This window comes from Salvelinus namaycush, chromosome 23, assembly GCF_016432855.1.
Source record: "Salvelinus namaycush isolate Seneca chromosome 23, SaNama_1.0, whole genome shotgun sequence".
Taxonomy (NCBI): Eukaryota; Metazoa; Chordata; class Actinopteri; order Salmoniformes; family Salmonidae; genus Salvelinus; species Salvelinus namaycush.
The window spans coordinates 23,107,129-23,164,104 of NC_052329.1; the positions used below are offsets into that span (position 1 = coordinate 23,107,129).

The window sequence follows — 56,976 nt, forward strand, 5'->3', positions numbered from 1 at the left end:
CTAACCTGAACTTGTCCAATAACAAATGCAGACCCCCCCCCCCCCTTAAATGTTTTGCTACGGTTTTCCCTAATGAATACACCCCATGTAGTGGTGTGTTGGTTGAGTGTGCAGGCCCTGGTATGTTGCCACTTCTCCCCCCTCCTCACTTCCCCAACTGGGCCAGAGAGACCAGCTGTGGGGAGTGTGTGCTCTGTTTATAGAAAAAGTGTAAGGGGGAGCAAGGTAGAGGGGGAGAACAAGACAGTGGTTTATGGAGCAGCACAGTTTCTCACTGAGTGAGGGAGTGTTAGTTGGCTGTTAGGCTAAACAAATTAGTTGATAGATTTGCTCTTCAATTTTAGTTTGATTCAGAGCTGTGCTCTCTGTGGCTACCACCAAACTCAGTCGAAGTTGACAAATGTCTGTGTATCAAACCTCAAATTCACATTTTATACAGCCTGCTCTGCTCTGTGACGGTGACTATTTCTCCAGAGAAACAACAAAGAACATTGTTTCATAGTAACGATTTAAGTGACAATGTTACACTCTATACCCTAATGTTTTTAGCCCTGTCATATAGTTCAACTTTCTTGTTTGTGTTTTAAGTAAGATGTGGCCCCTCCTTGATTCTCTGTTTTTTTGGAAGCAGGCCACCCACACCACTCCCTCTCCACCACTCCCCCTTCTCTCTAGTCATAGGCAGACACAAGCAGACTGGTTGAGTCGCAACACACGACGAGAGGGGGGAAAAGATCTGTAGAATTGAATGAGCTGTTTTAAGGGAGCCCTAGCTAGTCTCCCCCTCTGAGCCCGGGAAGTAGTGGAAAATGTGAGAAACGCTGCGCCTATTCTCCGAGTAGTTCTGAAAGGAGCACGAGGGGTAAAGACCACATCTATAAAGACGACTCCCTTCAAACCCCTGGAACTGTGACTGTCCTGAGGAGAACACTCCCCTCACACATATTCACCAACGGACCGTGGAGGTGTGAGAAGAGCCGTGGAGAGGAGCAGCTGACGCGAAACAGACGAAGCACAACGAGGAAGAGAGTAAAAAGGAGAGGGGGAGGAGAAGATGGAGGCCTTGCTTCCTGTGTTGCAGCGACACCCTGGACTGTCTGTGTTGGTGTGGGCTCTGATGTTCCGGGTGGCCCACCGACTACTACAGAATCTGCCTGTGCCCAAAGCGGTGGCGGTGGATGACTTCCGCTCCTGGAAGTGGAGGAACCTCTCGGTCTCTATGGTCCACTCCCTCCTGACAGGGACTTGGGCTGTGACCTGGTGAGTCACTCTCTGCACTGGGACACCATTGTTCATTCATAGTGGATCCACATGATGTTGTGTTACGTAGGGTTGTGTGGAGCTGTAACAGTCACTGACAGGGGAGAGGAGGAGAGGGATGAGCATGTTCAGATGGGAAGATGTGAGGGAAATGCCACAGTACAGCCTACCCAATGGCCTTCTCAGGAAACAAATACTTACTGAGCTCTGCGACACTACATAGGCAGCGAGATGTGTTCATTTTATGCTTGTAGTTTAGAGTAGCTGATTAGGGCAGTAAATGTTCCCCTTTGTAGTTAATAACTATCTGTGTCAGGTTATTGCAAATTAGGCAGATATTGAGTCTGCAAATACGGAGCCTTAATCAGATTGTGGAAGTTTAGAAACCACATCTGTTTTGACATAAGAAAAGTAAAAATTTCTTGAGAATCCACTCAAGTCAATTAGCCTAACTAAATTAGTGTCATGCCAAAGACAAAAAAAAAATCCACTCATGAGAATGGTGATGTAGCCCATTTTCAAAGAGAGCAAACTGGAAAAACCTGCTGGCAGATGACTGTTGTAAAAGCTGTTATGTGAGGTGGGGACTTCTGAAGGACTACAAATCCATCCTCTATTTAGGGCCAGATCGGAGCCATAACATTATGTTACACACACTGTTTTTGTAGTACAAGTAGATATACAGTACCAGTCTAAAGTTAGGACACACCTACTCATTCAAGGGTTCTTCTTAATGTTGACTATTTTCTACATTGTAGAATAATAGTGAAGACATCAAAACTATGAAATAACATATGGAATCATGTAGTAAAAAAAAAGTGGTGAACAAATCCAAATATATTTTACATTTGTGATTCTTCAAAGTAGCCACCCTTTGCTGATCTAAATAAATCTGACAGTATCACCAGCAAAGCACCATCACACCACCACCTCCATGCTTCATGGTGGGGACCACACATGCGGCGATCATCCGTTCACCTACTAATATTAATGATGTACATCGAATTGTTAAATCAGCCTCCGAGACTCCAGCTAGCAAGAATGAAAAGGGGTTCAAGATGTATATAGGAAGCTACATAGACAACTATGAAGGTGAGTACCAAGTCAGTGACAGATATAACGTTAGCTAGCTACAATCATTAGTTAGCTAATTTAACTATTAACTGTAGCTAGCTAGTTACTTCGTAAAATGATGTAACGTTGACAGAATCTACCTGAGAATGTGTGTATTTTCGTTAGCTTGGTTAAGTTATGCTTGATAGCTATATTTGCTAGCTAAAAATAATTGTTATTCATGTCTTCTACACAGTATCTAACAAATATACATTGACAGGGGAGATCACCGTGAGGGCTGCCTGTCACAGGTCCATGAGGAAGAGTGAAAAGCCACACAGCATGAGAGTAGGGAAAGGTTATAGATAGCTACTAGGGACCTTGTTAAACATCTCCTGTGAGACACTGTCATCATGGTCAAAATGTGTTGGAGACTGTGTCAACGTTTAATCTTATCAGTAGATAGATATTAATGATGGGTCCCAATCCCAATTTAGAATTGCCCATTTAACAGGTTATTTGGTAAAGATCTGTTGATGCAGTGTTTGGTAATTGTGTTACTGAGACACAATGTATTCCTGTATAGTTAAATGAGCCCCTAGTTAAGAAGACTAGACACTACTATGTTTATTGTTATTTATGGGCCGCATCATTCTTGTTTCACACTTCAGTCTTATCTTCACAGATGGTGTTTAAGCACTCCATACCAGTGATAGTGGTCCAAAGCCACTGCCCCGTGTTGCAGGAAGTGCTCTGTGCAATCATCTGGTGGCCCTTCTTTACCAGACAGCGCACTACTCTCAACTAAACATTCCTGCTGCACCACCAGTTCACAGCTGCACAGACACAGAACAGCGTTGGCACAAGCCAAAAACACTTGTGAGTCTATCAATATCAATAAAAAAATGCACCTGAAAAGTATTCAGCCTATGTAACAGTAAATCCTTGTTAATTAGGGTGTGAAACCAGGTCCGATTGATGGGATAGAGTTCAGTAAACCTACTAACTCGTGTGCTGATGGAATAAGGTAAGTTGGAGGTTCCTAGAATGGGAATATTTTAGAAAACATTTTCTTGTGATTGTTTTTGTATCCAGATGATAAGTGGCGTCTTTACGATGTAATGACAAATGTTTGGGACAAAGACTGGGGGGAAATATATAATCTATAAATCTGTATATTTTAATTCATTTTACTTTTGGGCTTGTGCTGTTTCTGGAAAAGTTACATGAGTCTTTGTCATAATAATCTCTCCAACCTGATGTTAAGGTTTTAAAATGTTTTGCAGAAGTTCTCTCTACAAAGCACTCAATGGATACATGCCTGACATGGACCTACTCCGCGTCTCAGAAACGTATGCCAACTTTTCTCCTCTTGTGACAACAATGGAAATGTCAGCTGACCTGCCCCTGGTTGAGTCCGCCTTTGGGCCAGTGCAAGCCGGCAGTGTTCTGTCCTATCAGCTTCCACAGCCAAAGACCCGTGAAGATTGCCGATGCCACTTCTCCACCAATACTTCCATTAGATGGCTACAGGCTTCAGGCTTCCTAGTGTGCTTACGTCCTTAGCCATCAGGAGCAGTTCCACCTCAAGGCATTAGAGACAACCTACGAGATGTCATACAAAGTCGAGGTTGCTACAAGGGAGCAGAGCAGCAGCCTGGAATGGCATCAGCTCAGGAAAATGAGAATAACATTCTCTCGTTTCCGAGAGGTTTGCCATGTCCGGGGAGAGACCTCAGCTGACCACCTAGCTGAGCGGATGTTCAAGGGATCTGGTATGCAGACCATGGAGATGAAGATGGGGCTACCCATGGAGCCAGTGGCTGTACAGGAGTACTGCACACTGAAGAATGTTAACTTCTTTCCGTGTGGCTTCGTAGTGCACCCAGATGCTCCGTGGTTAGGATCCTCTCCAGATGGCATCATATTTGATCCCAGTGTAAGACCACACTTTGGACTCTTAGAGGTCAAGTGCCCAAATGTACCAAGTTATGTTGACTGCCCTTACCTGAAGATACAGAATAGAGAGCTGAAGTTGAAGAGATCGCATGCTTACTACTGGCAGGTGCAAGGTCAAATCCTTCTCACAGGTTGTAGCTGGTGTGACCTTGTCATCTGTACACAGGAGGACATCCTAGTTGAAAGGATATATAAAGATCTACAGGTTTCAGAAACTATAAGAGAGAAGGTTGACCACTTTTATGTTTACCACTACTTGCAGAAGTGTCTATCTCGCACCTGAATGGATCCCCTGCATGGGTGCTAAGTTTAGTGGTTTTATGAAAAATAAGTATTGTTCTTGTGAAGAAATCTACAGTAGAATAGATTTGTTTAAAAAATGTATTTCAGCAAATGTTCAACAGTTAAGTTAATCAATTACACATCTCTAACATTGTATTCAATCTTGCATTCTGGCTATTCTGTGTTTACTTGTTTTCTTTTCATCACCCCTGTTACTCATTGCCTAATTAAAGCCAATACAAGCTCCACACAAACTGATATTCACTACAACACAAATGATTGATACATGTCGTAGATTAACAAATTATTATTTTTCTGCTAGCAAATAAACACATGTACATTTACACTGGCTTGGCCAATGCTCTGGACCGGATCAGAGACGGCACAGTCCATTGGCAGCGCACCTTGTTCTTCATCCCCCTCAGTCGGAACAGGAGGTTTCAGTCTTCTTTCCCAAACACCAGGTCTCTTTTGAATTTGACAGTTCCACGCGAAAACAGTAGCAACAACACCTCTTTTAAGGTATTGTCGCCCCCCAATTTTTCCCTCAACAAAGTCACTTTCGACGAAATTTGTACTACACACCTTTGTGTGTTTGGTGACAGTAAAGTTGTCACGACGTACTGCCACCAACCACCTTTTTCTGAGCTCTACATCGACTGGGAAACGATGGAAGCTCACAATACCATTACATTTGGAAGAAACTGAACAGAGGCACTGAACAACATTCATTAGCACCTCCTTCGCGGGGCTGTAATTTAAACGTAGTCATTGCGAACTATTTCAGTCAGAAATGCATCGGCGACAGTTAGCTAGCTAGTAAGCTAATGATAAAAACAATAGCAGAACTCGCTCCGGAAGTCATCAACCCGATCAGAAGTAAATTAGAACGTTGGAGGCGGTATAATGCATAGAGCCTATTAACTTATCCTCTGCAGCAGATGTAACTCTGTCTTCGTTTCCTGTGGTGGTCCTCATGAGTGCCAGTTTCATCATAGCGACTGAAATTGAACAAACGTTCAAAGTTCTTGATTTTCAGTATTGACTGACCTTCATGTCTTAAAGTAATGATGCGTTGTTGTTTCTCTTTGCTTATTTGAGCTGTTCTTGCCATAATATGGACTTGGTCTTTTACCAAATATCTTCTGTGTACCACCCCTACCTTGTCACAATACAACTGATTGGCTCAAATACATTGAGAAGGAAAGAAATTCCACAAATTAACTTTTAAGAAGGCACACCTGTTAATTGAAAGACATTCCCGGTGACTACCTCATGAAGCTGGTTGAGCGAATGCCAAGAGTGTGCAAAGTTGTCATCAAGGCAAAGGGTGGCCACTTTGAAAAATCTCAAATATATATTGATTTAAACTTTTATGGCTGCATCCCTTGTTCTCAATTTCCGCCCGAAGACATACCCTAATCTACCTGCCTATAGCTCAGCCCCAGAGGCAAGGATATGCATATTCTTGGTATCATTTGAATGGAAACATTCTGAAGTTTGTGGAAATGTTAATTGAATGTAGGAGAATATAACACAGTAGATCTGGTGGAAGAAAAGAGAAAGCAAGAACATACATTTTCTGTTTTTTTATTGTTGTAGCATCATCTTTCACATGTACTAGAATAGCCACACAGTCAGATAGGATGCTGGTGTTTCAGACTGATAACTTCAGGAATGGGTGAGCTACATGACATTTAGCATGAAGTCACCCAGGTGTCCCACACAAGTTGCCCAAATGTACCCAAGTGGTCGAATTGGTGAAATGACCTATAACTATATACAACAGTGCAAATAACTATATACAACATATCAAAATCAACAATTCTAACACACAAAAAAATTTATAAAAACCTTCAGATGTGAATGTGTCAAAACTGTCATGGTGGAAAATGTTTGTTGTTGTTGATCGCTCTTCTCAAACAAAAGCATGGCATTTGTTCTCTGTAATAGCTATTTTAAATCGGAAAACGTAGTTTGATTACCAAGATTCTAATCTTTTGAAGGATGTAAGACACTTGCATTTTCAAGAATGTTTAATGTTACGACGTTGTATTTTTATTTAGTCACTCTGAAATTTCCCCGGATGTTGATCCCTGCACGGGGATCGCAGCCATAAGAGGTTGATTTAACTTTTTTTTGGTTACTACATGATTCCATATGTTATTTCATAGTTTTGATGTCTTCACTATTATTCTACAATGTAGAAAATAGTAAAGATAAAGAACCCTTGAATGAGTAGGTGTCCAGACTTTTGACTGGTAGTTTGTGTGTGTGTGTGTATATATATATATATTACACAGTACCTACACTACTTGCATAGCTGACAACACATGCGTACATAGGCAGGCTATACAATTTAGGCTAGTAATAGATGTTTTATAAAGTGAAAGCAGTTATATTCGACAAGCTGCTGTTCATGTAGTTCACCCTGTTCACGTGTTCACCCTGACCTGCTAGACATCATCAGGTCATGCATTAACAAGGGAATGTACTGTCTCACCATAGACTTTGCTATAGACCTTGTGAAGGCACAAATCATCTTGTAAAGAAGCAGGAGAATTGCTGTTACCAGATCATGATACTAAGTCTGTGCTTAGTCAGGCTATTCTCTACAGCAGGGTTTACCAAACTTGCTCCTGGGGCCTCCCCTGGTTGCACGTTTTTGTTTTTTGCCCTAGCACTACACAGCTGATTTCAAATAATCAAAGCTTGACGATGAGTTGGTCATTTGAATCAGCTGTGTAGTGCTAGGGCAAAAACCAAAACGGGCCCCCGGGAACAAGTCTGGGAAACCCTGCTCCACAGTGAGCCCTGTGTCTGAATGAGAGGAACTCAGACTTAACTGTACATAACCATGTATCCCTGTCCTCTCCAGTGTGATCATTTCGCCTGAGTTGGCAACCAACATTCACTCCTTCTACACGGCCCCGGCCTACATGCTCATCTGCATCTCATCAGGTCAGTCACTACCCCTTTAAGATGGCTGCTAAAATACCTGTATGTGAAAGGGTTAAATAAAGGTAAACTGGGAAGCCATTAACATTGACCACAAATGGTGTGGGAGAGTGGGGTTCATCGTGGGGAGTCTGTAAACACTTCAACATTTTGTAATAATGGCTTCAGTCTGGCTTGATCAATTTTTATTTTTTTAAGTTAAAAGGCATGGAGTGAATCCTGAGCTTGACCGCTACTTTTGTTCCTAATAATAGCTGGGATATCCTGGGAAAAGAAATACTCTCCGCCCATCTCACCGGGCTCAAATAGGGGATGGGCCACACCTTCAGATTGCTATGGGCACCAAAACGAATCCCCTAAAGACCCAGCAGTCTAAAGCCCTGCTGAAAGATGTGATGACGAGATGTGACTAGTGTTGGGTGTTATTATTCCGCGTGTCTCGCATGCATGTGTAACTGAAGCTGCAGGTCTGAGGAGAGCCAGCCTGACAACCGCAAACCTTCCATTCCATTGAGACAGATTGCCATTTATAGAGGTTCACACAACACTCATTTTTGAAATCCAGTCTAAAGCGGTATTCCTGTGTTTTCCTTTCAAGTGTAACACAAATGTCCATGGTGCTGATAATTAGGATGGACTATGCCAGTACGGTCCAATATATTTCTCTCCGCTGATATATGTAGGACAGGGAAGTCCTGGCCATTTTGTTTATGGTACTACTGTTATCAACAATTTAGATGGCCTCATCCGTTGTTTGCACCTTGATAAGTAATCCATAGAAATAGAATCTCAGGCTCTGTTCCAATATCCACACTAGCATAGAATTTGAATGAAGCAATGTATTGGGCATGCATTCAAAGGGGTATGCTGGAATGCACATTGGAACGTGGCCTAAGATTAGATAGCTCTTAGATCAACTTTGTACTAGTATCCCGTGCATATAGCCAAGTTATCGTTACTCATTGTGTATTTATTATTACGCGTTTTACTTTTCAAATCACATTTTATTGGTCACATACACACATTTAGCAGATGTTTGTGGGTGTAGTGAAATGCTTGTGTTCCTAGCTCCAACAGTGCAGTACTATCTAACAATACACACATCTAAAAGTAAAACAATGGAAAAAAAATTCTTGGCATTGTTGGGAAGGGCCCATAAGTAAGCATTTCACTAAGTCTACTCCTGTTTGTGATGAATACAATTTTATTTAGAACGCTCAAAAGGCCTCAACTGAGGCATTGCTCTTTACTCTCCTTTGACAGGATACTTTGTACAAGATGCAGGTGACATCATTCTAACTAGACATGCAAGAGGATCCTGGGAGTTCTTAATTCATCATGTTCTGGTAAGATAATTTACCTTTTTATTGTTTCAGTTTGTATCTGGTAAGAATTTAAATATGGCCTCTTTTTTTAAATATATATATATTTATTTATTTTATTTATTGTTACAGCAGCTACTGCTAGATTGTGTCTGAAGGTTAGATACAGTATTTTAATTCACTGGTTTTGTTTTATGACCTTGTGAAACCAGAATGATTGCTGCGCTCACACTTTGTTTCACTTCAAGTGAAGTGAATTGAAACAATGTGAGCTGTGAAGAAATTTTGCAGATGACATCTTAATATTGTATGGTGCTAAGAGGAATCGTACTCCTCCTAGGGGGATTTTACTGTGTCAGTAGTGACATTTTAAAGGTGCCACAGTGAGGGCCTATTCTGTAATCTAAATAAATGCTCCTGTGTGCCTATCCCTGATTGCAGGCGAACAACACCCACCCTTGTGTGTGGTGGGATGTGTGTTGTGTTGAACACAGGGCATCTTGCAACTGATCTGAGGCACACATTGAGCTGAGCTTCCCTGTGTCTCCGATCAGTCAGTGTACACTATATATACAAAAGTATATGGACACCCCTTCAAAATAGTGGATTCTGCTATTTAAGCCACACATGGCTGACAGGTGTATAAAATCGAGCACACAGCCATGCACTCTCCATAAACAAACATTGGCAGTAGAATAGTCTTACTAAAGAGCTCAGCGACTTTCAACGTGGCACCGTCATAGGATGCCACCTTTCCATCAAGTCAGTTCGTCAAATGTCTGCCCTGCTAGAGCTGCCCCAGTCAACTGTAAGTACTGTTATTGTGAAGTGGAAACGTCTAGGAGCAACAACCGCTCACAGAACGGGACCGCCAAGTGATGAAGCTCGTAGCGCGTAAAAATCGTCTGTCCTCGGTTGCAACACTCACTACTGAGTTCCAAACTACCTCTGGAAGCAACGTCAGCACACAAACTGTTCATCGGGAGCTTCATTAAATGGGTTTTCATGGCCTAAGATCACCATGCGCAATGCCATGCGTTGGCTGGAGTGGTGTAAAGCTCGCCACCATTGGACTCTGGAGCAGTGGAAGCACGTTCTCCGGAGTGATGAATCACGCTTCATCATCTGGCAATCCGACGGACAAATCTGGGTTTGCTGGATGCCAGGAGAAGGCTACCTGCCCAAATGCATAGTGCCAACTGTAAAGTTTGGTGGAGGAGGAATAATGGCCTGGGCGTTTTTTCATGGTTCGGGCTTGCCCCTGATTTCCAGTGAAGGGAAACCTTAATGCTACAGCATACAATGACATTCAGGGTTGGGCAACTCCAGTCCTCAGGGGCCTGATTGTCACACTTTTTCTCCATCCCTAGCAAACAGCTGATTTAATCAAATTGCATTCTAAACTGAAGATCATGATTAGGAGAATTTTGGAGTCAGGTGTATTAGCTGGGGCAAAACTGTGACCCCAATCAGGCCCCCGAGGACTGGGATTGCCCACCCCTGCCAGACGATTCTGTGCTTCAAACTTTGTGGCAACAGTTTGGGGAAGGCCCTTTCCTGTTTCAGCATGACAATGCTCCCGTGCACAATGCGAGGTCCATACAGAATGGTTTGTCGATCGGTGTGGAATAACTTGACTGGCCTGCAGTGCCCTGACCTCAACCAGGGTTGAGCAAAGTCCCCGCAGCAAGTCCCCACAGCAATGTTCCAACATCTAGTGGAAAGCTTTCTCAGAATAGTGGCGGCTGTTGTAGGAGCAAAGGGATCAACTCCATATTAATGCCCATGATTTTGGAATGAGATGTTCAACAAGCAGATGTCCACATACTTTTGGTCATGTAGTATTTGTCCCAATATTCTGACCACTAGTTGGTTGATTAGTGTTTTTTTGGTGATCCATTAATCATACAGTATATTCAATATAAATTGTATATTTTTCCCCAGTTTTACTATTGCAAAGATTACTGTATCCCAATTGCCTTACAGCTGTAAGGCGGCAGAGTGCCGTTGGTATATATTAAATACTTTCTCTCTGTCCTTCCCTTCCTCAGGTGCTCTGGTGCTTCCTGTATTCTCTGTACTCGCACCTCTACGTGGCCGGTGCTGTGGTGGCTCTCTTTGTGGAGGTTAACAGTGTCACCCTGCATTTGAGGCTAATGCTGAAGCTAGCATCACAGCAGTCGTCCCCTCTGTACCAAATCAATAAGTTCCTCAACCTCTTCACCTACATCGTCTTCCGCCTCAGTGCACAGTTCTACCTCACATATTACATCGTCCAGAACTACTCCTGGATGGACAAAGGAGGCTACTTCCTGGTTACCATGACCCTCATGAACACCATGATCCTGATCTACTTTTATCGTCTTCTCCGCGCCGACTTCTTCCCCCGGAGCAGGGCTCACATGGAGCAAAATGGCACCCACAACAACGTCAAAAAGTTCCTCACTGAATGACACCGATAGTGACATGACCATATACCAGATATTGTGTTTGGTGTGTTTGTTCGGTTACACATCTCATCGCATTGTGTCAAGCTGTGACTTCATTATTATTATTATAACAACAAAATGGCTCGCGTTGTAGTGAGAGGCGACCAGGAAAGGATGTGGACAGTGGTACGTGCCCTATAGTGATGATTATGCCCACTGTGGCTGAAGATCTCACACTAACAGGGCAGCATACAGTGAGAGACTGGTCTGTTAACACTGACAGGGATAATCCTACTAAATTACTTCCAGGATACTGTGCCACTTTTGCTTCTGATCATAGCTAATACAATTGTTTACAATATAGGAATGTACATGATTCAAGTTCTTGATTTTCAGTATTGACTGACCTTCATGTCTTAAAGTAATGATGCATTGTTGTTTCTCTTTGCTTATTTGAGCTGTTCTTGCCATAATATGGACTTGGTCTTTTACCAAATATCTTCTGTGTACCACCCCTACCTTGTCACAATACAACTGATTGGCTCAAATACATTGAGAAGGAAAGAAATTCCACAAATTAACTTTTAAGAAGGCACACCTGTTAATTGAAAGACATTCCCGGTGACTACCTCATGAAGCTGGTTGAGCGAATGCCAAGAGTGTGCAAAGTTGTCATCAAGGCAAAGGGTGGCCACTTTGAAAAATCTCAAATATATATTGATTTAAACTTTTATGGCTGCATCCCTTGTTCTCAATTTCCACCCGAAGACATACCCTAATCTACCTGCCTATAGCTCAGCCCCAGAGGCAAGGATATGCATATTCTTGGTATCATTTGAATGGAAACATTCTGAAGTTTGTGGAAATGTTAATTGAATGTAGGAGAATATAACACAGTAGATCTGGTGGAAGAAAAGAGAAAGCAAGAACATACGTTTTCTGTTTTTTTATTGTTGTAGCATCATCTTTCACATGTACTAGAATAGCCACACAGTCAGATAGGATGCTGGTGTTTCAGACTGATAACTTCAGGAATGGGTGAGCTACATGACATTTAGCATGAAGTCACCCAGGTGTCCCACACAAGTTGCCCAAATGTACCCAAGTGGTCGAATTGGTGAAATGACCTATAACTATATACAACAGTGCAAATAACTATATACAACATATCAAAATCAACAATTCTAACACACAAAAAAAAATATAAAAACCTTCAGATGTGAATGTGTCAAAACTGTCATGGTGGAAAATGTTTGTTGTTGTTGATCGCTCTTCTCAAACAAAAGCATGGCATTTGTTCTCTGTAATAGCTATTTTAAATCGGAAAACGTAGTTTGATTACCAAGATTCTAATCTTTTGAAGGATGTAAGACACTTGCATTTTCAAGAATGTTTAATGTTACGACGTTGTATTTTTATTTAGTCACTCTGAAATTTCCCCGGATGTTGATCCCTGCACGGGGATCGCAGCCATAAGAGGTTGATTTAACTTTTTTTTGGTTACTACATGATTCCATATGTTATTTCATAGTTTTGATGTCTTCACTATTATTCTACAATGTAGAAAATAGTAAAGATAAAGAACCCTTGAATGAGTAGGTGTCCAGACTTTTGACTGGTAGTTTGTGTGTGTGTGTGTATATATATATATATTACACAGTACCTACACTACTTGCATAGCTGACAACACATGCGTACATAGGCAGGCTATACAATTTAGGCTAGTAATAGATGTTTTATAAAGTGAAAGCAGTTATATTCGACAAGCTGCTGTTCATGTAGTTCACCCTGTTCACGTGTTCACCCTGACCTGCTAGACATCATCAGGTCATGCATTAACAAGGGAATGTACTGTCTCACCATAGACTTTGCTATAGACCTTGTGAAGGCACAAATCATCTTGTAAAGAAGCAGGAGAATTGCTGTTACCAGATCATGATACTAAGTCTGTGCTTAGTCAGGCTATTCTCTACAGCAGGGTTTACCAAACTTGCTCCTGGGGCCTCCCCTGGTTGCACGTTTTTGTTTTTTGCCCTAGCACTACACAGCTGATTTCAAATAATCAAAGCTTGACGATGAGTTGGTCATTTGAATCAGCTGTGTAGTGCTAGGGCAAAAACCAAAACGGGCCCCCGGGAACAAGTCTGGGAAACCCTGCTCCACAGTGAGCCCTGTGTCTGAATGAGAGGAACTCAGACTTAACTGTACATAACCATGTATCCCTGTCCTCTCCAGTGTGATCATTTCGCCTGAGTTGGCAACCAACATTCACTCCTTCTACACGGCCCCGGCCTACATGCTCATCTGCATCTCATCAGGTCAGTCACTACCCCTTTAAGATGGCTGCTAAAATACCTGTATGTGAAAGGGTTAAATAAAGGTAAACTGGGAAGCCATTAACATTGACCACAAATGGTGTGGGAGAGTGGGGTTCATCGTGGGGAGTCTGTAAACACTTCAACATTTTGTAATAATGGCTTCAGTCTGGCTTGATCAATTTTTATTTTTTTAAGTTAAAAGGCATGGAGTGAATCCTGAGCTTGACCGCTACTTTTGTTCCTAATAATAGCTGGGATATCCTGGGAAAAGAAATACTCTCCGCCCATCTCACCGGGCTCAAATAGGGGATGGGCCACACCTTCAGATTGCTATGGGCACCAAAACGAATCCCCTAAAGACCCAGCAGTCTAAAGCCCTGCTGAAAGATGTGATGACGAGATGTGACTAGTGTTGGGTGTTATTATTCCGCGTGTCTCGCATGCATGTGTAACTGAAGCTGCAGGTCTGAGGAGAGCCAGCCTGACAACCGCAAACCTTCCATTCCATTGAGACAGATTGCCATTTATAGAGGTTCACACAACACTCATTTTTGAAATCCAGTCTAAAGCGGTATTCCTGTGTTTTCCTTTCAAGTGTAACACAAATGTCCATGGTGCTGATAATTAGGATGGACTATGCCAGTACGGTCCAATATATTTCTCTCCGCTGATATATGTAGGACAGGGAAGTCCTGGCCATTTTGTTTATGGTACTACTGTTATCAACAATTTAGATGGCCTCATCCGTTGTTTGCACCTTGATAAGTAATCCATAGAAATAGAATCTCAGGCTCTGTTCCAATATCCACACTAGCATAGAATTTGAATGAAGCAATGTATTGGGCATGCATTCAAAGGGGTATGCTGGAATGCACATTGGAACGTGGCCTAAGATTAGATAGCTCTTAGATCAACTTTGTACTAGTATCCCGTGCATATAGCCAAGTTATCGTTACTCATTGTGTATTTATTATTACGCGTTTTACTTTTCAAATCACATTTTATTGGTCACATACACACATTTAGCAGATGTTTGTGGGTGTAGTGAAATGCTTGTGTTCCTAGCTCCAACAGTGCAGTACTATCTAACAATACACACATCTAAAAGTAAAACAATGGAAAAAAAATTCTTGGCATTGTTGGGAAGGGCCCATAAGTAAGCATTTCACTAAGTCTACTCCTGTTTGTGATGAATACAATTTTATTTAGAACGCTCAAAAGGCCTCAACTGAGGCATTGCTCTTTACTCTCCTTTGACAGGATACTTTGTACAAGATGCAGGTGACATCATTCTAACTAGACATGCAAGAGGATCCTGGGAGTTCTTAATTCATCATGTTCTGGTAAGATAATTTACCTTTTTATTGTTTCAGTTTGTATCTGGTAAGAATTTAAATATGGCCTCTTTTTTTAAATATATATATATTTATTTATTTTATTTATTGTTACAGCAGCTACTGCTAGATTGTGTCTGAAGGTTAGATACAGTATTTTAATTCACTGGTTTTGTTTTATGACCTTGTGAAACCAGAATGATTGCTGCGCTCACACTTTGTTTCACTTCAAGTGAAGTGAATTGAAACAATGTGAGCTGTGAAGAAATTTTGCAGATGACATCTTAATATTGTATGGTGCTAAGAGGAATCGTACTCCTCCTAGGGGGATTTTACTGTGTCAGTAGTGACATTTTAAAGGTGCCACAGTGAGGGCCTATTCTGTAATCTAAATAAATGCTCCTGTGTGCCTATCCCTGATTGCAGGCGAACAACACCCACCCTTGTGTGTGGTGGGATGTGTGTTGTGTTGAACACAGGGCATCTTGCAACTGATCTGAGGCACACATTGAGCTGAGCTTCCCTGTGTCTCCGATCAGTCAGTGTACACTATATATACAAAAGTATATGGACACCCCTTCAAAATAGTGGATTCTGCTATTTAAGCCACACATGGCTGACAGGTGTATAAAATCGAGCACACAGCCATGCACTCTCCATAAACAAACATTGGCAGTAGAATAGTCTTACTAAAGAGCTCAGCGACTTTCAACGTGGCACCGTCATAGGATGCCACCTTTCCATCAAGTCAGTTCGTCAAATGTCTGCCCTGCTAGAGCTGCCCCAGTCAACTGTAAGTACTGTTATTGTGAAGTGGAAACGTCTAGGAGCAACAACCGCTCACAGAACGGGACCGCCAAGTGATGAAGCTCGTAGCGCGTAAAAATCGTCTGTCCTCGGTTGCAACACTCACTACTGAGTTCCAAACTACCTCTGGAAGCAACGTCAGCACACAAACTGTTCATCGGGAGCTTCATTAAATGGGTTTTCATGGCCTAAGATCACCATGCGCAATGCCATGCGTTGGCTGGAGTGGTGTAAAGCTCGCCACCATTGGACTCTGGAGCAGTGGAAGCACGTTCTCCGGAGTGATGAATCACGCTTCATCATCTGGCAATCCGACGGACAAATCTGGGTTTGCTGGATGCCAGGAGAAGGCTACCTGCCCAAATGCATAGTGCCAACTGTAAAGTTTGGTGGAGGAGGAATAATGGCCTGGGCGTTTTTTCATGGTTCGGGCTTGCCCCTGATTTCCAGTGAAGGGAAACCTTAATGCTACAGCATACAATGACATTCAGGGTTGGGCAACTCCAGTCCTCAGGGGCCTGATTGTCACACTTTTTCTCCATCCCTAGCAAACAGCTGATTTAATCAAATTGCATTCTAAACTGAAGATCATGATTAGGAGAATTTTGGAGTCAGGTGTATTAGCTGGGGCAAAACTGTGACCCCAATCAGGCCCCCGAGGACTGGGATTGCCCACCCCTGCCAGACGATTCTGTGCTTCAAACTTTGTGGCAACAGTTTGGGGAAGGCCCTTTCCTGTTTCAGCATGACAATGCTCCCGTGCACAATGCGAGGTCCATACAGAATGGTTTGTCGATCGGTGTGGAATAACTTGACTGGCCTGCAGTGCCCTGACCTCAACCAGGGTTGAGCAAAGTCCCCGCAGCAAGTCCCCACAGCAATGTTCCAACATCTAGTGGAAAGCTTTCTCAGAATAGTGGCGGCTGTTGTAGGAGCAAAGGGATCAACTCCATATTAATGCCCATGATTTTGGAATGAGATGTTCAACAAGCAGATGTCCACATACTTTTGGTCATGTAGTATTTGTCCCAATATTCTGACCACTAGTTGGTTGATTAGTGTTTTTTTGGTGATCCATTAATCATACAGTATATTCAATATAAATTGTATATTTTTCCCCAGTTTTACTATTGCAAAGATTACTGTATCCCAATTGCCTTACAGCTGTAAGGCGGCAGAGTGCCGTTGGTATATATTAAATACTTTCTCTCTGTCCTTCCCTTCCTCAGGTGCTCTGGTGCTTCCTGTATTCTCTGTACTCGCACCTCTACGTGGCCGGTGCTGTGGTGGCTCTCTTTGTGGAGGTTAACAGTGTCACCCTGCATTTGAGGCTAATGCTGAAGCTAGCATCACAGCAGTCGTCCCCTCTGTACCAAATCAATAAGTTCCTCAACCTCTTCACCTACATCGTCTTCCGCCTCAGTGCACAGTTCTACCTCACATATTACATCGTCCAGAACTACTCCTGGATGGACAAAGGAGGCTACTTCCTGGTTACCATGACCCTCATGAACACCATGATCCTGATCTACTTTTATCGTCTTCTCCGCGCCGACTTCTTCCCCCGGAGCAGGGCTCACATGGAGCAAAATGGCACCCACAACAACGTCAAAAAGTTCCTCACTGAATGACACCGATAGTGACATGACCATATACCAGATATTGTGTTTGGTGTGTTTGTTCGGTTACACATCTCATCGCATTGTGTCAAGCTGTGACTTCATTATTATTATTATAACAACAAAATGGCTCGCGTTGTAGTGAGAGGCGACCAGGAAAGGATGTGGACAGTGGTACGTGCCCTATAGTGATGATTATGCCCACTGTGGCTGAAGATCTCACACTAACAGGGCAGCATACAGTGAGAGACTGGTCTGTTAACACTGACAGGGATAATCCTACTAAATTACTTCCAGGATACTGTGCCACTTTTGCTTCTGATCATAGCTAATACAATTGTTTACAATATAGGAATGTACATGATTCAAGTTCTTGATTTTCAGTATTGACTGACCTTCATGTCTTAAAGTAATGATGCATTGTTGTTTCTCTTTGCTTATTTGAGCTGTTCTTGCCATAATATGGACTTGGTCTTTTACCAAATATCTTCTGTGTACCACCCCTACCTTGTCACAATACAACTGATTGGCTCAAATACATTGAGAAGGAAAGAAATTCCACAAATTAACTTTTAAGAAGGCACACCTGTTAATTGAAAGACATTCCCGGTGACTACCTCATGAAGCTGGTTGAGCGAATGCCAAGAGTGTGCAAAGTTGTCATCAAGGCAAAGGGTGGCCACTTTGAAAAATCTCAAATATATATTGATTTAAACTTTTATGGCTGCATCCCTTGTTCTCAATTTCCACCCGAAGACATACCCTAATCTACCTGCCTATAGCTCAGCCCCAGAGGCAAGGATATGCATATTCTTGGTATCATTTGAATGGAAACATTCTGAAGTTTGTGGAAATGTTAATTGAATGTAGGAGAATATAACACAGTAGATCTGGTGGAAGAAAAGAGAAAGCAAGAACATACGTTTTCTGTTTTTTTATTGTTGTAGCATCATCTTTCACATGTACTAGAATAGCCACACAGTCAGATAGGATGCTGGTGTTTCAGACTGATAACTTCAGGAATGGGTGAGCTACATGACATTTAGCATGAAGTCACCCAGGTGTCCCACACAAGTTGCCCAAATGTACCCAAGTGGTCGAATTGGTGAAATGACCTATAACTATATACAACAGTGCAAATAACTATATACAACATATCAAAATCAACAATTCTAACACACAAAAAAAAATATAAAAACCTTCAGATGTGAATGTGTCAAAACTGTCATGGTGGAAAATGTTTGTTGTTGTTGATCGCTCTTCTCAAACAAAAGCATGGCATTTGTTCTCTGTAATAGCTATTTTAAATCGGAAAACGTAGTTTGATTACCAAGATTCTAATCTTTTGAAGGATGTAAGACACTTGCATTTTCAAGAATGTTTAATGTTACGACGTTGTATTTTTATTTAGTCACTCTGAAATTTCCCCGGATGTTGATCCCTGCACGGGGATCGCAGCCATAAGAGGTTGATTTAACTTTTTTTTGGTTACTACATGATTCCATATGTTATTTCATAGTTTTGATGTCTTCACTATTATTCTACAATGTAGAAAATAGTAAAGATAAAGAACCCTTGAATGAGTAGGTGTCCAGACTTTTGACTGGTAGTTTGTGTGTGTGTGTGTATATATATATATATTACACAGTACCTACACTACTTGCATAGCTGACAACACATGCGTACATAGGCAGGCTATACAATTTAGGCTAGTAATAGATGTTTTATAAAGTGAAAGCAGTTATATTCGACAAGCTGCTGTTCATGTAGTTCACCCTGTTCACGTGTTCACCCTGACCTGCTAGACATCATCAGGTCATGCATTAACAAGGGAATGTACTGTCTCACCATAGACTTTGCTATAGACCTTGTGAAGGCACAAATCATCTTGTAAAGAAGCAGGAGAATTGCTGTTACCAGATCATGATACTAAGTCTGTGCTTAGTCAGGCTATTCTCTACAGCAGGGTTTACCAAACTTGCTCCTGGGGCCTCCCCTGGTTGCACGTTTTTGTTTTTTGCCCTAGCACTACACAGCTGATTTCAAATAATCAAAGCTTGACGATGAGTTGGTCATTTGAATCAGCTGTGTAGTGCTAGGGCAAAAACCAAAACGGGCCCCCGGGAACAAGTCTGGGAAACCCTGCTCCACAGTGAGCCCTGTGTCTGAATGAGAGGAACTCAGACTTAACTGTACATAACCATGTATCCCTGTCCTCTCCAGTGTGATCATTTCGCCTGAGTTGGCAACCAACATTCACTCCTTCTACACGGCCCCGGCCTACATGCTCATCTGCATCTCATCAGGTCAGTCACTACCCCTTTAAGATGGCTGCTAAAATACCTGTATGTGAAAGGGTTAAATAAAGGTAAACTGGGAAGCCATTAACATTGACCACAAATGGTGTGGGAGAGTGGGGTTCATCGTGGGGAGTCTGTAAACACTTCAACATTTTGTAATAATGGCTTCAGTCTGGCTTGATCAATTTTTATTTTTTTAAGTTAAAAGGCATGGAGTGAATCCTGAGCTTGACCGCTACTTTTGTTCCTAATAATAGCTGGGATATCCTGGGAAAAGAAATACTCTCCGCCCATCTCACCGGGCTCAAATAGGGGATGGGCCACACCTTCAGATTGCTATGGGCACCAAAACGAATCCCCTAAAGACCCAGCAGTCTAAAGCCCTGCTGAAAGATGTGATGACGAGATGTGACTAGTGTTGGGTGTTATTATTCCGCGTGTCTCGCATGCATGTGTAACTGAAGCTGCAGGTCTGAGGAGAGCCAGCCTGACAACCGCAAACCTTCCATTCCATTGAGACAGATTGCCATTTATAGAGGTTCACACAACACTCATTTTTGAAATCCAGTCTAAAGCGGTATTCCTGTGTTTTCCTTTCAAGTGTAACACAAATGTCCATGGTGCTGATAATTAGGATGGACTATGCCAGTACGGTCCAATATATTTCTCTCCGCTGATATATGTAGGACAGGGAAGTCCTGGCCATTTTGTTTATGGTACTACTGTTATCAACAATTTAGATGGCCTCATCCGTTGTTTGCACCTTGATAAGTAATCCATAGAAATAGAATCTCAGGCTCTGTTCCAATATCCACACTAGCATAGAATTTGAATGAAGCAATGTATTGGGCATGCATTCAAAGGGGTATGCTGGAATGCACATTGGAACGTGGCCTAAGATTAGATAGCTCTTAGATCAACTTTGTACTAGTATCCCGTGCATATAGCCAAGTTATGGTTACTCATTGTGTATTTATTATTACGCGTTTTACTTTTCAAATCACATTTTATTGGTCACATACACACATTTAGCAGATGTTTGTGGGTGTAGTGAAATGCTTGTGTTCCTAGCTCCAACAGTGCAGTACTATCTAACAATACACACATCTAAAAGTAAAACAATGGAAAAAAAATTCTTGGCATTGTTGGGAAGGGCCCATAAGTAAGCATTTCACTAAGTCTACTCCTGTTTGTGACGAATACAATTTTATTTAGAACGCTCAAAAGGCCTCAACTGAGGCATTGCTCTTTACTCTCCTTTGACAGGATACTTTGTACAAGATGGAGGTGACATCATTCTAACTAGACATGCAAGAGGATCCTGGGAGTTCTTAATTCATCATGTTCTGGTAAGATAATTTACCTTTTTATTGTTTCAGTTTGTATCTGGTAAGAATTTAAATATGGCCTCTTTTTTTAAATATATATATATTTATTTATTTTATTTATTGTTACAGCAGCTACTGCTAGATTGTGTCTGAAGGTTAGATACAGTATTTTAATTCACTGGTTTTGTTTTATGACCTTGTGAAACCAGAATGATTGCTGCGCTCACACTTTGTTTCACTTCAAGTGAAGTGAATTGAAACAATGTGAGCTGTGAAGAAATTTTGCAGATGACATCTTAATATTGTATGGTGCTAAGAGGAATCGTACTCCTCCTAGGGGGATTTTACTGTGTCAGTAGTGACATTTTAAAGGTGCCACAGTGAGGGCCTATTCTGTAATCTAAATAAATGCTCCTGTGTGCCTATCCCTGATTGCAGGCGAACAACACCCACCCTTGTGTGTGGTGGGATGTGTGTTGTGTTGAACACAGGGCATCTTGCAACTGATCTGAGGCACACATTGAGCTGAGCTTCCCTGTGTCTCCGATCAGTCAGTGTACACTATATATACAAAAGTATATGGACACCCCTTCAAAATAGTGGATTCTGCTATTTAAGCCACACATGGCTGACAGGTGTATAAAATCGAGCACACAGCCATGCACTCTCCATAAACAAACATTGGCAGTAGAATAGTCTTACTAAAGAGCTCAGCGACTTTCAACGTGGCACCGTCATAGGATGCCACCTTTCCATCAAGTCAGTTCGTCAAATGTCTGCCCTGCTAGAGCTGCCCCAGTCAACTGTAAGTACTGTTATTGTGAAGTGGAAACGTCTAGGAGCAACAACCGCTCACAGAACGGGACCGCCAAGTGATGAAGCTCGTAGCGCGTAAAAATCGTCTGTCCTCGGTTGCAACACTCACTACTGAGTTCCAAACTACCTCTGGAAGCAACGTCAGCACACAAACTGTTCATCGGGAGCTTCATTAAATGGGTTTTCATGGCCTAAGATCACCATGCGCAATGCCATGCGTTGGCTGGAGTGGTGTAAAGCTCGCCACCATTGGACTCTGGAGCAGTGGAAGCACGTTCTCCGGAGTGATGAATCACGCTTCATCATCTGGCAATCCGACGGACAAATCTGGGTTTGCTGGATGCCAGGAGAAGGCTACCTGCCCAAATGCATAGTGCCAACTGTAAAGTTTGGTGGAGGAGGAATAATGGCCTGGGCGTTTTTTCATGGTTCGGGCTTGCCCCTGATTTCCAGTGAAGGGAAACCTTAATGCTACAGCATACAATGACATTCAGGGTTGGGCAACTCCAGTCCTCAGGGGCCTGATTGTCACACTTTTTCTCCATCCCTAGCAAACAGCTGATTTAATCAAATTGCATTCTAAACTGAAGATCATGATTAGGTGAATTTTGGAGTCAGGTGTATTAGCTGGGGCAAAACTGTGACCCCAATCAGGCCCCCGAGGACTGGGATTGCCCACCCCTGCCAGACGATTCTGTGCTTCAAACTTTGTGGCAACAGTTTGGGGAAGGCCCTTTCCTGTTTCAGCATGACAATGCTCCCGTGCACAATGCGAGGTCCATACAGAATGGTTTGTCGATCGGTGTGGAATAACTTGACTGGCCTGCAGTGCCCTGACCTCAACCAGGGTTGAGCAAAGTCCCCGCAGCAAGTCCCCGCAGCAATGTTCCAACATCTAGTGGAAAGCTTTCTCAGAATAGTGGCGGCTGTTGTAGGAGCAAAGGGATCAACTCCATATTAATGCCCATGATTTTGGAATGAGATGTTCAACAAGCAGATGTCCACATACTTTTGGTCATGTAGTATTTGTCCCAATATTCTGACCACTAGTTGGTTGATTAGTGTTTTTTTGGTGATCCATTAATCATACAGTATATTCAATATAAATTGTATATTTTTCCCCAGTTTTACTATTGCAAAGATTACTGTATCCCAATTGCCTTACAGCTGTAAGGCGGCAGAGTGCCGTTGGTATATATTAAATACTTTCTCTCTGTCCTTCCCTTCCTCAGGTGCTCTGGTGCTTCCTGTATTCTCTGTACTCGCACCTCTACGTGGCCGGTGCTGTGGTGGCTCTCTTTGTGGAGGTTAACAGTGTCACCCTGCATTTGAGGCTAATGCTGAAGCTAGCATCACAGCAGTCGTCCCCTCTGTACCAAATCAATAAGTTCCTCAACCTCTTCACCTACATCGTCTTCCGCCTCAGTGCACAGTTCTACCTCACATATTACATCGTCCAGAACTACTCCTGGATGGACAAAGGAGGCTACTTCCTGGTTACCATGACCCTCATGAACACCATGATCCTGATCTACTTTTATCGTCTTCTCCGCGCCGACTTCTTCCCCCGGAGCAGGGCTCACATGGAGCAAAATGGCACCCACAACAACGTCAAAAAGTTCCTCACTGAATGACACCGATAGTGACATGACCATATACCAGATATTGTGTTTGGTGTGTTTGTTCGGTTACACATCTCATCGCATTGTGTCAAGCTGTGACTTCATTATTATTATTATAACAACAAAATGGCTCGCGTTGTAGTGAGAGGCGACCAGGAAAGGATGTGGACAGTGGTACGTGCCCTATAGTGATGATTATGCCCACTGTGGCTGAAGATCTCACACTAACAGGGCAGCATACAGTGAGAGACTGGTCTGTTAACACTGACAGGGATAATCCTACTAAATTACTTCCAGGATACTGTGCCACTTTTGCTTCTGATCATAGCTAATACAATTGTTTACAATATAGGAATGTACATGATTCATGTGGAATGCTCTTTAACAGAAAAACTGCTAACAATCATACATGCATGCATACAGTAGAGAAACAAACTGCCAAGGATAACAGGCACCACCTTGGTTGCTGTACGTTCCACCCCACAAATTCTGTCAGGTGTCACTTAGCAACATAGTTTTATTGAAATTTCCACTAATAGGATTTTGTAAATATACTATAGTACAATCAATATCTTACACTAACAAACTGTCAGACAATACATCTGTTTTACTTTCATTCTTCACTGTTTTGTCTCAAAAGGTCAACACTAATACATGGGTGACAGGCATTCTTACAACAGCGACCATTCATTCCATAAATCTAACGTAGTGAAATGCATGTATCCCCTGGAAAGTAGCTGAATGTACAGCCAGGTCAATTTGTATTTATTTATTGAGGTTACAAGAATTGCTTCTCTTCAAATTATTTATCAAAGTGAATCAAACCGAAACGGACAGGTCCAGAGGATGGGTTAGCCATAGTAGTGCCTCTACCGCAGTTCCTTCTCAACAATCTTCCCTGGATAGCCCCCACAGTATGTCTATAGATGGTGTTGGGGAAGCTACTTTGAAAATAAACGCAGCAAAAAAAGAAGCGTCTTCTCACTGTCGACTGCGTTTATTTTCAGCAAACTTAACATGTGTAAATATTTGTATGAACATAACAAGATTCAACAACTGAGACATAAACTGAACAAGTTCCACAGACATGTGACTAACAGAAATGGAATAATGTGTCCCTGAACAAAGGGGGGGGGGGTCAAAAGTAACAGTCAGTATCTGGTGTGGCCACCAGCTGCATTAAGTATTGAAGTGCATCTCCTCATGGACTGCACCAGATTTGCCAGATCTTGCTGTTTTTAAAAATAATATATTTCACCTTTATTTAACCAGGAAGGCCAGTTAAGAACAAGTTCTCATTTACAACTTCGACCTGGCCAAGATAAAGCAAAGCAGTGCGACCAAAAACAACACAGTTACACATGGGATAAAGAAATGTACAGTCAATAACACAATAGAAAAATATATGTACAGTGTGTGCAAATGTAGTAAGATTAGGGAGGTAAGGCAATAAATAGGCCATAGTGGTGAAATAATTACAATTTAGCATTAACACTCGAGTGAGAGATGTGCAAGTAGAAATACTGGAGTGCAAAAGAGCTAAAAAACAAGAAAAACAATATGGGGATGAGGTAGTTGGGTGTGCTATTTACAGATGAGCTGTGTACAGTGATTGGTAAGCTGCTCTGGCAGCTGATGCTTAAGGTTAGAGAGGGAGATAAGGCTTCAGTGATTTTTTTGTTGTTGTTGCAATTCGTTCCAGTCATTGGCAGCAGAGAACTGGAAGGAAAGAAGGCCAAATTAGGTGTTGGCTTTGGGGATGACCAGTGAAATATACCTGCTGGAGCGTGTGCTATGGGTGGGTGTTGCTATGGTGACCAGTGAGCTAAGGCGGGGCTTTACCTAGCAAAGACCTATAGATGACCTGGAGCCAGTGGGTTTGGCAACGAATATGAAGCGAGGGCCAGCCAACGAGAGCATACAGGTCGCAGTGGTGGGTAGTATATGTGGCTTTGGTGACAAAACGGATGGCACTGTGATAGACTGCATCCAATTTGCTGAGTAGAGTGTTGGAGGCTATTTTGTAAATGACATCGCCGAAGTCCAGGATCGGTAGGATAGTCAGTTTTACGAGGGTACGAGGGCAGCATGAGTGAAGGATGCTTTGTTGCGAAATAGGAAGCCAATTCTAGATTTAATTTTGGATTGGAGATGCTTAATGTGAGTCGAAGGAGAGTTTACAGTCTAACCAGACACATAGAATATGTGGACAACTACAAATACCTAAGTCAGAACCGTCCAGAGTAGTGATGCTGGACGGGCGGGAAGGTGTGGGCAGCGATCGGTTGAAGATCATGCATTTAGTTTTACTTTAATTTAAAAGCAGTTGGAGGCCACGGAAGGAGTGTTGTATGGCATTGAAGCTCGTCTGGAGGTTAGTTAACACAGTGTCCAAAGAAGGGCCAGAAGTATACAGAATGGTGTCGTCTACGTAGAGGTGAATGAGAGAATCATCAGCAGCAAGAGCGACATCATTGATGTATACAGAGAAGAGAGTCGGCCCGAGAACTGAACCCTGTGGCACCCCCATAGAGACTGCCAGAGGTCCGGACAACAGGCCCTCCGATTTGACACACTGAACTCTATCTGAGAAGTAGTTGGTGAACCAGGCGAGGCAGTCATTTGAGAAACCAAGGCTGTTGAGTCTGCTGATAAGAATGTGGTGATTGACAGAGTCGAAAGCCTTGGCCAGGTCGATGAATACAGCTGCACAGTATTGTCTCTTATCGATGGCGGTTATGATATCGTTTAGGACCTTGAGCGTGGCTGAGGTGCACCCATGACCAGCTCAGAAACCAGATTGCATAGCGGAGAAGTTACGGTGGGATTCGAAATGGTCGGTGATCTGTTTGTTAACTTGGCTTTCGAAGACCTTAGAAAGGCAGGGTAGGATAGATTTAGGTCTGTAGCAGTTTGGGTCTAGAGTGTCTCCCCCTTTGAAGAGGGGGATGACCGCAGCAGCTTTCCAATCTTTGGGGATCTCAGACGATACGAGAGGTTGAACAGGCTAGTAATAGGGGTTGCAACAATTTCAGCGGATACTTTTAGAAAGAGAGGGTCCAGATTGTCTAGCCCTGCTGATTTGTAGGGGTCCAGATTTTGCAGCTCTTTCAGAACATTAGCAATTTAGGTGAAGGAGAAATGGGGGAGGCTTGGAAAAGTTGCTGTGGGGGTGCAGGGCTGTTGACCAGGGTAGGGGTAGCCAGGTGGAAAGCATGGCCAGCAGTAGAGAGATGCTTATTGAAATTCTCAATTATCGTGGATTTATCGGTGGTGACAGTGTTTCCTAACCTCAGTGTAGCGGGCAGCTGGGAGGAGGTGTTCTTATTCTCCATGGACCTTACAGTGTACCAGAACCTTTGGAGTTTGTGCTACAGGAGGCAAATTTCTGCTTGAAAAAGCTAGCCTTTGCTTTCCTAACTGCCTGTGTATATTGGTTCCTAACTTCCCAGAAAAGTTGCATATCGCGGGAGCTGTTCGATGCTAATGCAGTAAGCCACAGGATGTTTTTGTGCTGGTCAAGGCCAGTCAGGTCTGCAGTGAACCAAGGGCTATATCTATTCCTGGTTAAATTTTTTGGGGAATGGCGCATGCTTATTTAAGATGGTGAGGAAAGCACTTTTAAAGAATAACCAGGCATCCTCTACTGACGGAATGAGATCAAAATCCTTCCAGGATACCCGGGCCAGGTATCCTTCGACGATAAATGCGAATCCGACCATCACCCCTGGTGAGACAAAATCGCGACTCGTCAGTGAAGAGCACTTTTTGCCAGTTCTGTCTGATCCAGAAACGGTGGGTTTGTGCCCATAGGCGACGTTGTTGCTGATGATGTCTGGTGAGGACCTGCCTTACAACAGGCCTACAAGCCCTCAGTCCAGCCTCTCTCAGCCTATTGCGGACAGTCTGAGCACTGATTCTGCGTTCCTAGTGTAACTCGGGCAGTTGTTGTTGCCATCCTGTACCTGTCCCGCAGGTGTGATGCATTGTCCTGTGCAGGTGTTGTTACACGTAGTCTGCCACTGCGAGGATGATCAGCTGTCCGTCCTGTAGCGCTGTCTTATGCATCTCACAGTACAGACATTGCAATTTATTGCCCTGGCCACATCTGCAGTCCTCATGCCTCCTTGCAGCATGCCTAAGGCACGTTCACGCAGATGAGCAGGAACCCTGGGCATCTTTCTTTTGGTGTTGTTCAGAGTTAGTAGAAAGGCCTCTAGTGTCCTAAGTTTTCATAACTGTGACCTTAATTGCCTACCGTCTGTAAGCTGTTAGTGTCTTAACGACCGTTCCACAGGTGCATGTTCATTAAATGTTTATGGTTCATTGAACAAGCATGGGAAACAGTGTTTAAACCTTTTACAATGAAGATCTGTGAAGTTATTTGGATTTTTACGAATTATCTTTGAAAGACAGGGTCCAGAAAAAGGGGCATTTTCTTTTTTTGCTGAGTTTAGTTTACCAAGCTACCAATTTCTTCACACGGGAAGAAGTTAAGCTGTAATAAAGCCACCCTTAAGAAAAATATAGTTTACGTAATTAAAGTTACTTTAGCAAATAAATTATAAACTACTTTTTCAAAGTTAACACAACTTTAATCTAAACTACTTTGTAGAAACATTGTAAATCTGATATGACGTAGACTACAAATTGCAAGAACCGATCACTTTGGGGTCATATGGAAACAATGTGTAATTTAGCTTATTAAACACGTTTCAAGTGTAAATGGCCGTGCTGCTGCTCCAGTTTCAACTGTTTTGCCTGCGGCTATGGAACCCTGACCTGTTCACCGGACGTGCTACCTGTCCCAGACCTGCTGTTTTCAACTCTCTAGAGACAGCAGGAGCGTTAGAGGTGCTGACCTGTTGCACCCTCGACAACTACTGTGATTATTATTATTATTTGACCATGCTGGTCATTTATGAACATTTGAACATCTTGGCCATGTTCTGTTATAATTTCCACCCGGCACAGCCAGAAGAGGACTGGCCACCCCTCATAGCCTGGTTCCTCTCTAGGTTGCTTCCTAGGTTTTGGCCTTTCTAGGGAGTTTTTCCTAGCCACCGTGCTTCTACACCTGCATTGCTTGCTGTTTGGGGTTTTAGGCTGGGTTCTGTACAGCACTTTGAGATATCAGCTGATCTAAGAAGGGCTATATAAATACATTTGATTTGATTTGAATGAGGCAGGTCTGATGCCAAAAAAGACAGGAAATTATTGCCTACTTCACCCATCTTTTATTTTTTCAAATAAAAGTGGTGTGCAGTTCCAGGAGTTAGCTACACCACTACATGGCAAAAAAAGTAACAAACTACTGAAAACACTACAAAGATTTGAATTTAGTTCAACTACCACCAAGCTACTGCAAAATATAGTAAAATTACTAGTTGAACTACATAGATAGTTCACTACTCCCCAACACTGTATATATGTGACGCTGGACTGAATGATCTGGACAGAAATCTCTGTAGAACAACTGTGTACAATAAACAGTCGGTGCCTTGTTTTGAAGAGCTATACGGGCTCTTGCCAAATATACTTTACATTTTGCATTTATTTTTTTGTTAAGTTTTGGTTCCATAAGCTGAAATAAGAGATCCCCGAAATATGCACAAAAAGCTTACTTCTCTCTAATTTTGTGTGCACATTTGTTTACATTCCTGTTAGTTGGCATTTCTCCTTTTGCCAAAATATGCCACACCTGTCAGGTGGATGGATTATCAAGAAATGGATTAAACCGCATGATCATTACAAAGGTGCACCTTGTGCTGGCAATAAAAGACAATTCTAAAATGTGCAGTTTTGTATCACAGTACTGCCACAGATGTCTCAAGTTTTGATGGAGTGTGCAATTGGCATGCTGACTGCAGGAATGTCCCCCAGAGCTATTGCCAGAGGATTGGATGTTAATTTCGCCTCCAACATCGTTTTGGAGAATTTGGCAGTACGTCCAACTGGCTTCACAACCACAGACCACGTGTAACCACGCCAGCCCAGGACCTTCACATCCAGCTTCTTCACTTGCTGGATCGTCTGAGACCAGCCGGACAGCTGATGAAACAGGAGTATTTTTGTCTGTAATAAAGCCCTTTTGTGGGGAAAAACTCATTCTGATTGGCTGGACCTGGCTCCAGCCAAGGGCAGGCCCACCCATGGCTGTGCCCCTGCCCAGTCATGTGAAATCCATAGATTAGGGCCAAATTAATTTATTTCAATTGACTGATTTCCTTATTAACTGTAACTCAGTAAAATCATTGAAATTGTTGCATGTTGTGTTTTATATTTTTATTCTGTATAGTAAAAAAAAATACATATTACTGTAAAAAGTAAAATATACCTTAACATATAATAAATTATAAAGCAATTGCTTGACTCGAAGATGACATCTCTGATTTTAACAATTTGATTTGATGTGCCTTATTAAAGCTCTTTAAAAGCCTTTTGTTTGTTGAACGCAACTTCATGATCTGTTGAACAAATAAAGACCATTAGTTAAGGAAGGAAAACATTGTTTAACTGTTTTGAATTATAGTCCAATTGCGTAAAGATAAAACATTTAATGGATCTATGCCGCCCTCTAGAGCTGTTTTGTGTAAACTAAAGAGATTATTGATGCTGGTGCATATGCAAGACGAATATACCACCTCCAGAAAAGAAGCAACAAAACATACTGTATTTTGCAAGATGTGGAGTTAAAACCCTGCCTAATTGTAATTTTCCATTGGCTACTACTGGTAAGACACCCGACACTATGTATCCACGAGACAGGAAGTGTCGATGAGCAAAGAAATAGAAAAAGTGGCAAAGCAACATGGGCCTGTAGTAAATATCAAAGGACAGAGAACCCAGCGTTCTATCACCGGAATATGACGCCAATGGCTATAATGTTGCATTGTAGCCTACAAGATTTTGTATAATGAACAATGTTGCCACAAATTAGAAAATAAATGCGTGTTTGGGCTACATTGTGTCCAATGATATCTGCCGCCAGGGGGAGTCGACTCTCAAGGACTTTATTTCCCAAATTCCAATGAGAACCTGGAGCTAAATCAGAGGTCCGACTAAAAACCTAAATAATTTGCAGACTACGTTATTTCCCACTCACTTCCGTAGGTCTGGTTTATTTGGTGTGAACGAATACGGTGAGCATTTTGGAAAGATTCGGATTAATTTATGTAAAACCTCAAATCTTGAAACCAAACTAAAAGTCAAAGCTTTTCTTTATTGGCTGAAAGGTTACGCTGCGTGACGAAAAAACTCCATCCTGTCCCGTTCCAAGGTATGTAGCTCCAGTGACATACCAGCATGGACTCCGTTTGTTAGCAGCTTTTATTTTTCCTTTGTAGACAACTTCGGTTTTTATTAAGCCATTTTGGGAGATCATGTTTCAATGTGTCCACATGTTTTGGTTCTTGAAGAGGCTAGTGTTGCTTCTTATCATGTGAATTATGATTAAGCATGATTACAATTATAAAGAGCAACAATACTTTTTTACAATCTATTAACGGTTCAATATGAATTAGCTATATTATTGTAAACAGTTTACAGTCATTAATTTTCTTTGTGAACAGAACAATAGGATTAAAATAGATTAGTGGATAATCTCCAGAACAGACGAGTTACTGGCTACTGACTCATAGGCTAATCAAATCAAAGTGTATTTGTCACGTGCGCCGGTGTAGACACTTTACAGTGAAATGCTTACTTACAGGCTCTAACAAATAGTGCAAAAAAGGTATTAGGTGAACAATAGGTAAGTAAAAAGACAGTGAAAAATAACAGTAGCGAGGCTACATACAAGACACCGGTTAGTCAGGCTGATTGAGGTAGTATGTACATGTAGATATGGTTAAAGTGGCTATGCATATATGATGAACAGAGAGTAGCATTAGCGTAAAATTGTAATCAGTCAATTGTAATCGTGTAGTGGTGCGTCATCCCACACGTTGCATAGGCTACTCTTGCTCATAATTGTCATGTTAACAAAACTCAGTGCTTAATTTGAGCCGAATCCTGCCGGAACCTCTCAGTTTTGGACTGTTTCGTTCCGGAACCTATTTGCCACGATCCGGTAATCTCGCGGCATGAAACATCATTTTCACTGTTTGCAATGTTTAAATTCGAATAAAAGCGATCAGAGTTAATTCGTGTTACCGCCTCTGTAATTATCATAACACCCTAAAAAACGTAGCCTTATGTGAAAACGTAGGTTTTCAGCCCGCGCCTGATATTCTAAGAATTTATTTGGGTTGGGCCATCCCGGGTTTATGATTTGCTCAACATTGTAGCCTAGAGACCAACTCTTTGCAGTTGCTGTGGTGCGAGAGAGGCTACAGGCACTCTGATAGACATGAGCCTGCAACTACCATCTCTCCAGAGTTGTACTTCATCATTTATTTCCTTGTAGAATCATAGCTATGGGAAGGGTGCTTCATCATTTATTTCCTTATAGAATCATAGCTATGGGAAGGAAGGGCGCTGGTGGTGCTGCAGCACATCAGATAAATTGAAATACATTTGCCAACATTATAGAATTACTGCCGTATGTTGAGAAATAAATTAAATAATTTAGAATACTACACCAGGAGTAGGCCTATAATTTAGCCAAGGGGATCAATAGCTTCTTTTTTTATAGCCTAGCTGTGGATTGTGTGTAGTCCAATCACAAGGCATTGCCTACAGTCGGGAATGCGTGGCAAATCTGTCAGTGAACAGCATGCATTTGCAATATTTCAAATACTGAGCAAAAATATAAACGCAACATGTAAGGTGTTGGTCCCATGTTTCATGAGCTGAAATAAAAGATCACAGACATTTTCGATATGAATATGATTTATCTCAAAATTTGTTTACATCCCTGTTAGTGAGCATTTCTCCTTTGCCAAGATAATCCAGCCACCTGACATATGTGGCATATCAAGAAGCGGATTAAACAGCATGATCATTACCCAGGTGCACCTTGTGCTGGGGACAATAAAAGGCCACTCTAAAATGTGCAGTTTTGTCATACAGCACAATGCCACAGAAGTCTCAAGTTTTGAGGGAGCGTGCAATTGTCCTGCTAACAGCAGGAATATCCACCAGAGCTGTTACCAGAGAATTGAATGTTAACTTCTCTACCATAATGTCGTTACAGAGAATTTGGCAGTACATCCAACTGGCCTCACAACCGCAGACCACGTATACACGGGGCTCCCGAGTGGCGCAGCGGTCTAAGGCACTGCATCTCAGTGCTAGAGGTGTCACTACAGACCCTGGTTCAATTCCAGGATTTATCACAACCGGCCGTGATTGGGAGTCCCATAGGGCGGCGCACAATTGGCCCAGTGTCTTCTGGGTTAGGGTTTGACCGGGATAGGCCATCATTGTAAATAAGAATTTGTTCTTAACTGATTTTCCTTGTTAAATAAAGGTAAAATAAAAATAACCACGCCAGCCCAGGACCTCCACATCCGGCTTCTTCACCTGTCTGAGACCAGCCACCCAGACAGCTGATGAAACGGAGGAGTATTTCTGTCTGTAATAAATCCTGTTTGTGGGGGAAAACTAATTCTGATAGGCTGGGCCTGGCTCTCAAGTGGATGGACCTATGTCCACCCATGGCTGCGCCCCTGCCCAGTCATATAAAATCCATAGATTAGGGCCTAATGAATATATTTAAATTTACTAATTTCCTTATATGAACTGTAATTCAGTAAAATCGGTGAAATTGTTGCATTTATATTTCTGTTCAGTATAGAATTGTGGGATAGCACAGGTTGGAAAGCAAATGGCTCCTGCTGAAACAAAATTACTTATCTGTAGGCTAAGAAAATATTTGATCAACTTCTAAATAGGCCTAACAGCAAACAGCATTGTTTTTCCAAACTAAAACGAGAGAGAGAGGCTTTTGGCATGAGCGCATCGGCCATCGCCGGTGAGTGAGCTGCGCATTGATGGGTGAGTCAGTGAAACTGGAAAGCTTTTTTAGGACTATAATTTCCCCCTCATATTGTACAATATGTGTGTCACCTCCACACACCTAGGCCTAGTCTATTGATGGATTCAAGACAAGGTAATTTTTAAGGATCTTACATTCTCAGTTTGTCAGTGTCAAAGTAGCCTGAAATTTCAATCATTTGTGCGGTATTAAAAAAGATTCAACTAAAGTCTCCTGTCACATAAAATGACATAAATTTGCATGAAATGTGTTTATATAAGGCCACATTTTTCCCGGACACTAGACTACAAAAAAATAAATCTACTGCTCTAGGCTAGACCACTATGCAAATGCGATGATATGCAGGCAATGCTTTATTATAAAGGTGATTTTCTGGTACTTCAGAGCTCCCGAAGTCACCCCGCTCTCACTTTCACTTTCTGTTCCGGCACCTCCCGATTGACAAATTAAGCACTGACAAAACCTAAGTCTCTCTCTCCCCCCTCCACTTATTCATTCTGTACTCTGTAGGTCCCTCTGATGCCTGTTATCTTGGACTAATGTCTGTCCGAGTGCCATCCATGAGTGTGCTGCCTCCTGTTCGAAGGGACCGCGTCATTGCCCAGCTTCCTCAGGTAAGCATCATACAGTACATGCTAGCAGTCAAACAGTCATTTGAATGTGTTACCCTATCTGGGCTTGCAAACCTAGTTCCTTTGCCCTCTAGGCTGCTTAGGCCACCAATCTCATAAAGCTGTGTTCATTATGTTCTAATCTAGTGTTACAGTAAGAAGGCTGCTGTGCAAACTAAAGAAGAGTTCAACTTCAAAGTGAAGACTGCCTGCCAGGAGCAACGCACTGGCACAGTAGGGTGGGTAGGCCACAAAGCCTTTTCATGTTCAATATATACAGATAGTTCCCTTATGGCATTATGGGGATGAGGGTGGTATGTTGTCTCATTGTGATCTTTGATTGTCTCTCTGTCTGTGGCACCTCCGATTTTAAACCAGTAGGTTTAAAATCGCTAAGGTCATAGTGGTTGGTGACCTGGCCGTGGGAAAAACCTGTCTGATTAATAGGTAAGCAAAATGTGGATATTCCTGGTGCGTAGTACTTGATTGCAGTATCAGTCAACTGGGCCGTTTTGGTGAATTAATAACCAGATGGAATGCAGTGCATACACCAAACTGGAATACTGTCGGTTGTGGTTTTTTTTTATAGGTTGTTTGCAAGTAGATTGTTATCGGATTTTTCTAATAATTTACGCTTTTTAGGTTTTGCAAGGATGCATTTGACAAGAACTACAAGGCGACCATTGGTGTTGACTTTGAGATGGAGCGGTTTGAAGTGTTGGGGGTGCCTTTCAGCTTACAGTTGTGAGTCTCACTCTACTGGTGTGTTCTACAGTATTAATCACCAGAGCTAATCTGTGTCCCTTCACTCACCAATATCTCTCTCCTCTACAGATGGGACACTGCAGGGCAGGAGAGGTTCAAGTGTATTGCCTCCACATACTACAGGGGAGCTCAGAGTAAGGAAATTTTCTCTTTGAACAGTTTTTGTTTCCATATAATTCATTACAACCTAAAACGTGTTGCCATGTTCTTAGGGACAGATTTGATGATGTTTGAGTAGTACTAATGAAGTTAATTCTGTTTTCCAGCGATTATTATTGTGTTTGATGTAAATGATGTGGCATCTTTGGGCCATGCAAGGTAAAATACATTAGATTCAACTGACATGAGTATGAATATACATTTCAGCTGCACGTGGGCTCTGTAAATTCCACTTAACATATTTGAATGTCGCTATGTTTATCCACAGGCAGTGGCTTGAAGATGCCTTGAAGGAGAATGATCCTACCAATGTCCAGCTTTTCCTGGTGGGCACAAAGAAAGACCTGAGTGTATGTATTCACTCTTTTTATATACAATCTGCAGAAGCACAATTGATCCGTTTTCTCCGCTCATGTCAACTTCCAGAAGTCGAAGTTCAGACTATATACTGGATACTAAAAATTCATGGAATACTGTATATTATTATTATAATAATAATAATATGTTTTGTATATCTATTGTTTTTCCCCTCTTCTCTCTGTTATTTTCTCAGTCTCCTGCTCAGTACTCTCAGATTGAACAGGATGCCATCAAACTGGCTGAGGAAATCAAAGCAGAGTATTGGGCCTTGTCATCATTGACTGGTTGGTGGGCTAATATATCAGATCAATGTTGAGACTGGTAGCAATAAGACAGGATGCAGCCTACTTGTTTGTAAGATGGTATTATAATTTGTGTTAACTAATTGTCTAAACATCTGAAGAAGAAATGTGACTTAATGTTTTTTCCCCTCCTGTTCTTGTTGTAGGGGAAAATGTGAGGGAGTTTTTCTTCCGTGTTGCATCATTGGCATTTGAGGTCAATGTTCTGGCAGAGATAGAGAAGAGTGGATCAAGACACATTGGGGACGTTATCAGTGAGTGCACAGCTGTGCACTGTTAAAATATGGCACCATGCATTATGTAATCAGAATAACATCAGTTCTCTTGCCACGTTAACCCTAACTAGGTTACTTGTATGAGTAACATAAGAAACACATAAGAGCCTTTTTTCATGCGAGTTTCTTGTTTGTTTCAGAAATTAACAGTAATTCAAACAATCTGTATGCAACATCAAAGAAGAAACAGTCAAACTGTTGTCAATGAAGACAAACACATGACTACTACAGTAAAAAGGTACCAAAGCAAAAAGCATAATTTCCTCAGAAGAGAAACTGAGAACCCATGACCACTCCCAGAGACATGGAATTTGCAGTGAGGCAGGACAGAGACTTTTGCCTTCACAGACATTTGATTTTAATTTCTGCTGGCCCGGAAAGAACAGCTTTGTGGTTGGATGTGGATTCCTGTGGTGCTTGGCTTATTTTTGACTATCCAGAGTTTCGGATAGAATTTCCTCTGTGTCATTGTACTCCATACTGTACAATTCCAGTTTTTGAGTCCTGACAGAAATTGTGATCGAGGTACTGCTTTAATAGCTATGGAGTATGGACAATCATGGATGTCTTCAAATACCCAATATGGATATTTTTAAGACACTCCACCATTAGGCCTATTAGATTGTTTACAGCGTTGTTTTGTTTAGTGTTGTTTCCATGCGACATGTTTTTTGCACAATTTGTAACTATTGCATAGATTAAAACTCATGACTCCTTCCTGGGATGTTATATTATGCTAGCTAAGGAGTATGATTACATAGTCCTATTTTTAACAGCACAACTGCATTCATACAGTATGAGAGATGTGTATTAGTCAGATGTACCTCGTCTACGCTAGATAGATACAATAATATAACTGAGAATTATTGATTTATAATGATGTGCGATATTTGAATGACTGATCTTATATTATCCCTCTAGTTGAATACCATAATCAGAGTGAAAAGTGCATACATATGTCTAGTTTTCCTTTTAGACAAAGATTATTTAAGTAATTTTTCTAATGTTTAATTGCAGGTGCAAGTTTTAGCTCTATAAAGATACTGTATATCAAAAATTACTAAACTTAGCTCAAAATATACATGTAAGCTTTACAATCACTGCTCTGTATTAAATCAAACAACTGTTTACTGGTAATAAGACTTCATAATTATAAAACAAATCATTCTAAGTTATTATTGAAAGTTCTATATAGGATGAATCACTAATCTGTTATTAAATTATGCTCAATAACTGTTTGTCATATTAGCCTGGGCCTCTTAATATAAAACAATTATACATACAGTTGATAGTGAAAGTCTACACACCCCTTGTACAGTCTTCAAATTTTGCTGCCTTAAAATTAAATAAAAAAATGTATTCCATTACATATTTTTCTTACAATATCTATCTACACAACCTACTCCACATTTTCAAAGTGAATATATATATATATTCACTTAGTAATTTAATATATATATATATATATATATATTTTCAAAGAAATAAAAAATGAGGATGCATTGATTGCATACTGGTATGTCTTCACACCCCAGAGTTAATACTTGATGGAAGCATCTTTGGCAGCTATTGCAGCTGTGAATAATTTTTAATAAGATTCTATCAACCTTGCACAACTCTTAGGGCAACATACTGTATATCCATTGTTTTTGTCAAAATTGCTCAAGCTCAGTAAATGTGGTTGGGAATCATTGATGGACAGCAATATTCGAACATTGTCTTGTTTTTTTTTTAAAGCAGATTTAAGTCAGGATGGAGACTGGACTATTTAGGAACACTCAACACCTCCTGGAAAGCCATTCTGGTGCATCTTTGGCATTACAATTTGGGTAATTGTTGTTGAATTTAAAAAAATATATATCCCAGGGTTATGTTTTCAGAAGACTGAGGTGGGATTTCCTATAACTTTTTACTTGGACTATGCTCCATAACTTTTTATTTTCATCCTGTCCCCAGTCCCTGCTGGTGACATGCATACCCATAATATGATGCTGCCACCACAAACCTGTAGTTTCTTCTTCGACCTCTCATCAACAAGCTGTTTTCGCCCACAGGACTGTCGCTATCGACTGGAGTTTTTTAAATAAATGTTTTCGTACCATTCTCGGTAAAGTCTAGACACTGTTGTGCACGAAAAGCCCAAGAGGCCGGTCGTTTCTGAGATACTGAAACCGGCCCGCCTGGCACTGGCAATCATACTACGCTCAGTCGCTTAGGTCACTCGTTGTGCCCATTCTAACTTTCAATCTAACAGTAACTGAATGCTTGTCTGCCTGCTTTATATAGCAAGCCATGCCCACGTGACTCACTATCTGTAGAACCACACCATTTTTGTGAACAGGGTGGTGTACCTAATAAACTGGCGTGTATGTTGCCCTAAGAGTTGTACAAAGTTGGTAGAATATTATTCAAAATTATTCACAGCTGTAATTTCTTTCACTTTGAATATGTGGATCTGTAGGGGGAAAAAATCTAATCCATTTTTATATTGAATTTGTTTACACTTTCACTAGGTACTATATATACAATATGCTTGTATATAAGCCAAAATAATTGAATGTATTCACCACTCCAAGGCAATACATGATCTTAGTGACTTCTTGGACAAAGCACCATACTAGAGTAACATAGAATCCTTGTCAGCACAGTTAGAGATTGCCTACCCTGCTCGGAACTGCATGACATTGAGTTTGAGCATTTAACTGGCGAAGCTCTTGGAAGGAGTCAAGATATTGTTTGTCAATTTGAATGTGTAGTTCCTCTGTGATGCAGTGAGTGTTTGTATTTCTCCTTGATCCACTTCCCTCCCTCGCTGTTCTCAATGGCCACAGCAGCAACACCTGCAAATATACATTACTTTTACTTGATAATAATTCAGATAGAAAACTTTACAGTATACAGTTGTGATTCAAGTATATATTTTTAGCACTTTTCAGTGATACAACAGATTATTTCAAATCTAGCCTACCTACAATGAGACATTGTCTGGCACTGTGATTACACACTGACTTACAACAGTAGCTCCCTGCCGCTCCACCAGTTTGATAGCAGCCTTCATGGTTCCTCCGGTCTCTATCCACTGGTCCACTATCAGCACCTGGAGCCCTGCAGCACAGAGAGAGACCAACTAGTGGTTGTGTCCCAAATGGTACCCTATTCCCTACATAGTGCATTACTTGCTCTATGGGCACTGGTCAAAATAATGGAATAGGGTGCTATTTGGGATGTCCACTGTATTTATATTCAAGCTCTTAACTCACAGTATGCACACCGGCAGTCCTACTGAGTTAGAGGACAAAACACATTCAGAGAATCTCCTTGAAGGGGAAATGTTTACTTAAATACAAAGGTGTTCAGTGGGGCCCTTGGTTCCTACACCAACACTAGATTGTCACAGGAAATGAGGCCATGCTTGCATTCATTGAAACAAATACAAACAGTCAGAGCCAAAACAGGCCATACTGCCTCTTAGCTTGTGGGTTCATTGAGCTTGTCTATCACACTGTATGTTTTCTTGCTACATTCATGTTAATGAGTCTCTCTCTTTATCCTTCACCTCTGGATTCTACAAACAAGGCAGGACTCTTGAAACCTTAGATGACCTTCTTGCCACAGCTCGCATTGATGTGCCATCCTGGATGAGCTGCACTACCTGAGCCACTTGTGTGGGTTGTAGACTCCGTCTCATGCTACCACTAGAGTGAGAGCACCGCCAGCATTCAAAAGTGACCAAAACATCAGCCAGGAAGCATAGGAACTGAGAAGTGGTCTGTGGTCACCACCTGCAGAATCACTCCTTTATTGGGGGTATCTTGCTAATTGCCTATAATTTCCACCTTTTATCTATTCCATTTGCACAACAGCATGTGAAATTTATTGTCAATCAGTGTTGCTTCCTAAGTGGACAGTTTGATTTCACAGAAGTGTGATTGACTTGGAGTTACATTGTGTTGTTTAAGTGTTCCCTTTATTTTTTTGAGCAGTGTAGTATGATTGATTTTGCAAGGCTTTTGTTTTGTGTTGCATGGTGTGATATTTTACTCTTAAAGCGTGTCATTGTGGCAATTCCCCAAGCAGGACCTAAATGTGTACTACCCCTAAATTAAGTATAATTCAGAGTGGTTAGGTTTCCTGCCCTTTCAGTCGAGCTTGCTGGATGTGAAATAAAATTAGTATGCAGTAAATCGCATGCAGCCACACTTCAGCAACAACACATGAGCATATTGGTTGAGATTGTATGTTTTCCTGAAACATTATTGACTAGTTGTTTACCGAGAATGAATCCCATTGCATCTATACCCGCGACCAAGTCAATGCCTCATTCTGGAATGGACAGAGGTCCTTCACACAATCTGACAGTGCCTGGATTAGATACAGAATGAACCAGAATGACCACCCGGACTGCTATTGGTTTCCTTACAGTATCTTTACAGTATATGCACTGGGAAAAATACACATTTTACACACTGCATGGGAAATTAGTTATAGTTAGTATTCACCGCCCTTGTATTTCTTCACATTTTGTTTTTGTTAGAAAGTGGGATTGAAATATATTTAATTGTGATTTGTCATTGATCTACACAAAATACTTGATCTTGATCTTTACAAATGAATAATAAAGAAACTAAAATACACTCACTGGTCAGTTTATTAGGTACACCATCCCGTTCACGAAAATGAATCGCTCCTATGGACAGTGTGTTATGTGGCTGTGGCTTGCTATATAAAGCAGGCATCGAGGCATTCCATTACTGTTAGATTGAATGTAATCAAAACGATTGACCAAATAGGCTGACCACCCCGCACAATAAATTTAGAAATCTATGTTATTCAATTATTGCACCCACACTGCTCGCGCGCGTCTGCGTTGCCAAGGGCTAAAATAGAACTCCTTTCTATTTCTGACGTAGATTGCGCTGCAAGTTCTGCGTCTCCCATCTCCTCATTGGTTTATAGAAGCAGGTACCCACGTGCCATCTCCTCATTGGTTATACCCACGTGGGTGATTGAAAGATGAACTGTGTTGCAGGTCGGTGTAGTAATACTATGAAAGTTTAGATGCCAATCACCATATAAGTTCAAAGATGAAAAAGCCTGGAAGGAGGAGAGATGACTAGAAACGATTCGGTTGACTGTTTTATGTGTGGATTAATTGTCGGAGTAGAGGACCTTGTGCATTTCAGGTAAAATAACAACTCAATGTTTATATCCCAGGACAAATTAGCTAGCAACAGCAAGCTAGCTAAATAGGACAAATTAGCTAGCAAGTGCAAGCTAACTAGCTAAATTGCCATAAATGTTTAATGCTTTTCAACCTGTTCCCAAATTAATGTAATTGGTTCAGAGTTTGTTTTGATATTTTAACCTGCGTGTCGTGATCGTGTTTGGTGTAGGGGACAAAATACATTTATGCACGATGGCACACGCGCGCAGCCAGTTTGGGTTCCGTGTAAGTGACTTTGAGCGTGGGTGCCAGGCATGCCGGATCCAGTATCTCAGAAATGGCCGCCCTTCTGGCCTTTTCACGCAATTAAGCAACAAACGTTTCTGACACCTTATTGAATCCATGAAATCAGGCTGTTTTGGAGGCAAAGGGGGGTCCGACCCTGTACTATATGGGTGTACCTAATGAACTGGCCAGTGAGTGTATAGTCGTTGCATAAGTGTTTACCCCCCTTTTTTAAGGCAAGCCTAAATTAGTTCAGGATCAACATTTGGCTTAACAAATCACATAAGTTACATGGATTCACTCTGTGTGAAATAATAGGAGTTGACATGATTTGTTTAATGACTACCCTTTCCTTTGTCCCCCATACATCTATCTGTAAGGTCCCTCAGTGAAGTGTTGAATTTCAAATACAGATTCAACTACAAAAACTAGGGAGCTTTTCGAAAGCCTAATAAAGAAGGTCAGTGCTTGGTAGACGGGTAACAATAATAAATCAGACATTGAATATCTCTTTAAGCATGGTGAAGTTAATAAATATGCTTTGGATTATGTATTACACCACCCAGACACATCAAAGATACAGTCGTCCTTCTGAACTGAGCTGCCGGACAGGAAGGAAAAATGCTCAGGGATGTCACCATTGGTGATTTAAAAACAATTATAGAGTTCAATGGCTGTGATGGGAGAAAAATGAGGATAGATAAACAACATTGTAGTGACTCCACAATAAAGACCTAAATACAAATATACAGAATAAAACATACATCCTGTGCATATGCAATAAGGCACTAAAGTAATATTGAAGGGAAAAAAACATGGCAAAGGAATACACTTTTTGGCCTAAATACAAAACCTATGTTTGTGGCAAACAAAACACATCACTGAGTAACTGCCTCCTTATTTGCAAGCATGGTGGTGGCTGCATCATGGTATGGGTATACTTGAAATGAACAAAGACTGATCAGGATAAAAAGAAACAGGATGGTAACTAAAGGTGTATCACTAGTTCCTAGGAATTACAGTAAAGTCTTGATGAGTCCAACCAGGCAAACTTTGGTCCTTTGGTGTTTGGTGCCATTAGGGAAAGGTACTAGCCTTTCCCCCTGTCTGTTGGAACAGCCAAAGTGTTCATTCTGCTAGACCCTGAAATTGTTATTGCAATATTTCAAATAATTTTAGTAATGTCAAGAAACATGTCAAGAAACATCACATGTAAATTTAACACACAATTGGAGCAAAAGTTAATAACATTGGTTAAAATTAAAATCGAATCGTTATTTCAATAATATGAAGTGTATTCCGTTCAAATAGCACAGAAGATGACTCTAAATAGGGCCAAAATATTTGAAAGTTTGCTGTTTTAAATTATAAAACAAAATCTAAATTATGCAATGTTGTATTTCATTGATTTTCAGTTGACTTTCTGATAAATGATGATCTAATGCTATGTTTTTACAAGTTAACAATGACAACAAAAAGCTTTAACCATTACAAATTAAATAGACTTACAATGCTGTGGTGTGGTGGAGTCTGTGAAGATGTACTGCACACAAATAACTGGTGAATCCCAAATGTAGAGAATGATAGAGTCCTCTAGTGGCCAAAAGTCAGTTTTGGCATGGGCAGCACCATTGAGGGCTTCCACCATGCTTCCGCCATTTTAAAGTAATCAAAGTAGTCAACTGGGTGGGGATTCCTATGGGTTTTAGACGCAATGGCGCTACCGATGCGGTCACAGACACTATAATGGCACAGATATAAAGATGAGTCCTCTATCTATCGCTATGATCCCAAACCAGACCCTCTCCTTTACCAACTCGCTCGGAGGGCCCTACGTTGTCAAGTGTTGCTGTCGAAACTCCGAGGGTGATGCCTCGATCAGACCGACCGCGTCATTGTGTTTTGGTACACCTAAAGTACATTCATTTCCAATGGAACGCTGTGTTTGCCTTGCACACAGATTATACATTATATTGACCATATACTCATGTGGCCGCTCTAACAATGGAAATAAATGTCTTAAAAAATCGAAGGCAGTCGGGAGGAGTCAAAATCAGCTGAGACCATTCTAGCCAATGAGAGGGCAGATACAGCGGCTTGCGAAAGTATTCGCCCCCCTTGGCATTTTTCCTATTTTGTTGGCTTTACAACCTGGAATTAAAATTCATTTTTGGGGGGTTTGTATCATTTGATTTACACAACATGTCTACCACTTTGAAGATGCAAAATATTTGTTATTGTTAAACAAACAAGAAATAAGACAAAAAATTTAACTTGAGTGTGCATAACTATTCACCCCCCTAAGTCAATACTTTGTAGAGCCACCTTTTGCAGCAATTACAGCTGCAAGTCTCTTGGGATATGTCTCTATAAACTTGGCACATCTAGCCACTGGGATTTTTGCCCATTCTTCAAGGCAAAACTGCTCCAGCTCCTTCAAGTTGGATGGGTTCCTGCTGGTGTAACGCAATCTTTAAGTCATACCGCAGATTCTCAATTTGGATTGAGGTCTGGGCTTTGACTAGGCCATTCCAAGACATTTTAAATGAGTGTGTGGCTTCAGCAGTATGCTTAGATTCATTGTCCTGCTGGAAGGTCAACCTCCGTCCCAGTCTCAAATCTCTGGAAAACTGAAACAGGTTTCCCTCATGAATTTCCCTGTACTTAGCGCCATCCATCATTCCTTCAATTCTGACCAGTTTCCCAGTCCCTGCCGATGAAAAACATCCCCACAGCATGATGCTGCCACCACCATGCTTCACTGTGGGGATGGTGGTCTCGGGGTAATGAGAGGTGTTGGGTTTGTGCCAGACATAGTGTTTTCCTTGATGGCTATAAAGCTACATTTTAGTCTTATCTGACCAGAGTACCTTTTCCATATGTTTGGGGAGTCTCCCACATGCCTTTTGGCGAACACCAAACATGTTTGCTTATTTTCTTCTTTAAGCAATGTCTTTTTTCTGGCCACTCTTCCGTAAAGCCCAGCTCTGTGGAGTGTATGGCTTAAAGTGGTCCTATGGACAGATACTCCAATCTCCGCTGTGGAGCTTTTCAGCTCCTTCAGGGTTATCTTTGGTCACTTTGTTGCCTCTCTGATTAATGCACTCCTTGCCTGGTCCATGAGTTTTGGTGGGCGGCCCTCTTATGGCAGGTTTGTTGTGGTGCAATAGTCTTTCCATTTTTGGATTTAATGGTGCTCCGTGGGATGTTCAAAGTTTCTGATATTTTTTTATAACCCAACCCTGATCTGTACTTCTCCACAACTTTGTCCCTGACCTGTTTGGAGAGCTCCTTGGTCTTCATGGTGCCGCATGCTTGGTGGTGCCCCTTGCATAGTGGTGTTGCAGACTCTGGGGACTTTCAAAACAGGTGTATATATACTGAGATCATGTGACATTTAGATTGCACACAGGTGGACTTTATTTAATTAATTATGTAACTTCTGAAGGTAATTGGTTGCACCAGAGCTTATTTATGGGCTTCATAGCAAAGCGGGTGAATACATGTGCACGCACCACTTTTCCTTTTTAATTTTTTTTTAAACAAGTTATTTTTTCATCTCACTTCACCAATTTGGACTATTTTGTATATGTCCATTACATGAAATCCAAATAAAACTCTATTTAAAGTACAGGTTGTAATGCAGCAAAATAGGAAAAATGCCAAGGAGGGTGAATACTTTTGCAAGGCACTGTATACATGTGAACAACAGGCACATATCCGATATAAAATGTTTTTTCTCAAAGTTGCCGGGATGTCACGTGTCCTACTTATATCAGTACACTTGTAACAACTTAAGCATTACAAAATCTCTATTCTATCAAATAAGCCACACCTTGCAAATAAGCCATTTCATTTTTTGTTAATCAAATTCGACACTAATTGAGCAAAGAAAACATCAGGCCACTGACGCGGCCCCCGGCGCTTACGAGCACTCGTTCTCCGTGGCCGACGTGAGTAAGTAATTTATGCGTGTTAACCCTCACCAGATGGCATCCCAAGCCGCGTCCTCAAACCATGTGCAGACCAGCTGGTTGGAGTATTTACGGACACATAGTTGAAGTTGGAGGTTTACATACACCTTAGCCAAATACAGTTTTTCACAAAATTCCCTGTTTTAGGTCAGTTAGGATCACCACTTTATTTTAAGAATCTGAAATGTCAGAATAATAGTAGAGAAAATTATTTATTTCAGCTTTTGAGCATTGCCTTTAAAAAGCATTGCCTTTAAATTGTTTAACTTGGGTCAAACGTTTCGGGTAGCCTTCCACAAGCTTCCCACAATAAGTTGGGTGAATTTTGGCCCATTCCTCCTGACAGAGCTGGTGTAACTGAGTCAGATTCGTAGGCCTCCTTGCTCGCACACGCTTTTTCAGATCTGCCCACAAGTTTTCTATAGGATTGAGGTCAGGGCTTTGTGATGGCCACTCCAATACCTTGACTTTGTTGTCCTTAAGCCATTTTTCCACAACTTTGGAAGTATTCTTGGGGTCATTGTCCATTTGGAAGACAAATTTTCGACCAAGCTTTAACTTCCTGACTGATGTCTTGAGATGTTGCTTCAATATATCCACATAATTTTCCTGCCTCATGATGCCATCAATTTTGTGAAGTGCACCAGACCCTCCTGCAGCAAAGCACCCCCACAACATGATGCTGCCTCCCCCGTGCTTCATGGTTGGGATGGTGTTCTTTGGCTTGCAAGCCTCCCCCTTTTTCCTCCAAACATAACGATAGTCATTATGGCCAAACAGTTCTATTTTTGTTTCATCAGACCAGAGGACATTTCTCCAAAAAGTACGATCTTTGTCCCCATGTGCAGTTCCAAACCATAGTCTGGCTTTTTTTATGGCGGTTTTGGAGCAGTGACTTCTTCCTTTCTGAGCGGCCTTTCAGGTTATGTCGCTATAGGACTTGTTTTACTGTGGATATAGATACTTTTGTACCTGTTTCCTCCAGCATCTTCACAATGTCCTTTGCTGTTGTTCTGGGATTGATTTTAACTTTTTGCACCAAAGCACGTTCATCTCTAGGAGACAGAACGCATCTCCTTCCTGAGCGGTATGACGGCTGCGTGGTCCCATGGTGTTTATACTTGCGTACTATTGTTTGTACAGATGAACGTGGTACCTTCAGGCATTTGGAAATTGCTCCCAAGGATGAACCAGACTTGTGAAGGTCTACAATTTTTTTTCTGAGGTCTTGGCTGATTTCTTTTGATTTTCCCATGATGTCAAGTAAAAAGGCACTGAGTTTGAAGGTAGGCCTTGAAATACATCCACAGGTACACCTCCAATTGACTCAAATTATGTCAATTAGCCTATCAGAAGCTTCTAAAGCCATGACACAATTTTCTGGAATTTTCCAAGCTGTCTAATGGCACAGGCAACTTAGTCTATGTTAACTTCTGACCCACTGGAATTGTGATACAGTGAAATAATCTGTCTGTCAACAATTGTTGGAAAAATTACTTGTGTCATGCACAAAGTAGATGTCCTTATCGACTTGCCAAAACTATAGTTTGTTAAAACTTCTTAGGGAAAGGCCCCTTTTTTCTCCTTTTCCACCTGAGTGACGTGCCCAAAGTAAACTGCCTGTTGCTCAGGCCCTGAAGCCAGGATATGCATATAATTGGTACCATTGGAAAGAAAACACTTTGTAGTGAAAACAGAAAACAGTTTGTAGAAATTTAAAAAATAATGTATGGGAATATAACAATAGATATGGTAGGAGAAAATCAAAAGAAAAACCAACCTAATATTTTTGTTGTTGTTGAGAGACCATCCTCTTAAAAAGGCAAGTAAAATGTCATATTGAAAATTTGCTCCCTGGATGCAATTCCTATGGCTTCCACAGGGTGTCAGGAGTCTATGGTCAAGGTTTCAGGCTTGTAACTTCAAAAACAAATAAGAAATATCAGTTTTAGTACAGGGACACAGTCTTGGAAATTCGTGTTTGCGCACGCCATGAAGACAGTACGCACCTGCTAAAATCGGTTTCTTATTGAACATACTTCTTTCCGTAAGAAATATTATATTTTGATTACATTTTTGGGTATCTGAAGAGTAAATAGAAAAGTATTTTGACTTGTTTAGGGGTAGATTCCTTTCTCTGCATGTTCAACGAGTGGATTACTCAAATTGATGGCGCCAACTAAACTGACTTTTTGGGATATAAAGAAGGATTTTATCTAAAAAAACGACACTACATGTTATAGCTGGGACCCTTTGGAAGACAAGTCAGAGGAAGATTTTCAAAAAGTAAGTGAATTTTTAATCGTTATTTGAATGTATGAAACCTGTGCCAGTGGAAAAATATTTTGATGTGGGGCGCCGTCCTCAAACAATCGCATGGCATGTTTTTGCTGTAATTGCTACTGTAAATCAGACAATGCAGTTAGATTAACAATTTAAGCTTTCAGCCGATATAAGACACTTATATGTGCCTAAATGTTTGATATCCATAATTTGTATGATTATTTATTTGAATTGCGCGCCCTCTAGTTTCACCGGAAGTTTTCCCGCTAGCTGGACGCCTATCCCTAATTATCAAGAAATTTGTGGAGGTTGAAAAACAAGTTTTAATGACTCCTACCTAAGTGTATGTAAACTTCCGACTTCAACTGTATTCAATCTTTCCATATCCCAGTCTGTTGGCCCCACTTGCTTCAAGATGTCCACCATTGTTCCTGTACCCAAGAAAGCTAAGGTAACTGAACTAAATGACTATCGCCCTGTAGCACTCACTTTTGTCATCATGAAGTGCTTTGAGAGGCTAGGTAAGGACCATGTCATCTCCACCTTACCCGGCACCCCTAGACCCAATACAATTTGCATATCATCCCAACAGATTCACAAACAATGCAATCGCCATTGTGCTGCACACTGCCCTATTCCACCTGGACAACAGAAATACCTATGTAAGAATGCTGTTCATCGACTATAGCTCAGCCTTCCACACCTTAGAGCCCTCCAAGTTCATCACTAAGCTCAGGGCCCTGGGTCTAGACCCCTCCCTGTCTAACTGGGTCCTGAACTTCGACGGGCCGACCCCGAGTGGTGAAGGTAGGCAACAACACCTCTGCCCCGCTGATCCTCAACAAGGGGGCCCCACAGTGTAGTGACGAATCTGTGATCCTGCTGCCAGGAGAACAGTAATCAATAAGACCATCAATTTCGGTAATTCATTTAAATAATAAAACAAAATTCAAATGAACAAATCCCCCTTGTCATTTTACAACATATAAACCTCAGTAACAGTTAAACATTTATTTTGGGACGTAGCCTATTTTGTTAAATTTGTTAAGCCGTGTGATAGATCAGAAATTGTGTAATAGCATTATTGTCACCCTAAAATATTTTAAATAAATAGAGTTTATATGGGTTTTATATAGAGGCGAAAGAAACACACCAATTTAGGCATAGAAGACTTGAAAAATTAAAGGAGAGTGCACACTCTAGGAGCTCAGATGCAATCATTTAATAACCTAATAACCAACGTTTCGACAGACAAGCTGTCTTCATCAGGGTATAATGACTAACACTGCAGGGTGACTAGTTTATATTGTATCAAAGGACACACACAGGTGTCTAATCCCGGCCAGGTGTGGCCTGATATCGTTGGTTAATTCTCAGATATAAAAATAACATACCAAAAACATGAATGGATAGCAAACGATCATAGATACAATTAGGCTACAAAGGCCTACAAACATTTACAAAAGCAAAATCACAATAATCACAAGAATGACTTCAGCTCAAAGTCGACGTTGAGACCGAAGGGAGTAAGAGTCTTTAAATTTAAGATCCAGGCAGCCTCTCGTTTTTACAATAAATTGTAGAGGTCACCCCCTCTCCTAGGGAGGGTGACATGTTCGATGCCGATATAATTTAGGGACGAAATCGAGTGGTTTGCTTCCAAAAAGTGGGCCGCTACTGGTAAATCGAGTTTTTGCACCTGATGGTGCTACGATGCTGCGAGATTCGTACTTTTAATTCGCGCTTTGTTTTACCCACATCATTTTTACCACAAGGACAAGTTATAAGATAAACAACTGACTTAGTGGAGCACATGTTAACACCTTTGATTGGATATGTTTCCCTGTTCGGGGGTGTTTAAAGGATCTTCATTTATAAGTGCCATTGCATTGAGCACAGCCATTACACGTGTAGTTTCCATCTAGTAGGGGCGCAAATAGACGTTGTACAGGGTGGTAAATCAGAGTTTACCGATTGATCTCAGAGATTTCTGCCCCGCGAGAATACGATCAAGGGAGCGCCTGAAAACACATTACCGATACTGTCATCGGAGTTTAGAATGTGCCAATGTTTGAACGATTCCCTTAATTTGTTCAAAGCACTTTGCATAGCGCGCAGTTAGAACGCAAGAATGCTTCTTTTTGCGAGACTGTCCTTGAAAAATGTCTCTGTTTGTTTTGAATTTTCTCAATGGCAGTATTAATCTGGCCATCTTTGTACCCCCTCTTCTTGAATTTTCTTTGCGTCTCAGCCATATTTCTGTCGAAATCTGTTTTTGTTTTTTTTGCATTTTGTTTTTATCGACAGAATTGGCTGTATGGCAAACTGTTTTTCAAGGGAAGCGGGTGACAACTATCAGCCCTCAACAAACTGTTACGATCAGTAGGTTTCCTGTAAAGATCAGCGTATAGAACATTATCCTCACAGAAGATCAAGGAAACTGATTTGACGTGTCAGATTGCAAAGTAAATCTCAGATGCTCAGAACAAGAGTTAAGAAAAGCATGGAATGCCTGGATCTGTTTTGCATCACCCCTCCATAGAACAAAAATATCATCAATATTCCTTTTCCAAATAATGTTAGGCAAGAAAACATTTGAGAGGATTGAACATTGACTGTTTCTCCATGTAACCAACATACAAATTAGTATAGTTAGGAGCCATGGATGATCCCATACCCTTCGTCTGAATAAAGAAATCATTTAGAAACATGAAGTAGTTTTGTGTGTGAGTACTATTTCAGCCAATGTTATAATGCATGCACTGGAAAGTAGTTCATTAGGATCACGTGCAGAAGAAAATGTTCCATAGCTTCAATACCGCCCTCGTGTGGAATATTAGTGTATAACGACTCAACATCAAAAGTAACTAACAAAGTATTATCAGGGAGAGGATCAAGAGAGTCGATAGTAGAGATCATACTGCTGGTGTCCTTTACAAAGGAGGGGCGCTGTTCTGCGAGTGGTCTAATAAAAAAGTAAACAAAAGTCGATAGGGGCCGTTACTGCATCAATGCCCGCTACAATAGGGCGCCCTGGAGATTTTGTAACATTCTTGTGTAATTTCGGCAAAGTATAAAAAGTTGCAATTTTAGGGTGTTGAATAGCCAAACAGTCGTGTTCTTTTTTGGTTATCTGACCAGAACTTAAATACCCATCTAGGACAGTAAAGATAGTGTTCTGAAATTGGTCAGTGGGGTCACTTCTGAGTTTCTTGTAAAAGGTGTTGTCAAACAGTTGTCTATGACACTCATTTTACTTAAACAGTCCTATCCATGAGCACAACCGACCCGCCCTAAGGAATGACGTATCGGATTGAGGTAAATTATGGAAAGATATGTACTCCTGTTAGTTCTTAAGGAGATGAACGATCTCTTTTTCAACGAGTCTGCAATATGTCTCAATAGAGTGATTGCGATTGGATGGAGGTACATAATAACTCTTACTTCTAAAAGGAGTCGGAATATGTGCAGGTCAGCAACCTACATGTTCAGTAGAAATATCACGATTAGGGGAGCTAAAGTATTCCCTTAAACGGATGTCTCTAAAAAACTTAAACATGTCTACCTTAACATCGAAATCGTTGCACTGAGTTGTAGGCACAAAATATAACCCTCTAATATGGGCAGGGCTCAATATCTTGCTTGATAAATTGAAGACACTCAGTCCCGTGGGGTCTGGGACCGTCCCTCTGCCTCTGGTAGTCGTTTCTTCTTACCCCGTCGGGTGCGGCATCTCGTCGGTGCGCATGTCCGCGGCCATCTCTGCGCTTCCGTCGGTCAAATCTCTCGTTGGATAAAAAAACTGGCACTGGAAGCAGATGAGGCGCTGGTTGTAGAGTTGGTTAGTCGGGGATGGATAGAATGTAAGCGGCCTCCCTCCTGCGTCTGTCATGGAGAGGAGGACCTCTTTTATCAGGGTTTCTCCAGAAGTAGACTTTGTCCTCTGCCTTTTTTGTTTTGGTTGAATTTCTTTATTTTAAGTTCCCTTTATTTCTTTAGACAACTTGTCCTGGAGCGCTTGGTTAGTTTATAAGTTCATTGAATATGCCAGTCCATTTCAATAAAATATTTTTTCAACTGGTCAACAAATAATGTCATTACATCAATCAAGCATTTGTTCAGGATGGCACACCAGCACTCACAGAAATCATCTGTGCGCTGTCCCAGTGATGGTTCTTTTTGCCACCTGAGTCCCTGTGGAATAATGCCTTGACGCACATAATCACTAAGATTGACTGTATGTAGATGCATTCTCTTCTGGCTCTTAGATAAATTTAAGTTCTTTCGAGAGATCCTAATTACCCCCGGCATATCAAAAAGGGACTCCGATTGTGAATGCTGCGTGTAACACATCCGGTGTCAGGATAAATAAAAAGCAAGGTCTGCTAACTTTCTTTAATTATGTTTAATTACCGCAAACAATGAAGGGCAAATGCAATTTTCGTATATACGGGTTCACTGTATCTCCGCGCAGGGTAGATCAGGGAACTGTGGAATGTACTCAAAAAGCAGTTCTTATACTATGACAGTTTTGGTTCCAACTCGTCCAGTTGGCCTATCATAGTAGAGGCTGAGCACGGTTTAGACTCTTGCTCCGCCTTTGGGGGCACCCGGACTTGTCCAAGCCCCTTGGCGCTTTCCTTTGTCCACATCTGGTTGCAGGGTAGATTAGCTCCGTCTTGTGTCTCCCCCTTGAATCTTCACTCAAACAATTCCTAATATGGTACTGATCAGTCTCCCAACCCCCCTGGTTGGCCTAGAGTGATGCACCCTTCCCCTCTCCAGACTGACCACAGCTTTTATGGCCTGTGTTGGTCAGTCCTTACACACCTACACACACACCCATCTGTATTGTTTGTGTGTGTGTGTAACAAAACAATATTCATCTTCAAACAATATGCTAACAGGCTATAGTGCATAAACATAAATCCTAACACGATACAATTATATTATCACGTTCGCTTTGGCTATATTCAAAGTAATCTTGTTTTGGTCTTTGACCAGTGTCAGGAAAAAATATATAATTCGGCATCGTTTAAGAGCTTTTTGTCAGTAGGGTGCTGTTTACTCGGTTACAGATTAATCTAGAGGCGAAAGAAACACACACCAATTTAGGCGAGGTGCTGGCTAGCGGGGTAGAACACTTGAAACATTAAAGGAGAGCCGCACACTCTAGGAGCTTAGATGCAATAATTTAATAACCTAATAACCAACGTTTCGACAGACAAGCTGTCTTCATCAGGCTATAATGACAAACACTGCGGGGTGACTAGTTTATATAGTGTCAAAGGACACACACAGGTGTCTGTAATCACAGTCGGGTGTGGCCTGATAGCATTGGTTAATTCTCAGATATAAAAATAACAAACCAAAAACATGAATGGATAGCATACCATCATTGAGTCACTGACGTGAGGGTTGGCGCCCCCCCTTGGGTTGTGCCGTGGGGGAGATCTTCGTGGGCTATACTCAGCCTTGTCTCAGGATGGTAAGTTGGTGGTTGAAGATATCCCTCTAGTGGTGTGGGGGCTGTGCTTTGGCAAAATGGGTGGGGTTATATCCTGCCTGTTTGGCCCTGTCGGGATATAGTCGGATGGGGCCACAGTGTCTCCCGACCCCTCCTGTCTCAGCCTCCAGTATTTATGCTGCAGTAGTTTGTGTCGGGAGCTAGGGTCAGTCTGTTATATCTGGAGTATTTCACCTGTCTTATCCGGTGTCCTGTGTGAATTTAAGTATGCTCTCTCTAATTCTCTCTTTCTTTCTCTGCTGTCCATCTGGTCGTGCTGCTGCTCCAGTTTCAACTGTTCTGCCTGCGGCTATGGAACCCTGACCTGTTCACCGGACGTGCTACCTGTCTCAGACCTGCTGTTTTCAACTCTCTAGAGACACTCTGAATGATCCGCTATGAAAAGCCAACTGACATTTACTCCTGAGGTGCTGACCTGTTGCACCCTCGACAACCACTGTGATTATTATTATTTGACCCTACTGGTCATCTATGAACATTTGAACATCTTGGCCATGTTCTGTAATAATCTCCACCCGGGTACAGCCAGAAGAGGACTGGCCACCCCTCCTAGCCTGGTTCCTCTCTAGGTTTCTTCCTAGGTTCTGGCCTTTCTAGGGAGTTTTTCCTAGCCACTGTGCTTCTACACCTGCATTGCTTACTGTTTGGGGGTTTAGGCTGGGTTTCTGTACAGCACTTTGTGACATCAGCTGATGTAAGAAGGGCTTTATAAATACATTTGATTGATAGATACAATTTGCCTACATGGGTCTACAAACATTTACAATAACAAAATCACGAGAATGGCTTCAGATCAAAGTCTACGTTGAGACTGAAGGGAGCAAGAGTCTTTAAATTAAAGATCCAGGAAGCCTCTCGTTTTAATAATAAATTGTCGAGGTCACCCCCTCTCCTAGGGAGGGTGACATGTTCAATGCCGATATAACGTAGGGACAACATCGACTGGTTTGCTTCCAAAAATTGGGCCGCTACTGGGTAAATCGAGTTTTTGCCCCTAATATATGTTTTTTTATACAAATTGTCTGTATAAATAGCCTTTATAACATATGTAAACAGGCCAGAAATGTCTAAAAAATATATTGGAATGCTTTGAGTGCTATTATAATCAAATCAAATTAATTTATACTGTATGATAAAATATCACCTACTTGTTGCACTTACAACTCGTCTAAGTCCTATCAACTGATTTGAGCCAGTATATAGCTGTGGATTGACTGCATTTTTTTTATGGAATGTTGGCATATTGGCAGTTAATTTGAAAAATGTATGGAATCATTCCTCTAAAACTGGCTAGCTAGCTAACAAACATACAGTGCAGATCAATTCTTCAAATTCAGGATTTTACACAATATTTTATCACAGTACTGGCAAACCATGGTTGACCAACTCCCTGACCAAATTGGCTGACCTTTATACCATCATAGGAAGGTTCATGTCCATTTTAGTCATTCCTAATTCTAGGTGATACTACACAGCCAACAGGTGGAGGTGAAGTGGCTCTACGCCTGCTCAGTTGTTTGCCTACTCTGTGACGCCATAGTAAGAACAGAGAAATCGACAGAACCTTCCATTTAATAAAATTATATTTAATAGAAGGATCTGGAGAAATCAATTATTGTTGTCAGCAGATTGTTCAATCGTGTCTCATTTGTTGGTCACATAACAGTGTCAGCATTTTGTAATTCAATGTGTGCGTATTAGTGTGAATAATTTCATTTTATACATTTATTATTGTCACTTTCTATTAAAACTATTATTCTGATAATACCAACTGTAACTATTTGCCTATTAAAAGGGTTTATAAAGGCTGTGTTATATAGGCTATGGAAGGGTCCCAAGGCTATCCAAACGGATTACCAGCATATAGGCAGATTTTTATCAAGGTCAAAATATAACACCAATGGAAACAAGCTATCTGGAGAACAGAATTATTATTGTTTTCCACCCACTTAATCCTTGTAGTAATGAGCATTCAATTAACCCAGGGGCTTTTCCAAGGTTAAGTCGAATGTTGCCTCGGGTGATTTTGCATAATTTCTCTCCGCCTTCTAACAATCCGACGACTTGCCTCCCAGAGTTCTGCGCTTCCGCCTCAGATTACTGAGGTTCACCTACAAGATGGTGTATGTGCCAGGGAAGGCACTGATCACAGCAGATGCACTCTCCAGGGCCCCAATTAAACGTCCATTATCAGAGGAGGAGCAATGTCTAGAGGATGAGGTACAAGTGTCCATTAATGCAATAAGGGACAGTCTACCTGCATCTCAGACCAAACTGCAGCAGATTGCAGAGGAGCAACAATGAGACCACATCTGCCGACAGATAGTGCAGCAGTGCAAAAGGGGATGGCCCAGGCAGGAGGAACTGCCTCAGCTGCTGAAGCCCTATTGGGTGCACCAAAGTGACTTCCACTGTAATGGAGACCTTCTCATGAAAGGACAACGGATAGTTATCCCAGAGACTCTACAACCAGAAATGCTAGACAGAGTGCATGATGGACAGATGGGGATAACCAAAGGCTGACTGAGGGCTCAACAGTGTGGTGGCTTGGGCTGAGTACTCAGATTGCCAAGCTGGTGGCCCAGTGTGAGGTCTGTACAAAATGTCAACCTTGTCATCCGGAGCCAATGAAGGCAACAGAGCTGCCAAAACGGCCATGGCAAAAGATAGGGGCAGATATGTTCTATTGGAAAAATAACACTTATCTGCTAGTGGTAGATTACTACTCAAGATACATTGAAATAGCAAAGACACCCATAACCACATCAGCTGGTGTTATCAATGGATTAAAGTCAATTTTTTCCAGGCAAGGGGTCGCTGAGGTCCTGGTTACAGATAACGCTCCCCAGTTCTCTGCAAGCTCCTTTTCTGCTTTTGCCACAGAATATGACTTCACACATGTGACCAGTAGCCCCTACCATGCACAGAGTAATGGTGAGGCAGAGAGAGCTGTGAAAACAGTCAAAGGACTGCTGAAAAAGAACACGGATCCATACAGGGCTCTGTTAGCTTACAGAGTTACACCACTGCATCATGGGCCGTCGCCTGCCGAGCTCCTGATGGGCAGGAGGCTGCGTTCCCCATTGCCTGTCTCGCCGGCTCAGCTTAAACCCCGATGGCCTAACAGGAAGGCCTTCGCTGAGAGGGACAAACGGCTGAAACAAACGCAAACTGGAGACTTTAATCGGAGACACCGTGCTAAGGAGAGGCCAGAGCTGACCGAAGGTCAATGTGTGTGGATTACAAACTCAAAGACACCAGCAATAGTGCTGAGGAAAGCGGATGCCCCACGCTCCTATGTGGTGGACACAGGCTCAGAAGAGGTACGAAGGAACAAAACACACCTCAGAGCTCTTCCAGATCTACCAGCCACACAGACTGAGGCCACAGAAAATGCACAAAAAGAGGGTGAAGGAGAGAGAATGCTCACAGAGCCACAAGCGCACCCAAAAAGGGATGTGAAGCCACCAGAGTGGCTGAAAGACTATGTTACGTGAAGAGAAAACATACTGTTGGGGACCATACCCAGCAAAAAGAGACTGTACCTAAGTTAATGTTCATACTGTGTGATTTAATGCTTTCATACTGTTTCAGGATGGGAAGTAGCATGTTAGAGAATAATACTGGTTTCCAAATTGCATTTCAGTTATGCTTCAGTGGTTATGCATGTTGAGTTCTTGTTCATGGGAGAGGGGAAGATGTAGTAGGATGTCCCTTGAGGGTATCGGTACCCATGTATGACATGCGAGGGTTAGGTTAATAAACAGGCGGGAGCTAGAACCTCGTTGTCGCGCGTCCTTATTTTAGATCATCCTACAAATACAAAATACCTACGCCTCTCCAGAAAGCTCATTGTAAGTCCTGCCTTGTGACAAAACAGTTGCCTGATTAGAACTCATCGCCGATTTTTGTCTGGACTAGTGA

General features: G+C 41.7%; 4 protein-coding genes across 4 annotated transcripts; all 4 read left to right on the forward strand.

Moving 5' to 3' along the window:
- The first annotated feature begins 810 nt into the window (after positions 1 to 810).
- On the forward strand, positions 811 to 11,651 carry LOC120018881 (TLC domain-containing protein 1-like). The gene is made up of 4 exons (XM_038962102.1): positions 811 to 1,260; positions 7,433 to 7,515; positions 8,776 to 8,858; positions 10,886 to 11,651. The coding sequence occupies exons 1-4, from the start codon at positions 1,055 to 1,057 to the stop codon at positions 11,285 to 11,287; spliced, it is 774 nt and encodes a 257-aa protein (XP_038818030.1). The 5' UTR covers positions 811 to 1,054; the 3' UTR covers positions 11,288 to 11,651.
- Positions 11,652 to 12,266: 615 nt separating this feature from the next.
- On the forward strand, positions 12,267 to 17,717 carry LOC120018544 (TLC domain-containing protein 1-like). The gene is made up of 4 exons (XM_038961763.1): positions 12,267 to 12,301; positions 13,499 to 13,581; positions 14,842 to 14,924; positions 16,952 to 17,717. Exons 1-4 carry the CDS (start codon positions 12,267 to 12,269, stop codon positions 17,351 to 17,353), a joined length of 603 nt encoding a protein of 200 aa, XP_038817691.1. The 3' UTR covers positions 17,354 to 17,717.
- Positions 17,718 to 18,332: 615 nt separating this feature from the next.
- On the forward strand, positions 18,333 to 23,722 carry LOC120018545 (TLC domain-containing protein 1-like). Its single transcript, XM_038961764.1, has 4 exons — positions 18,333 to 18,367; positions 19,565 to 19,647; positions 20,908 to 20,990; positions 23,018 to 23,722. The coding sequence occupies exons 1-4, from the start codon at positions 18,333 to 18,335 to the stop codon at positions 23,417 to 23,419; spliced, it is 603 nt and encodes a 200-aa protein (XP_038817692.1). The 3' UTR covers positions 23,420 to 23,722.
- Positions 23,723 to 30,444: 6,722 nt separating this feature from the next.
- LOC120018757 (ras-related protein Rab-34-like) lies at positions 30,445 to 37,177 on the forward strand. Its single transcript, XM_038961963.1, has 12 exons — positions 30,445 to 30,549; positions 30,643 to 30,686; positions 33,858 to 33,961; positions 34,106 to 34,197; positions 34,340 to 34,405; positions 34,601 to 34,702; positions 34,793 to 34,857; positions 34,990 to 35,041; positions 35,151 to 35,232; positions 35,436 to 35,526; positions 35,691 to 35,798; positions 35,960 to 37,177. Exons 3-12 carry the CDS (start codon positions 33,887 to 33,889, stop codon positions 36,025 to 36,027), a joined length of 801 nt encoding a protein of 266 aa, XP_038817891.1. The 5' UTR covers positions 30,445 to 30,549; positions 30,643 to 30,686; positions 33,858 to 33,886; the 3' UTR covers positions 36,028 to 37,177.
- Positions 37,178 to 56,976: the final 19,799 nt, after the last annotated feature.

Coding starts and splice junctions, on each gene's coding strand:
- LOC120018545 (XM_038961764.1), top strand. CDS start 18,333: ATGCTGGTGTTTCAGACTGATAACTTCAGGAATGG. Junction 19,648..20,907: donor GCTCATCTGCATCTCATCAG/GTCAGTCACTAC, acceptor CTCCTTTGACAG/GATACTTTGTACAAGATGGA. Junction 20,991..23,017: donor TCTTAATTCATCATGTTCTG/GTAAGATAATTT, acceptor TCCCTTCCTCAG/GTGCTCTGGTGCTTCCTGTA.
- LOC120018757 (XM_038961963.1), top strand. CDS start 33,887: ATGTCTGTCCGAGTGCCATCCATGAGTGTGCTGCCTCCTGTTCGAAGG. Junction 34,198..34,339: donor CAACGCACTGGCACAGTAGG/GTGGGTAGGCCA, acceptor TTAAACCAGTAG/GTTTAAAATCGCTAAGGTCA. Junction 35,233..35,435: donor GCACAAAGAAAGACCTGAGT/GTATGTATTCAC, acceptor TTATTTTCTCAG/TCTCCTGCTCAGTACTCTCA.
- LOC120018881 (XM_038962102.1), top strand. CDS start 1,055: ATGGAGGCCTTGCTTCCTGTGTTGCAGCGACACCCTGGACTGTCTGTG. Junction 7,516..8,775: donor GCTCATCTGCATCTCATCAG/GTCAGTCACTAC, acceptor CTCCTTTGACAG/GATACTTTGTACAAGATGCA. Junction 8,859..10,885: donor TCTTAATTCATCATGTTCTG/GTAAGATAATTT, acceptor TCCCTTCCTCAG/GTGCTCTGGTGCTTCCTGTA.
- LOC120018544 (XM_038961763.1), top strand. CDS start 12,267: ATGCTGGTGTTTCAGACTGATAACTTCAGGAATGG. Junction 13,582..14,841: donor GCTCATCTGCATCTCATCAG/GTCAGTCACTAC, acceptor CTCCTTTGACAG/GATACTTTGTACAAGATGCA. Junction 14,925..16,951: donor TCTTAATTCATCATGTTCTG/GTAAGATAATTT, acceptor TCCCTTCCTCAG/GTGCTCTGGTGCTTCCTGTA.